We start from the raw sequence: 72,089 nt of genomic DNA, 5'->3' as shown, positions 1-72,089 counted from the left end.
TACTAGGGGTACTACAAACGCGGCGATCGTGACCAAGGGACGACAAAAACGACAACTTACAAGGATAACAGTTTACGAAAACTCAATTAGCTCAAAGGAAGAGAAACATTTTAGTTTAAAGAAGTTTAAGGTTATAATTTTACTATTAATTAGAAATGACTTATGATAAATACTTTTAAAAGAAGCAGCGGAGAAAAAAAACTTAAAAAAAAAGAAAACCCAATTAACTTCTAAAGAATAAAACATTTGGTTTAGTTCACGAAAAACCATTTCAGAGTAACATGGTAAACATCAGATTAACGCCTAACACAATCAAACATGCTCAAACACAGTACGAAACAGAATAAAGTCTGGAGGCATAGTTCAAAAATATAGCAGCGGAAAATAGGTTTAAAGAGAGTCAAGGATGACGTTTATATATGAAGACACAACGCATCCAAAGTTCCTAGGCCAGCTCAACATCCACCGCAACATCCCGCTCAACCTGCACATAGGGAAAAACATATGCAGGGCTGAGTACTTGTTGTACTTAATGGACTCATGCCGAAAACATTTATACAGTTATGTCATCCATACCGGTGATCTCGAGTTTTATACGTAGTAAAGAAATATCATCGAGAACACAAAAACGTTTCATAGACTGGCCAGTCAAATAATCTCCCCATTTTCTCAACAATCCATCAATCACAATCATCAATCCACAGTGCGACGAAAGTGTGGCCACACTATTCACCCACGAGACCGGCCGACTAGCAAGGACGGCTCCCGATCTCACCAGTGTACACAGCCTGATAGGGTTTGCGGCCCTACTCAGACCCGAATTCGTTTCACAACACAGCCATATAGCCTAACGGAGTAAACTCAGATGAACTAGGCATCAGGCACACAATCTCAATCAAAACACCACATTATATTTTCGGAAAATAAAAAGATTTGTAAGGAAAGCCCACCTCGTTGGTTTAATCAATTCAATATCCACTTAAGGCAACCCTCGTTCCTTGTGCTCACGTACACACAATAACCCTTGCCAATAATCACAACATAAATCAGTCTTCCATAAATTCACATTACCATGCATGTCCTATCGTTCCTTTTATCATTCCCTTAATTTACCCATCCCAACATTCATCAACCTAAGGAACAACATGCCATAATATTTCTCAACGTTTCACACATAATCAGGTCAGAGGATACCTTTCCAAATCATACATGCATCATATAATTTATTAAAACTTGGCAACAAGTGATATTTCCACATAACAACAAATCTGGCAAAACTGCGCGATTTGTTTGTAAAAATCACCAAAAATCCATCCGACCTCATATGAAGCTAAAATTTGGTCACAACACAGTAGACACATTCAATTTCATCCAGTTAAAATTTCTCACTCAAATCATGTCGATTGGTCAGTCAAAACATTAATGCAACTCTCTGGTCGGAACATAAAAATTCTGGCAGCACTGTGCAGTTCATTTGAAAAATTCACCAAAAATTCATCCGATGCCCAATGAGGCTGAAATTTTCACAAAACACAGAAGACACTTCTAATTTCATCCAGTTCAAAATTCACATCAAAATGACCCCATTTGGTCGGTCAAATAGAAAACGAAACTTTCTAGGCGAGAATACAAGTTTCTGGCAGAATTGCGCAGTCGACTTCAGAAATTTATTAAAAAATCATCTTTTGTCAAAAGGGGCTGAAATTTACACACCACACAGAAACACCGTGAAGTTTACTCAGTTAAAAATTTGAACCAAAATAACATCCTTTGGTCAGTCAAACGCATGTCGGAATCCACTGTCCGAACACCACAGTTTTCAGGTCTCAAAATTTTGAAATTAGGGTTTCTTCCTCATTCAACCAAACACAATTTTTCATGCTTCCCACACACAAACATGCTTCAAAAGGTTCTCACAATCATGTTCTCATATAACCACACATCTTTCACCAATGAATCATTCAAACTTTACACATATTCATTCACAATCGCATATTCACAGTTTTTCTCATACAAACACAAATTCCCACCGATTAGTTTTGCGATCTATGATTCCTACACTCACTATATGCATGAAGGAATCAAGAACAAGGTTTCAATGGAGAAGATGAGGAAAATATTTAGTTATACCTTCTTGAATCGAAAACCAAACGGTAGAAGCAAAGATTGTTGCGATTCGTCGGGAACTCTTGAAAATCAAACTTCAATGGATGCAAGAACAATGATGGAAGAAATTTTGGAGAGGAGGAAGAGAGGGAGGAGAGGCAAGGCACGAAAATTATGAGGGAGAATGGGGGCTAGGGTTTAGTTTAGGTGATTATATAGTCCTAGGTTTAATCCCATAAATTAATTAATTAATTAATTGTGGAGGAATAAAATAGAGGCCAATAAATATAATCCCACAATTAAAAAGAAGACAAAATTTCAAAAATTATGTTAATAAATTCAATAAGGAATTTATTTGGTATTTACTTGGAGAGCAATAGATTCACAATTTAGGAAATAAGTCAATGAATATTTCATAAACAAGGGAACAAAATAAATTAAATCTCCAAGTAGGAAATAATGAGGGAAGGGGCGAAAATCTTGATGGTGTGCACAAGGAAATTATTTAAATCCTCAATTAAATAGAATAGGATTTAAATTTGGTAATTTCTTTATAGGAAAAGACTCCCATAAAATAGGCAGCAATAAATTAGATTTCCCCCAAGGAAATTAAGCTAAAAAAAGTGTGGGATGGAGACACAATAGAAGGAAAATATTCACATCCCCAGTTAATTTAGCTTAGGTATTAATTTGGTATTGAATAAAGGGAATTCCACAAAATAGGAAACAAATATATTCTCCTCTATAAATAGGGGGCCGAAAATTGGCTTAATTAGCCACAAGGAAAATAATGCAACTCTTAATTTAATTGGGGTGAGGGAAATGTGGCAAGATTTAATTGGATTTAAAATAAATGAAGGAATCAACAAGGTACCAATTTTATCAAAGAAACTAATTCATCCTCTTAATTCAAGTAGAGGATATCCGAAACTCACAAAAATAATAGGTTAGAGTTCGAGTTTCATGTAGCACAATTTAGGGATAATTTGATTTGGATTTAATTTGGATGAATATCCCAAAACAATTAATTAAATCCAAGAAAATTTCCAATAATTGGAGGGGCCGACAATAGCCACTTTATTTGGCTAGAACAAGATGCATGATCTTTTTTTAAATTGATTCCCCATATTAAATATAACTAGCACTTCATTCCAATTTCCCCATGACGATTTATTCCACATAATCAAACTCAATCAAGTAGCAACAATTTAAATTTCATAAATGAAATTTCCCATCGACATATCTTAAATAAAAGTCACAAAATTTGGGATGTTACATCTTCGAAATTTTGAGACCTGAAAACTGTGGTGTTCGGACCGTGGATTCCGACGTGTGTTTGACTGATCAAAGGATCTTATTTTGGTTCAAATTTTTAACTAAGTAAACTTCAAGGTGTTTTCTGCATGGTGTGTAAATTTCAGCCCCTTTTGACGAAAGATGAATGTTTAATAAATTCTTGAAGTCGACTGCGCAATTCTGCCAGAAACTTGTATTCTCGCCCAGAAAGTTTCGTTTTCTATTTGACCGACCAAATGGCCTCATTTTGATGTGAATTTTTATCTGGATGAAAATAGAAGGGTCTTCTGTGTTTTTTGAAAATTTCAGCCTCATTGGGCATCGGATGAATGTTTGGTGAATTTTTCAAATGAACTGCGCAGTGCTGCCAGAATTTTTATGTTCCGACCAGAGAGTTGCATTAATGTTTTGGCTAACCAATCGACATGATTTGAGTGAGAAATTTTAACTGAATGAACTTGAATGTGTCTACTGTGTTGTGACCAAATTTTAGCTTCATATGAGGTCGGATGGAATTTTGGTGATTTTTACAAACAAACCACGCAGTTCTGCCAGATTTGTTGTTATGTGGAAATATCACTTGTTGCCAAGTTTTAATGAATTATATGATGCATGTATGATTTGGGAAGGTATCCTGTGACGTGATTATGTGTGACACGTTGAGAAATATTATGACATGTTGTTCCTTAGGTTGATGAATGTTGGGATGGGTAAATTAAGGGAATGATAAAAGGAACGATAGGACATGCATGGTAATGTGAATTTATGGAAGACTGATTTGTGTTGTGATTATTGGCAAGAGTTATTGTGTGTACGTGAGCACAAGGAACGAGGGTTGCCTTAAGTGGATATTGAATTGATTAAACCAACGAGGTGGGCTTTCCTTACAAATCTTTTTATTTTCCGAAAATATGATGTGGTGTTATAAGGGTGGTTTAACTTGTTATGTCATGCCATGGATTGTTTTGATTGAGATTGTGTGCCTGATGCCTAGTTCGTCCTTGCTAGTCGGCCGGTCTCGTGGGCGAATAGTGTGGCCACACTTTTGTCGCACTGTGGATTGATGATTGTGATTGATGGATTGTTGAGAAAATGATGAGATTATATGACTGGCCAGTCTATGAAACGTTTTTGTGTTCTCGATGATATTTCTTTACTACGTATAAAACTCGAGATCACTGGTATGGATGACATAACTGTATAAATGTTTTCGGCATGAGCCCATTGCGTACAACAAGTACTCAGCCCTGCATATGTTTTTCCCTATGTACAGGTTGAGCGGGACGTTGCGGTGGATGTTGAGTTGGCCTAGGAACTTTGGATGCGTTGTGTCTTCATACATAGACGTCATCCTTGACTCTCTTTAAACCTTATTTCTGCTGCTATATTTTTGAACTATGCCTCAAGACTTTATTCTGTTTCGTACTGTGTTTGAGCATGTTTGATTGTGTTAGGCGTTAATCTGATGTTTACCCTGTTACTCTGAAATGGTTTTTCGTGAACTAAACCAAATATTTTCTTCTTTAGAAGTTAATTGGGTTTTCTTTTTTTAAAAGTTTATTTTCTCCGCTGCTTCTTTTAAAAGTATTTATCATAAGTCATTTCTAATTAATAGTAAAATTATAACCTTAAACTTCTTTAAACTAAAATGTTTTTCTTCCTTTGAGCTAATTGAGTTTTCGTAAACTGTTATCCTTGTAAGTTGTCGTGTCGTCCCTTGATCACGATCGCCGCGTTTGTAGTACCCCTAGTATGGGCGGTCGTGACAGAGTGGTATCAGAGCTTTGTTCTTTCGCTCTGGTCCGAGAGTCTTCTTTCACTTTAAGTCTAGATTAGTGAACCTTTATTGACTAGAAGTGTCACGAAGGCTCAACATCCAAGCATCACGCTCAACCAAGGAAAGTGAGGTATGTTTTTAGTTGTTGATGAAATATGAGAACGATGTATAAGATTGATGATATGATGAGGATGGTTTGGGCAAAAGAATGCATGAGCATGTAATTACGTGATGATGTGATGTGATTCTCATGTTGAAATTCGTGAATAAATGATGTGATAAGGAAGTAGAATGTGAGCATGATTGGCAAGATGATCTAAGCACGTGTTGTATGTGCGAATAGGATATTGTTATGGTATGATTATGTGGGACATGAGCAAGATTGGTATGATTACCGAAGTATGTGTTATATGTGTGAAAGTGATGACGTAAGCATGTGAACATAGGAAGATGAAGTGTTTTATACGAAAGATGAAGATTGATGAGTTGTTTTGAGAATATTGTAATTTTTTTAAAAATGTTTGTTTCAAACATATAGGTGAAGTGCATGGTGTCTGATTATGTGGAAAAAAAACTTTGAGGTTGATGTTTTACAATGGTAAGGACTAGTTGTTCATAGTGGAATTTGATTGACAAAACTATAACATGTTATGGGAAATTGTTGAAAATTTCAGAAAATCTTTGAACCTTGAACGAAAGCATGTTAATTCGTTTCTTTTGGGAAAATTTAGATCTGGAAGTGAATGAGGAATATGACGTAGTTATGCATGGCGATATACGTTTATGCATGTTGAATCTTTTGGTATGTAAATCATGTTTTAAGTGATGAATTATGAATGTAAAAGTGTGAGGTACTTTATGAAAGTGTTGGTAGAAGAAAGTATGATACTATGAACTCTGTTGCAAACCTAGAATGCCCAAGATGTCTGTTTGATCGAACGATATCGAACTTAGTTGTTACAACTACAATATCACTTTTCTGAGGGATAAGATAAATGGAAATATGTAGTGCGAATTCAAACTCCATTAGATGATTACAAATTCACTATTGTTTTTCCTGAACGATAAGAATAAAGAGAATACGAAGAGACATTACGTACAAAAAGAACTTCAAGAGGAGATGCTAAATGATTTAATCCTACAACGGGGAGAGATCATACTTGTGATATATTATGTAAACTCATTCTTGCGTCAAAAGTGGTGGTGCGACGAAGATGACTGTTATAGCACGTTGTGAGCGCGAGTAAAATTGCGATGTTTTAAGAGAATGGTTTTTATGAGGTGCAAAGAATATTATGAAGATATGGATTCCGACTATCATTATTAGTGGCAACGATATGAAGAATCTCAGCGTAGAACCCACAGCTCCTTGAGCGATGTTACCAGTTTCAGCCCGCGAAAGATGAATGAGGAGGCGCGATTTTAAAAGCTAGAACAAACTTTTTAATCAACAGTTCTTACTTGGATTCTAAGGAGTTGTCTTTCAGGACCTTTCAAATAATCGTGAGCCCCTGTCTATTTAACATCTTGTTTCACTCACTCTTTGCAAGTAACACTTATTATTTCTTTTCATCCATTGAGTCATAACTCACTTTCAGTTCTTGGAAAGTGGTGTTGCCTTCATAACTTTGGACACTTGGATTGATTGTAGTCTTCCTTGACCTATTATTTACGAACAATATTTTGACCTTGTGAGCCTTTGCTATTCAACTTCATTTCTAAGGCTGCATGCAGTTATGTCCTTCAACATGTTCATGTTTCACAGACATGTTTTCTATGGGATATTCTTCTTCGAACTATTTTTTTCAGCCTTTCATTCTGTAACCATGTCTATTCAAGATCTTTCATACATAGTGATCTTATTGATGGTCCTACAATCTACACACATTCTCTAACTACCATCCTTTTTTGGCACCAAAATAATTGGTACCGCACAAGGTGAAAGGAATTCTCGGATCAAACCTTTGGGAAGGAGCCCATCGACTTGCTTTTGAAGTCCTTGAGTATCCTTTGGGTTTGCCTTGTATGCCGCCCGGTTGCGAAGAGAGGACCCCAGGACGAAATTAATTTGGTGCTCAATCCCTCTCACAGGTGGAAGCTCGTTGGGTAGCTCATTCGGGAAGACATCCTTATAATCTTGCAAAACATTCTCAACCTGTAATAACCAAAAAAAATATATATATAAAAAAAAAAGAAAAAGAAAAAGAGCAGATCCTAGAGGATCGAATTGTTCAGACAGAGCATAAATGTTACATTTAATTATAGCAGACAAATCTTATCTCATGATAAAGTAGAATAATTTGAGATAGGAATGTCTCCCGCAACTTGCAGCACAGTGCAATCCTCAATTATTTTGTGAATATATAAAGATATCACAATCATTTTCTTCAACCACCTCTCCTTCTATATTAATCAGAACACAATCTCATACATTCAAAATCGGAGGAAAACAACACACAGAAATCGACTTGCAATTGCAATTGCTCGATCAAACAAAAGAAACCAAACTGCCGTGAATACAATTCGTTTTGCTACTAGGCAATTCCTCCTCTCCAAAGGTACATCAATTCCTCTACAATAGCCTCAATTTTTTTTTGTGCATCTCATAACTCCGTAACCAATCCAATAATCTAGTAATCAAAACAAAACCAAATCCAAGGATTGAACTTGTATTTCACGAAATCAACAGAAGAACTTACCTGCGGGGCTGTTTCGGGTTGAATCGGAGTTGTTTCAGGATTTTGCGGGGTTGTCGGGTTAGATGTGGGACGTTTTGGGGTGGTTTCGGGGCACCGGCGCTGACCGAACCCGACGGGCGACGGAGCAGCGGCGCTTCTCGACGGTACAGCAGCGTGCGGAGAGCAGCGGCGGCGTCGGCGTCCAGCAGCAGCGGCTGCGGCTCTGTGTGACCGAGGCGGATCCGCTGCGGCGGCTGATTTGAACGTGAGAAGAGGAAGAGAGAAAGTGAGAGAGGAGAGGGTGCTGCGTATTTGTGAAATGAGGAAGAAGAAGACTTAGGTCTTTAACCTATGGTTTCTTTAATTGGGCTTAAGTTGTGGGCTAATGAATTAAATGATTTTGGGCCTTTTTGTTGGGCTTGTTGATTTTTAAAGAATTTTGGCCTTTGATTTTAAATGGTTTTGGGCTATTAAAATAATTAGCATTAGGCTATGCAAAATAAATCCGAGCCCAATCTCTTTCTAATTATTTTGGGGCTGCGATGCATCGGAAATATTAGGCCCATTTCGAAATTTAACTAATTTTTGGGCTAAAGGAAATAGAGAAATAGAATGTTGGGCCTAGCCCTTTATGAAAAAATTTTGGCCTTTGTTTTTGGGCAATTTGTGTTGTAAAAAAAAGGGGTTTTAGGCTTCTATTTTCTAAGGATTTGGGCCTCTCTTAATTCATTAAAAAAAATATCCATTGCCTTATTTAATGAAATTGAGCCCTTTGGCCTTGTGCTAAAAATAAAATGTTTTGAGCCTTTTGTTTTTCTTTTAAGATTTTGGCAGTATTAATTGGAGTTGATGGATTATTAAAGTATGGGCTTCATTTAAATTTCTTTAGGCTTTAGAAGTTTATGGGTGTTGACTTTGAAAATTGTTTTGGGCTCCTTGTTTTATTTGAAATTGGGCCTATTATGTTAAAAAAAATGTTTGGATAATTGGGCTACAATTAATTTGGTTGGGCTTCAAAATTTTAATTTGGAAGTAGGAGGTGAGGAAAATAATTAAGTCTTTGGGCCGATAATTAATTAAATCCCGGAAAATTTCAAAGTGTGAATAATATATCTCAAGTACGAAATAAATATAGTTGGGAAGAGAAAAATAAATACGAGGAAAAATACGAGGAGCCAACGAAGGATTTTGGGCGTGAGCGACCGGCAAATAATCGAAAATCGAGAAAAACACGAGATAAATAATCTTAATTAGGATGCATGCATTTTATTTATTTATGTGAAAAGTGTGTTGATTTATATATTATTTAAATTGTAAAGGTGAATCCTCGCAAGTGAAACGTGATACCAAGGGGAAGAAAGTGCTTGAGAATTAAGAAGTTGAGGTGAGCTTTCCTATACTAAAATACAAATCGTATTTTATGAAAACAAGAACACATGTTCGTGATTTTAATGATGTTGTTATGCCATAAATGTTTTGTGTATGATGCCTATATGTTAGCTACAGCCAAGTGAATTATGAATGATGATATAAGTCGAATTCAGGTCCCAGTGAGGGTGGTGTCCCCGCTCGGACTAGTGTACACAAGCTACCTCTGACATGTTGGCCAGAGCAGGTGACCGTGGAAGGTGGCCACCTTCCCGGCACAAGAATACCTCTGACGTGATGGGCAGAGAAGGTGACCGTGCGATAACACCATCTCGACGGCACAATGTGATCAGATATGGCTAAGTACCGGAAAAAGAGGTTGCAACCCAATGTGATATTTTTAGTAAGCTCAGGCCTTTTCAATAAACCCCCGAGTGTTACTGTGATGATGGCTTGACAATATTTTCAAATGTATATTTGTATTTTTCGGCAATGTGTTCACTGAGTACTTTTGTACTCAGCCCTGCATATATTTTTTAAATGTGCAGGTTGGGCAGCGAAGTGGTGGAGGAAGTGCTATTGAGACAAGACATTTAATTCAGTCAGATTTTGACTTTCGGAGGTTCATGTCTTCATACATGGAACCGCGTTCATTTGTTTCTGTTGTGCATCTTAAAAGACTCAGGTCTATTTTGTTCAAAACTCTGATATTTTGACATTTTTACAAACAATTACTCGAGATTTCATGATCGAGTATCTTTTCTTCTATGTATCAGAACTTGATTAGCCATGTCTCGCAACCAATGCTTAATTTTATTTTCCCCTTATTTCTTTCCCCGCTTCTTTAATCCTCCCCTAGTCGCGATCAACCGTGTTTTCTATCCTTAGAAAATGCGGTCGTGACAGAGTGGTATCAGAGCATTCTTTCTCGCTCTGAACTGAGAGTCTACTTCGAAAATCTTTGGTCTAGCCTTGTTCCACTATACTGCCTAATCGATGAAAATACTCTTAGCACTCCCTCCCATCGCGCTCAACGAGGAAAAAGGTAACTTGTTCTTTTTCAAAAGAACGTCAAGATGTTTAAAAGTTTGAAATGGAGAAATAACTCATGCAGTTAATTTGAGTGAACAGATGAAAATACCAAGTTTAAAGAAAAAGTTAATGTTTCTTGATTTGGTAGCGTGCTTAAAGAAAGAGTTAACATGTCCTTTCTTGGCTAAAGACTGTGAATGCATGAATAAAGAAGTAACTTTCCTGAATGGAAAAAGGTACTGAAATATGAAAGTATAAAGTATACAAGTCAGGTACCAATTGGTGAAATGACATCTCTTTTTGAGTTAGTCATTGAATCATGTTGCTAGTATGGGAAAATTGAAATTTCCAAAGAACATAGAATACTTAGTTATGCGTTTCTTCTAGTACACAATATGAACTCGAACTTAGAAGTACAGTATGAACATTTCTCGCTTTCCCGAGTGACGAAAAGAAAAGGACGCGATAAGAAAGAAACTTCGAGAAAAGCAATCCAACATAGAACAAAACGATGTTTCTAGAAAGATGGTAGGGGTTAGATGCCATTCCCTACGTCCCAATGACATGAATAATCTGGGTTAGCCATTGTCTTTCTTAACAATCCAATCACTCCAAAGGATCATACCTTTGATCCAACTAAGCGAAGTACAAATACATAGCAAGAGAATATGATTACAATGTAAAGAAAGAACCTAGCTCTATAATATAAGTAAGTAGAAACGACGTGTTACGAGGATGACCGCTATGACGAACCAAGAGTACCAAAGAGTCGTAATCCCCACATATGGTCAGCTGACGTGATCGTAAAGTGAAAGTAGCTTGTGACCAAAGTTTCCCGTAACTCAGTTACCATTCTCTATAAAGAATTAAACAAGGGAGTATCACCATTGTAGTTAACCAAAAAGATTCATCAGCAACGTTTATTTGGATTTCCATGAATTTCATTTTTCGTATTCCCCTTGATCAAAATACTTTTGTTGAATTAAGATCTTAAATGACTTCCTTTGCAAGGTAATGTATCATTATTTTCCCTCTTCTATGTCAAGGTTGTGAATCACTTTCAGTTTTGAACTTGCTCCCTCATGTTTTCTGATAACCTCTAGTGACTACGGTCCTTCTTTACTCGTTCTGTATAAAAGCAATACTTTGACTCTCTGAATTCTTGCCACCAAACTCCTATACTAAGAGCTGCTCTATTTATAACCTTCAGGATGAACATGTTTCCCTAAACTATTGTCTCTTCAATGATAATATATTCTTCAAAGATCATTAGTAGAACTTTAGTGTTTTCAAATGTGCTTGCTGACACTCATTAATTTATAAAGAGCAGTGTCATCTTCTTAATCCCACTATAATTATTCCATCATGCTTTGAGCTCTTTAGCAACTCCAAGTCTAAAGTAATTTGCTCTCTTCCCGAACTAGTTTGCTCTGGTTGTCTTCTCTACTAGTTAATTTCCGTGATTTGGTAATAAACTTTGTGAATTCAGTAACGTGATATAGTATCACGATGTTGTTGACCCAAAATAGTAGTTCCTTATTATTCTTCTTTCTCAAATCCACTTGAGCCCAATCATTTTCAGTCTTACTATATTGGAGAAGCCATCTGGTGAGACCTTAAACCTTTTAATTTGGCTATTTGTGGTTTCAGACATACTTATTGACAAGCTCTTTGTTTTACCTGAATACTCTCATCTTCTGAATTCAAATATGACTGTTGTCTCTTGATTTGAGCTTTTCTGCAAGCTCCATGTTAAAGCTGGCACATTGCTTCTCCCTTGGCTAGTTTCCTCTTGTTGCCCTCTTTATTAGTTAGTTTCCTTGAACTGCTTATAAACTCTAAAAATTTCGTTGATATGATCTTCTATCACAGTGTTGTTGGGCAAATTGCAATTGTTGGTCTTTCCTATTCTTTTCAAATCCATTTGTAACCAACCATCTCAGGTCTTCCTGTTATCACCTGGGGATACTTGAAACTTTTCTACTTCACTGTTCATTTTGATTATATTATTGACAATCTATTATTGACATCTACATTAAATTCATCATACCCCCACTTTCGCAATTTATTCCATCTGGCAATCTCTTGCCACAATAAAATTTCCAAACTCTATGGGTATAGCTCAAGCCCTTTGAAGTTGAATCTTTTCTTTTATGGGAGTGAGCATAATGAGCCCAATTAAGCCTAGTCTTTGCACTTCATGAAAACCTTTGTTGCAAGCTACTGGTGAAAGTTGGTGGTGAACCAAACACTCACATAATTGAAATAATTATAATTCATGGTTACCTTGGAGCCTACCCAAAGCAAGAACGATTAGAATATTTCTCTTGGAATCCCAAATTCAGTTCCTATCAAAGTTTAAACGGTTAGATCAACTCTATATTTCCTCGCGTGAGACCCTCATGGGAGGCAATACATTGATCACTGCAGAAAAAAAATGTGATGCGCCACGAAGAAATCGCTCTGGAGCCTAACCTGAGTTACGAAGAACAACCGGTAGAAATACTAGATCGAAATGTGCAGCAGCTCCGGAATAAGTCGATTACTACAGTGATCGTTTTGTGGAAAAACCACGGACAGGAAGAAGCAACATGGGAACTAGAAGAGAAAATGAAAGAGAAATATCCCAAACTTTTTGTCTAAATACATCCTAAATTTCGGGACGAAATTTCTTTTAAGAGGGGTAGATTGTAACAACCAAAAAAATATATGTATAAAAAAAAAAGAAAAAGAAAAAGAGCAGATCCTAGAGGATCGAATTGTTCAGACAGAGCATAAATGTTACAATTAATTATAGCAGACAAATCTTATCTCCTGATAAAGTAGAATAATTTGAGATAGGAATGTCTCCCGCAACTTGCAGCACACTACAATCCTCAATTATTTTGGAAATATATAAAGATATCACAATCATTTTCTTCAACCACATCTCCTTCTATATTAATCAGAACACAATCTCATACATTCAAAATCGGAGGAAAACAACACACAGAAATCTTCTTGCAATTGCAACTGCTCGATCAAACAAAAGATACCAAACTGCCGTGAATACAATTCCTTTTGCTACTAGGCAATTCCTCCTCTCCAAAGGTACATCAATTCCTCTACAATAGCCTCAATTTTTTTTTTGTGCAACTCATAACTCCGTAACCAATCCAATAATCTAGTAATCAAAACAAAACCAAATCCAAGGATTGAACTTGTATTTCACGAAATCAACATAAGAACTTACCTGCGGGGCTGTTTCGGGTTGAATCGGAGTTGTTTCGGGATTTTGCGGGGTTGTCGGGTTAGATGTAAGACGTTTTGGGGTGGTTTCGGGGCACCGGCGCTGACCGAACCCGACGGGCGATGGAGCAGCGGCGCTTCTCGACGGTACAGCAGCGGCGGCGTCGGCGTCTAGCAGCAGCGGCTGCGGCTCTGTGCGACCGAGGCGGATCCGCTGCGGCGGCTGATTTGAACGTGAGAAGAGGAAGAGAGAAAGTGAGAGAGGAGAGGGTGCTGCGTATTTGTGAAATGAGGAAGAAGAAGACTTAGGTCTTTAACCTATGGTTTCTTTAATTGGGCTTAAGTTGTGGGCTAATGAATTAAATGATTTTGGGCCTTTTTGTTGGGCTTGTTGATTTTTAAAGAATTTGGGCCTTTGATTTTAAATGGTTTTGGGCCATTAAAATAATTAGCATTAGGCTATGCAAAATAAATCCGAGCCCAATCTCTTTCTAATTATTTTGGGGCTGCGATGCATCGGAAATATTAGGTCCATTTCGAAATTTAACTAATTTTTGGGCTAAAGGAAATAGAGAAATAGAATGTTGGGCCTAGCCCTTTATGAAAAAATTTTGGCTTTGTTTTTGGGCCATTTGTGTTGTAAAAAAAAAGGGGGTTTTGGGCTTCTATTTTCTAAGGATTTGGGCCTCTCTTAATTCATTAAAAAAAATAGCCATTGCCTTATTTAATGAAATTGAGCCCTTTGGCCTTGTGCTAAAAATAAAATGTTTTGAGCCTTTTGTTTTTCTTTTAAGATTTTGGCCTCATTAATTGGAGTTGATGGATTATTAAAGTATGGGCTTCATTTAAATTTCTTTAGGCTTTAGAAGTTTATGGGTGTTGACTTTGAAAATTGTTTTGGGCTCCTTGTTTTATTTGAAATTGGGTCTATTATGTTAAAAAAAAATGTTTGGATAATTGGGCTACAATTAATTTGGTTGGGCTTCAAAATTTTAATTTGGAAGTAGGAGGTGAGAAAAATGATTAAGTCTTTCGGCCGATAATTAATTAAATCCCGCAAAATTTCAAAGTGTGAACAATATATCTCAAGTACGAAATAAATATAGTTGGGAAGAGAAAAATAAATACGAGGAAAAATACGAGGAGCCAACGAAGGATTTTGGGCGTGAGCGACCGGCAAATAATCGAAAATTTAGAAAAACACGAGATAAATAACCTTAATTAGGATGCATGCATTTTATTTATTTATGTGAAAAGTGTGTTGATTTATATATTATTTAAATTGTAAAGGTGAATCCTCGCAAGTGAAACGTGATACCAAGGGGAAGAAAGTGCTTGAGAATTAAGCAGTTGAGGTGAGCTTTCTTATACTAAAATACAAATCGTATTTTATGAAAACAAGAACACATGTTCATGATTTTAATGATGTTGTTATGCCATAAATGTTTTGGGTATGATGCCTATCTGTTGGCTACGGCCTAGTGAATTATGAATGATGATATAAGTCGAATTCGGGTCCCAGTGAGGGTGGTGTCCCCACTCGGACTAGTGTACACAAGCTACCTCTGACATGTTGGGCAGAGCAGGTGACAGTGGAAGGTGGCCACCTTCCCGGCACAAGAATACCTCTGACGTGATGGGCAGAGAAGGTGACCGTGCGAGAACACCATCTCGACGGCACAATGTGATCAGATATGGCTAAGTACCGGAAAAAGAGGTTGCAACCCAATGTGATATTTTTAGTAAGCTCGGGCCTTTTCAATAAACCCCCGAGTGTTACTGTGATGATGGCTTGACAATATTTTCAAATGTATATTTGTATTTTTCGGCAATGTGTTCACTGAGTACTTTTGTACTCAGCCCTGCATATATTTTTTAAATGTGCAGGTTGGCAGCGAAGTGGTGGAGGAAGTGCTATTGAGACAAGACATTTAATTCAGTCAGATTTTGACTTTCGGAGGTTCATGTCTTCATACATGGAACCGCGTTCATTTGTTTCCGTTGTGCATCTTAAAAGACTCAGGTCTATTTTGTTCAAAACTCTGATATTTTGACATTTTTACAAACAATTACTCGAGATTTCATGATCGAGTATCTTTTCTTCTATGTATCAGCACTTGATTAGCCATGTCTCGCAACCAATGCTTGATTTTATTTTCCCCTTATTTCTTTCCCCGCTTCTTTAATCCTCCCCTAGTCGCGATCAACCGTGTTTTCTATCCTTAGAAAATGCGGTCGTGACACAACCAACAACAGACAAGGGTAAGTGTTAGCATTTAAACATAAGTCATTTCGGACCATAAGAAGTATGGTTGAACGGCTATTTAGAGCCCACCCATGGTCGGATGGCCTAACTTACAAGCAATCTTTTCCCTCTCGTGCTTGTGATTTTTCTCTTTTGGGTGTTTTGGTTTTAATCTCACCACCCACACTCTCACTTGGCTTTTGCACCTTACACTCACTCACAAGTTTTTTTTCTCTCTCCCTTTCCCTTTCCCTTTGCAAGTGTTGGTGGGCCTAAAAAACATCCCGGGGTAGAAGAGGTTTCAAACGAACCTTCAAGCCATTTACCATGTAAAAATACTCATTAGTGAAACCATTCTTGTACACCCTCCTATCACCCTACCAAGACCTCCTCAACAACACATGAGAAGCCGTCATCGGGATGATGTCACACATCACCTCATTCTCAAATACACCATTCTTCAAGGGAACTAAGCATTGAGCCTTCACTTTTAGCTCCCCGGACTCCCTTAACAATTGGAGCTTGTATGGGTTGGGTTGCTTGATAGAATCCCAACTTGGATACCTTGTTCACTCACCACATTAGCACAACTACCCCATCAATGATCATCAAGCAAGTCTTATTCTTCACCTTGCAATTCATGTGAAAAATATTGAATCATTGCTCCTTATGCTCTTCAAGTTCGGGCGGGTTGTACATTAAGCATCCTAAGCACCACTAGCGTCCTCACCCCTCATCATCCTCCTCTCCACTAGAATAAGCCAAATGCGAATCCACACACTCCTTCTTACCCTCATCTACTCCATCTTCTTCGTCCTCATTATACATGCTACCATCTTGCCCAATCACCATTATCCTTTGGTTAGGGCACTCACGTGCATAGTGTCCATACCCCTTACACTTGAAATATTTTACCTTTTTGTCCTCCTTGGGTTGGATGGCTTTGTTGGCTTGGGGCCCCGGTAAGGCCTTTTATGGAGGCTTCACTTCATTTGGAGGAGCGCCCTCTAGCTTTTTGGGTGGATGTAAGCTCTTTCTTTGTGTCGAGTGTGTGTATCTCTTGTAGTTTTTTTTTTCTGAGTTCTCGTGTCATTGTGGATTAATCAAGTCGGCGTGTAAAACTGATCCAGCTGGCCAATGTATGCCTTTACTTGCGAATACCTGTGAACGGATTCAGTGAAAATTCCAACTGATCGACTTGACTTAACCCAACTTACTCTTGTTCTGTTAAATGTGCAAACGGAGGAACTCATGGCTTTCAAAATCTTAACCCACAATACTATTAATTAGAAGTAAGGGTCGAATCCAAAAGAGACGATGTGTTCTACATTTGTTGAGGACAAGTTGGGAATGACTGCTGCCACAGTTGGTTAAATTGAACTACTTGACTAGACAAATTGAGAGACTAAACTAAGTAAATTGATCCATTTGCTAAGACATGACTAAACTTGTAAACTCTAATTGATCAACCTATCTGAACTGAAAAACTCATACTGTGATTTCCTGAAATAGCCAAACATAGTAAAAGTGAGTGGATGTTAGTACTCTGAAAAACGTACGATAAAGTAAACTTTTTCCAACAACCTCATCTTCCTCGCAGAATCGGTACAAAACAGAGCATAATCAGATCTCAAACATTTCTTTGCTAACGAACTACTTTCAACTCAATATAATAGACTTGCAAAATTAAATCTACGCTAAGATGTCGATTGGGTGTACCTAAATAAAATAACTAAACCATAATAGTGTACAAATAACGAAGACAACTACCATATCTACAACTAGAAAACTAAATCACACGTGAACATACTTTCATTCATTGTAAACACATACGAATTTGCTTCACCACCTTTCAACAAACTAGATCTAAACAACCTAACTCCTTCCATCCAACATTTCTTCGCAATCCAACAAAAATTGTAAACCAACAATTTAGATTCAACAGGTCACACCACAACAAGGTTACTTAACCAAAATATACTTAGAAATTAGAAACAGAAATAAACCAGCGAGATTATGCCTGGAGAAAACATACATTTCAAGAATTACTAACTTCATAACTTCAAATGCTTCCAAAGATAACTAAGTCGATAAAAAGCAAAATAAACTTAAAAGAAATTGTAGCAAAAAAATGAAATAGAAAGATTGTATCCTTGTCCATTCCCGGAACGGTGTTACACAACTTCAACTCCGAATGAGACTACCACCCAACCTAAATTAAAACCCTGAACCGAAGTGTGTGCGACAGAATTTCTAGAATGTAGAGTATAGTGAGCTTCCATTTCAGCCCTAGAAGAGAGCTGAATTTCTAAGTGCCTCTGTATATCCGTATATCCCCCCTACTCGCGCTTGGCTTCCTCTTTATTGAGAGGCGTAGGGCTCTGATCCCTAGGGTACCATCCTCTCGAAAAGTCCTTCCTGCCGTTGGCTGTTGGTGGTCTTTAAGTAATGCTCAATCTTCTATACGGGCGCTCCTGCTGCCTCCATTTGATCCGACTTGATCCACTCAGCACAACAAATTTTTTACTCCATTCTTCTTGATCCGTCTGTCCGCCCAGTTGATCCATGCAACTCTTGATTATGGCGGATTTTACACTACCCCTGGCTTACAATTGTTCGTTAGCTTTACAGAAATGGGTGCAGTTTCGTCACAGAACGAATGCATGAAATGAGCCTCATTAGTGGAGCACTCCACTTGCTCGTTCCCATTCCCCCCTCCCCCCTGGGTTGACTAGAGGTCAATTTGGCCTTGCCAAGGGCCAACTCCTTTCCTTGTCTTTCAAAAGTCTCGACGAACCCCAATACCCCTCTCAAGTTGATCCTCCTTAAGGCCTTTACTTGTACCTTATGCTACAAATGGTTGTTTAAACTATGTATATACCCCCACCTTCCTCATCAATGATACCAATTCATAGTAATAATCCATTACACTCTTCATCCCTTGCCTCAAATCTTGGAGTTCTCCCCAGAGCTTAAGATAGTATGATTTTGGAACAAAAGTAGCTCTCAAGAGTTCACACAATTCCTCCCAAGAGCTCACTTCCCCCAGTCCTCTCATTCTCCTCCTATGCAACATATCACTCCCCAAGTGTTGGCATTCCCACAGAACTCGGCTATAGCTATCTTCACCTTTTCAAACTCGGAGATGTTATGAAGTTTAAATATTTTTCTCACTGAGATTCCCACTCTAAGTAGGCTTGCAGGTCAAACTTGCTATGAAACTCGGGGAAAGTGTACTTGATGGCTTTAGAAGGATCATCAAACCTTGGCCTCAGATCTCCTCCAAATTGTTCACCCCTCCTTTGCCAATCGTTCCCCCCATGGTTCCTTCCATGGTGATTCCCTCCTCTAACATAATCATGTCTCCATATCCATTTCTAAAACGATCCCCCCAACCATGCACCCCAACATATTGCCACCCATAATTCCCCACTCTTCCATTGTGTCCCTCCGGCATGTGAACATGTATAGATCCACTTTGTAGGTTTAGAATATAGTGGGGCTAGTAACACACACTCTCGATCCAATTCCCCCGAGATGGAGCCCGGACAATTCAATCAAGGTATACACCTCAAGCAAATATAGACACCAAGTAGTAAACACCAAAATAATAATGATCAAACAAGTGAAAGCAAGGAGCTAGGCCTAAGGTAACACACACAAGCCAACAGAAAATGTAACGAACATGAGCTGATTTTGGAATTTTTTTTATATATAGCTACCCAACCCCAAAATGGATGAAACTTTATAGAGAGACTCGATATCAAGTGTATATCAAGGGTAAATAATCCCCAACATTTAGATTTTGTAATAGTGTATAATATTACCTTTTTCCCGTAGCTATGCAAAAACATGGTACATATATTTAATCGATCAGATCCATAGGAAAACGGGGGTATTTTTGGTTGAAATTTTGTGGGTAATTAGCTAACACGTCAAAGGTTCTTCATGTAAAAATTAGCTCAAGCCAACAACAATAGATCCCTCTGATCAGCATTCACATATATGCCTAAAACAAGAAAACACACAAAAGGCTAAAGAAAAAATTAAAGAAACAATAGATCAAACACTTTCTAGTCACTTAGGCTCTAGATACCAAATAATAAGGATCTTGATTATTTAGATCCATGTAATTCCCAAGAAATATGCCACAAGTGTAGATCTATCAACAAACACAAAATCAAGCAAAGATATGGTGGATCTAGCTACAAAAATTAGATCCAAAATAGAGATCCATTGAAGATAAGAAATGAGAGCATGTGTATAAGATGAGGGATTATAATTACAACCATAGGGCCTTGACCAAAAAGATGGAAATAACCCTAGGCAACATTCATCAACTCTAATCACCCGTTGGTTCCATTACTCAATGGATACACCTCCATTGATGCATACCTATACTTGAATCTATCTAGGAACGAGACAAGCAACCTTCAAAGAAAGAATTGGATACAATCATCAAAGAGGAAACTCACATGTTAACACAGAATTGCATGCTAGAACACAAATAATTCATGCTTAAAGAATATATATCCTAAACACGATTTCTACGGTTTAGAGTTATCGATTTGATTCTCTAAAGAATCGTTGATTGCTTGCGCCTTCTCCACGTGATGATCTTCAATACTAGACCACGGATCTTCTAACTGGTTCATAAACTATATTTCGAAATCAGTGAGGGTTGATCTTATTAAAATACTAGGACTCGAATAAAGAAGATAAAAAAATCTCACGGATGAGAACTGAAGAAATTTTCGTCTATTACTGTAGAGAGGAGAGGGACAAAATTCTCAATGAAAAATAATAATGTTATTTTCATCTCATTTATTCTCCTATTTATATTAAGTTACATATTTGGCCCAGTCAAGGATCCATGGAAAGTTTTGGATATGGCCGCTCCCAATTAGCTTTTTACTAATTAAATTGAACCCACAATTTAATATAAGCTTCAACCCACAATTTAATATAAGCTTATATTCGAATATTACGAGCAGCCACTACAAAAGTAATATTGACCTACCCATCCAAATCTGAAATTACAAGTAATACGGGTTTCCATTTTGACTTTCATTTCCCGCGCTTAAGATATAAATGTCCATTAAATAATTAAAGTTTGCTATGGACTTAGTTAATTAAAAACTTATTAATTCCAAGAGTGGACTCAACAAGAAATGATTATTTATTATTCATGGAATAATTAAATTCCAACTGGCCAATTTTCCGAATAATAAAACCTTGTTCGAGCTTCTCTTGAGGACATTATCAAACGAGACTCACCTCGCGCACAATTCAACATAATAGCAATCCTAGCACCGCTAGATATTAATCACCACTACCAAATATATCAGGATTATAGGGTTGCGAAAAACCACCACCATTTGATAAGTCAAAGTAGTGCATAATCAATACCGTATGCTCAGTGGTAACATATATTGATTAAGAAATAAATATTTATCAAGACCTTGTCTTTCAGTAGATAACATAAAGACAATTCTTGCTGTTAGATCCGTTCAGTGCTATACTGCACCATTGTCATCTTATTTGAGTAAGGTTTACAAACATGCGGACTGATATTGCAACTTTTCACGATAGGTAGCCAAAGCCTATCTAGGTTGTGAAACTATTCTTTCTCTTTTGCAAAGCATTGCATATAACTGACTGTAGTTACCTTAAAGTGGACAACGCCCACAACTAGTCTACTAAGCAAAAGACTTAGGCTTTGTTTACTTCTTATGCATTTAAATGTTTGTAAAACATCTTATAAATGCACAAACAAACACAATGTAATAATAATAGTGATTCTATTCGTGCGAAACTGCTTGAATAATATTGAATCGGGTTAAAAGTAGATTGTAGAGTTTTTCGTATACAAGCGAGATTCTATTCATGCTCGAAACATACTTTTCAGTATACCACACCTAACAGGATTATGGCGACTGAGCCACCCGGCCGGGTGGATTCCTGTGACTCTTCAATGCTTTTCACTAGGCACCCGGTCGAGTGACTCAACGGTTCGGAGGCCACCCGTCCGGGTGTGACCTCCTGGATCGCCTATGTCTTCAGCAGGGCACCCGCCCGGGTAGCACGGTGGTCCGGTTGGGTACCTTTCCGTGTGGGGAAGCTAGCCTTCGGTCCATCTAGCGAGCAGCCACCCGGCCGGGTGACATAGAGTAGCAAACTCTACCCGGCCGGGTGAGATGTTTCGGCCCTCATTTTTCAGCGTGGTATTCACCGTGGCCTCTCCCGTCTTCTTCGACTCTTCCAACATCATCCTTTGGATGAAAGTGGAGATCCCTAGCCGCCTCATCATGGGTCCTCCACGTGGGGTCATCATCGACCAATGCTGCCCTTTGTGCATGGCGCATATGGAGTCCGTGGACCACCTTTTCTTCAAATGCCACAAGACTTGGGCAGTTTGGAAGGAGATCAAATCATGGCTGGGACTGAAGAGGAACATCACTACTATCCCGAGCGCCATCAAGTGGATGCTCAAGGAAAGAAGCGGAGCAGCCGTTATGCGCAAGGCTAGAAGACTTGCCCTCATTGCAATGGTCAGCCTGATTTGGCGAGGCAGGAATGCCTTGATATTCGACGGATCAGCTTTTGAACCCAAGCACCTGGTGTTTGAAGTTAAGAAGGTAACATATGCAGTCTTATACTCCCTTTATCCGCATGATCAGGTAACCGAGCACTTGGGAGTTTAGCGTTGCTCTCGGCCACGGGGGTACTTTTTTTCCTCCTAGGGATTTTTTCCTACTGGGTTTTATCTTTAGGAGGTTTTAACGAGGCCCTACCCTACATCCATTGGGGTAACGTGGACGGTAGCAACGAGGACAAGCACACATTGATTGAGGGAATTACCGGAGCATGTCGTGAGGATCCCATCGTGATGACTTCTACCGATGTGAAGTTTCTATGTTTGATCTTACTCATGTATTATCTTTGTACGTCTTATTGATTGTAATAACGACTCTAAGGGTACGTTTTTCCCTTGAGTTTCCTCCCCCCCCCCATCGGCCTACTTAGCTTCGGCTTTTAGGCATGTATCCCTCGGGTATGCCCGTGTCTTGCTTGTACTTTACTTTATGTCGTTATATTCCATTCATGATTCATAAAAAAAAGAAGTTAAATATTATTTCACAATTTAGATAGATGCTACATGTGTTATTATATTAAATGTGTGACGACAAAACCATTTTTATAATATTCTTAAGAGGAGTTCAAAAAGATTTTATTATAAGGAAACTAAGCCTATTGAAATTCAATTCCAAGAATAATAAATGAGTTGTGTGAACTGGAACACTATTGGTATAATATGTTATCTAATTAAGAGTCAAGCAGACTGAAATTAATTACAGAATATTTAAATTTTAAACACATGAAATAGTAAATTGAAAGGGGTGCACGAATTACTCGTAATTTTGGTATTGGAGTAGTCCAAAATAATACTCCCTCCGTTCCATAGTAGGAGTCATTTAATGTGAACGCATGTTTTAAGAAATGTAAAGAATTGTGGATTAGAAAAGTTAGTAGAATATATAAAGTCCATTTTTTATATTGATTTTATAATAAAATGTGAGTGAAGTAAGTTAATGGAATGTATGATCCATTTACCATTTATGGTAAAAGTGAATATTGTCTTTTAATATGAGACGGAGCGAAATGACAAAATGTGACTCTTATAGTGAACACATGAGTATTTAGTTTGACTTGAATTGCATTATGACTCAATTTAATTCGTCTAAGTACAAATTGGTGTGGCCCTGGTCCAAACCTTCATCAATTTCTGGCATGGCCCATAATAATCATAATTATGAGACAGGAAATGTGCGAGAAATAAAGAGAATTTTCGAAAGTAGCAAATTGATGGATTTCGAAATTTAAAATTATCTAGTTAAGTGGGATTGATTTTTGGTGTAAAGATTGGAGAATGCGATACCATTTGTAGGTGACACACTATGAGAAAGAATTTGATACTAACTTTTGTGTTTTTTTGGCTTACATAGGGGATTGGATTTATTTTGTTTAGATGATAATTCGATAATGTAATCGTTGTAATTGACAAATAGTAATTGAATTTAGTGTCCCGTGGTTCCGTAGGAACCTAGAATCGACGAAAGGTAACTTGAGATTACGTGTTTATCTAATATAGAGTAGATAACTTTGCTTAACATGTTGAGTTTAATTATCTTCAATCGTTTACACCAAACTCAAACTCATTTTTAAGCATTTATCACACCAAAACGCATTTTACTCCAAACTCAGACTCCAAAAAAACAGAGTATTATTTACTTACTTTTTATATTTTTTTAATTATATATCTACATACTTATTTAAATTACACATTAACCACTACACTTTAACAATAATTTATATAAATTAAATATTTATACTATAAAATTTTATTATGAATATACTTATGTATTAAATAGTACTCCCTTCGTCCCATAATACATGTCTCACTTTTCTTTTTAGTTTGTCCCACAAAAGATGTCACATTTTATTTTTTCAAAAAAGTTCTCTCTCACATTAATATAAATATATTATTTTCTCTCTCATTCTAACACACAAAATAACATCTCCTAAAATCTCGTGTCGTTCCACAAGTATGTCATCTATTATGGGACGGAGGGAGTATAATTTATATTAAAAAAATTACACATACTTTGAAAATTAAAATACACGAAACATGCTATAATAAAATTCAAATGTAAATTGAAATACATTTAACGATATGGCAATAAATATATAAAATAGCTAAAATTCAAGACTCAAAAATCAAACATATAGGAAAGCATTCCATTACTACGATGCTGAAGAAATATTCCAGTGAAGAATTTATCAGGTTGGTTCCACATCCTAAGAAAAAAACGTCTTTTTCGTATTATACTCATACGTATTCACATCAATTATAAAATAAGGGACTAGTTTGCAATATTTCAAATTTTTTGAAGTAGATTTGTAACTTTTCGATTAACTTTTAAACTCTCAAATCACGTTATAAAATGGATCCTGGTGGATACTCAAGTCCTAGTAGCCCGATGTTTGGAGATGGCACACGGTAGCCGGGTACACAACCTGGCGAATATCGGTTGTTCGAAGCCAACACGCAGTACGATCCAGACGTCAGTACTAATTCGTACGGTCTCTCCGACATGGAGCCGTCTCCATAATCGTTGTGTTTTTTCTAAGTTTGCATTTATATATTTGAAGGCATTTAAATTAATTAATAAAACAATAGTAAAATGCTTAGGGCGCCCCACTACAGGTGGAAGGGGATGAGGATAAAATGCTGACGTGGCGGTGCATAGGGTGGTGGACTTTAGGGCTCCCCTTAGGACGCCCAACTGTGGATGCTATTAGTGGTGTTTTGTAAAAAACACCAAATATGAATTTGGGTTTGATGCATGGTTGGAACAGATTTTTACACTAAAAATGGATTTTGGCATACGATTGGAGATGACCTAATAAATTGAATTGATTTCATAGTCCCACTGTAATTGGAATCGAACAGTAGTACGAAACATTCGTCTGACTTGTCTAAGGATTCGTCTGACTTGTCTAAGGATTGCTTTGAGTATCAATCACTAATCATATTTGATTTTTCATAATTTTACTATTCATATTTCTTAAATTTTCATCATCTTTTACCAAACAAAAATAATCATTTACAAGTTTTCCACATTGTTAGAATTAATCAAACTTTACCTCTCTCTATAGATCGACACTCTAAATACCATGATTGATGTTGTAATCTTGTAGCTGAGCTTTATGTTTAGAGAGTTTTTAATTGATTTTTACATGTCACTACCATACCCAGCGTCACTTTTATATATATACTACATAGAGATAACACATCTTTCTCAGGGGCATCATTTAATGATTCAATCATGCCATCTAATGATAAAATTGATTCAAATTAGAATAGATGAAATAACAATAAATTTTATAGTTAACCTATAACAAATTGAACTAGAGGATCGGCAATTAATCCATTATTTTGGAAAGAATGAAATAAATTGAGGGTATGTTTGGGAACATGGAATTGGAGCTATGGAATTGGAATTGGAGGCTCCAATTCCAATTTCATTGTATGGTATCACAAAAATGTATAGAATTGGAATTGAATTATAAATCCAAAATTTTCAATTCCATGATTTGAATTCCATATAACGGTAGAAAATTGAAATTCCAAATAGTGATAAAATTAGATAGTTTCTCTTACACCACACATTTCACATGTTTCACACACTACACACATGACATGCACTTCACACACTACACAAATTTCACACACTACACACATTACACACATTTCACACACTAAACAAATTTCACACACTAAACAAATTTCACACTAAACAAATTTCACACTACACACATTTCACACACTACACACATTTCACACACTACACAAATTTCACACACTACACAAATTTCACACACTACACACATTTCACACACTACACAAATTTAACACACTACACACACTACACACATTTCACACACTACACAAATTTCACACGCTACACACACTACACATATTTCACACACTACACACTACACACACTACACACATTTCACACACTACACACATTTCACACACTACATACACTATACACATACTACACACATTACACACAAAATACACACAGTATACCGAAAATACACACATTATTCACAAACCAAAATTTTAAATTTGGTTCATTTTAAACTTTTGGAAAATTTCAGTTTATTTATTCAGATCTGAAAATAAAAAAATCTAAACTGAAAAAAAATCCAAAAATCGGATGCTTGAAATGTGTAAAATGTGTGTAAAGTGTGAAAGTATGTGAAATTTGTGTAGTGTGTGTAGTGTGTGAAATGTGTGTAGTGCGAGGAAATGTGTGAAATTTGTGTAGTGTCCGTAGTGTGTGAAATTTGTGTAGTGTGGGTAGTAGTGAAGTGTGTGAAATTTGTGTAGTGTGTGAAATATGCGTAGTTAGGCATGCACAAACCGGCCCGGCCCGGCAGTTAACCGGCGATTCGGAACCGCCGGTTCATGAACCGGAACCGGGCCCGGAACCAGCGGGTTGAACCGGCAGAAGGGTCGGCGGGTCGTAAGGGCCGGTTCAGGTTGGCAATATCTTGAACCGTGAACCGGCGGTTCGGCGGTTCGAACCGCCGGTTCAAAGGGTCACACAGTGTAAAGTAGGCTAGGGGTTCGTAGGGGTTCAGGTAGGGTTTAGGTAAACCGGCGGTTTTCGGTGGGAACCGGCGGTTTTCGTCAGAAACCGCCGGTTTGGCAGCCGGTTTCCGCCGGTTCCGGTGACTTTTCAGAGGCTAGGTCGTAGGTGCAGTGTTTAGGCCTGCAAAACCGGTCATAAACCGCCGGTTTTCTGACGCAAACCGTGGACGAACCGCCGGTTTATGCTTGAACCGCCGGTTCCGGCGGTAAACCGGTGGTTCGGCCGAATTCAAATTTCAAAATTTTTTTTTTATCCAATTTTACTCCTATAAATACCTCACTTCTCCTTCATATTTCCTTACCCCATTCTTGTGTTAACAATGATTTCATTCTCAATGATTTCATTTCTCTATTCTCTCCTCATTCTCTCTAATTGCGCAAGTTTACGTTTCAATTCTACACTTTCTACTCACTACTAATCTACTTTATTTGTTGTTGTGCTCATAATTTACCACTTCTTTTATACTTCATACATATTTCATTCCAAGTCCATACTACTTTCATTTATCAATATGTCTTCTTCTCGTGGTGGATCGGGACGTGGTGATCGGGGCAAGGGAATAGCCCAAGATCAAAGTACTACGCGTCCCTCAAAATCTCGACGACCTAGTCGTCGAGATGTTATGGAAGAGGTTTCCCATGCTACTTGCTGAAATGCAACAAGGTGGGGTTAGGGGAGGTCGTTCCCAACAAGATGAGGAGTTCGACGTTACTATATCGTCGGACTCGGACAACAACGAGGATAGATCGCATTCTCGTATTCCTTCTAGCACCGGCGGAAATGAGGAGATGCCTCCCCCTCCTCCACCCGCTACTAACCCGGCAAAAGCTTTGAAATCGAACATTTTTGTCAAACACTACAAGAGGGTCCCGGTGGTGATTCCAAATCCTCACGATCCGAACTCTCAAGAAGAGACTTCGGAGTTTCATGTTTACTGCAACTATTGCGATAAAGTGTACAAATGGTCCGCCGGTGGTGGATATGGCACCCTCCGTCGCCATTTGGTGACAAAACATCCGGTAGAATGCGGCACTACCTCTACCCAAAGCCAACTAAACTTCCAACCCGCTGGCTCGGGTTCGTCAGGTACGCCTCTATTTAAATATGAGAAAAAGAATTTTGATGATACAATGACTAGATGGGCGGCTATGAAGCATTTGCCCTTTAATGTTTTTGATGACAAAAGTTTTGAGGTTACTATGCAAAGTGGTTTGAATGTAGCAATCAAAAAAATAGGTAGAATGACCGTGCAACGATCTACCGTTCGGCAATGCTTGGAGAAAAAGGTAGAATTATCACGTTATTTAGTTAACTTGGGCCACAGGGTGAACATTTGCTCAGATATTTGGACGGATTGTTTTAACCGTCATTCATACATGGGTATTACGGTTCACTTTGTGGACAATAGTTGGACTTTGAACAAGCGTTAATTGGTTTTAGAGAATTTGAAACTCCACACAATGCACCCGAAATTGCTTCTTTGATTATACAAGTGTTGAATGAGTTTCAGTTATGCAACAAGATATTTTCTATTGGTTTTGATAATGCAACTGCCAACACCGCAAGTATCGCCGATTTGATTGCGGCTTGTACACCGGTAATTGGAGGTAAGTATTTTCATCAAAGATGCATTTGCCATATTTTAAATTTATGTGTACAAGATGCGCTTGAATTATGGCAAAAGCATGTTTCTCCTATTAGAAATGCAGTTAGATTAATCCATCAAAAGCCACCTATTGGCAAAGCATGGAAGAAATATTGCCATCAAAAGAATGTCAGGTACACGAATTTTACTATGGATGTGTCTCATAGATGGAATTCGACATATGATTGTCTGAATTCTACTTTGACACATAAAGATGCTTTATGTGATTTTTATAGAACTAATCCCTACCGTGATTTATATCTTTCGCATAGTTGTTGGGATAACAGTTTGGCTTTATTTAAATTGTTCAAATATTTTAAAAATGCTACTGTTGAATTGTCGGGTGTTTATTATTGCACTGCTGTTCGTGTTTTGGAGCATTGCATGTACATATCCCTTGGTTTTAAAACTGCAATGAAAAATGCTTCCTCTTCTCCCGAGTTAATGTGCGTTTTGTATTATATGATTGAAAAATGGTTCAAGTATTTCAGTGAGATTCCTAACATGTTTTTGATTGCAAAGGTATTGGATCCAAAATGGAAATTAGCAGGTACCTCTAGAATTTTAGATTTTTATTATAACAATTTGAGTTCAATTGATCTTGGTCCCCTTCAAGCAATCCAATCTGATACCAGTGACGAATTTGGAGTCGACCTCTCAGAAACCTTTCAAATAAACCTCCCGGACCGGTCAGTTGTGCAACAAAACCTCGAGTTTAACTTGCGCTCTCTCTACACCGAATATGAAACCAAGTATAACACCACTCACCAAGTCAGAAGACCCCCTCCTCCACAACATAACTATGGCTTTGCATTTCAAGCGGATTATGATGACCCCGACGCGCAATCCCAACTAGCCGACCTATACAACTACAGCACCGACGGAAGGTCCTCAGGTATGGTCAGTGAATTAGATTTATATTTTGATTAACTATTTTCCTTTGGTGATGAAGGTCCTACTCCTCCCGCCCAAATCGACGTCCTCGATTGGTGGGGAACCCACGAGAAAGATTTTCCCATCCTTGCTTCAATGGCCAAGAAGATTTTTTCTGTTCCGGCTTCCACCGTAGCCGTCGAGTCCGCTTTTAGTTTTGGCTCGCGCGTGTTGGATGAATCAAGAAGTAAGCTCTCGACGAAAATTATGGAAGTCGTGATGTTACTTGATGATTGGGCCAAAGCTGACGTCCGAGAACAAGAAAATGATTGGGATGATCGTCAAGAGGGATCACAAGATGAATTCACCAGGGATGAAGCTTAGGCCAACCGTCAACCGCCACCGGCCAAGCCAAATAGGTAAGTAAGGTAAGAGAACTACGTGGACTTTGATTCCCTAATGCAAATGAGCAATTCGGATACGTAGGCACCTCAACTTAAATTTTAAATTTAAGTTGAGCTCAAGTCCTTTTTCTTTTATTTCTTTTTTTTCCCATTAATTCCTACTTTAAAAATATGCAAATACAATTACATAATTGTATTTGTATATACTCTAGTCGATGAAGTATATTTCTCTATACGGCTAAATGAGGGAAACTTTTGACAATTCTACTATAATTGTTGATTGTTAGACGAAACTCAACATTTAAAGTTGAATTGCTAAAGGTGTCCTTAATTTAGTTATGTAGAAAGATCTTCTTCGCCGGTTAAGAGTATATATATAATACACTTATACGTTTAAGAACTTCAACGTCGTTCTTGTCATTTGTAATTAGTTGTTGACTAGTAGTCTCATTTGTATTTAAATTTTGTTTAAGACTTCAAGACCGGCATATGTTTTCGATTTGTAATTGTTGTAACTTGTAAACATGCAATTTCAATAAAATTGCAACTTTAGTCGTATTTTTTTTCAATTTTATTTACTCACATTTCATACATAAACAACTTTGAAAGTGTAATGTAATTTGATTAAAAATTGAATAGTTGAAAAATGCAAAAAAAAAATCGACGAACCGTCGAACCGGCCCGGAACCGGCGGTTCAAGCCAAAAACCGGCTGTTTTGCACCGTCGCGTAAACAGCCGGTTTGTTGAACCTGAACCGGAACCGTCAGGAGCTAGGCGGGCCAGTTCAGGTTCAAGCATTTCCTGAACCGGCGGTTCGTGACCCTTGTGCACACCTATGCGTAGTGTGTGAAGTGTGTGAAATGTATGTAGTGTGTGAAATGTGTGTAGTATGTGTAGTGTGTGAAATCTGTGAAGTGTATGTTTTGTGTGTGAAGTTTGTGAAATGTGTGTAGTGTGTGAAATGTGTGTAGTGTTTGTAGTGTGTGAAATTTGTGTAGTGTGTGTAGTGTGTGAAATGTGTGTAGTGTGTGAAATATGTGTAGTGCGGGAAATGCGTGAAATTTGGGTAGTGTGTGTAGTGTGTGAAATGTGTGAAATTTGTGTAGTGTGTGAAATGTGTGTAGTGTGTAGTGTGTGAAATGTGTGAAATTTGTGTAGTGTGTGAAGTGTGTGAAATGTGTGTAGTGTGTGTGAAGTGTGTGTATTATGTGTGTATAGTATGTGTATTTTGCGTGAAGTATGTGTGGGTGTTTATTTTATGTATAGTGTGTGTACAGTGTGTGTACACAAATTATTCAAATTCAATTTCATATCAATTCCTTCACTTTATCAAACATAGGATTTGGAATTGAATTAGAATTCCAATTCCAATTCAATTCAAATTCTGTTTACCAAACGGAGCCTGAATGTTATTCGAGGAATTCCAACAACAAGTGATGATGAATAAACAAATAAAGTGAATTTCAAAATGGTCAGGTTTATGTATATTTTGGAGTAGTAAAAGCTAGGGTTTTGTAAATAGAGAGATTGTAGGGAAGGGGGGTGTTCTTCATCTTCGATTTCTGCGGGATCTCTATCACAATGTTTGCTGCATTTTTCACCACGTCTGACCAGTTTCTGAGTTAGATCAAAGTCATAATTAAAATGAATTTACATGAGAATTAAACATCTAAAGTCGTATGCAAAATTTAATCGTAATACAAAACATAGAACCAAACAATACGAAGATCATTTTTAGGTCATCGCAGTTTAGTTTTAGGTCATTTTAGTAAGGGAAACCTAAAATGATTTAAAAAAGACCTAAAATCCAGATTTTATAAAATGATTTAATATTCCCTTTGTTCATCATTCACCGTCCCATTTTTCTTTTTTCGTCTGTCCGCCAATAAATGTGTCATTTAACTTTAACTATATTTGGTAAATGGCCCTACATTCCACTAACTCATTTCACTCATATTTGGTGAGCTCGAGATCGACAGATTGGAATTGGATCAAGTTATATGGAAGATAACTGAACCGGTCGGATCTGTTAGCAAATTGTCGTTGCCACTTAATCAAATCAATCCTCAAACCGACTCACGCAAGAAAATATTTATAACTCCTAATTTGCACAACTTTAACAGTAAAGCGGCAAGTTCGGAGTCGATCCCACAGAGAAGTTGGTATGTCGAGTGTGTGAGAAGTGAACAGGGGGGGTTGGCTGCTGCCACGCTTTAACTTGGGAGTTTTAAACTAATGTATTTAATCTAGGAAGAATTAAACTAGCTAGCTTGATCAATGGAACTTTAACTACTGGGTCAAGTGAATTGCAGGTAACAGCGGAAAAGTAAATGCGAGGATGTAAACGAAAAATAACTTCGATTAAACTAAAAACTGAGTACAGCGTGAAATTAAACTAAGCTAACACTTCGGAAACTAAGAAAGCGGTAAAAACTGAGAAGAATCTCAGCGGGAAACTTAAGATAACGCAGACAGAAATGAGTATTCTGCAGGGCTCCCTTCGTTCGCCCTTTTAACTAAGTTATCTAAACTAAACTAGAGAACTGATCTAAACTAAGCTAGGGAGTTGAACTACACTAGTTAACTAAGCTAAGCTAAACTAGACGGAAAGTAAAGTCTCTCCTCTTTCTTGTGGTGGCACATCATCTATTTATAAGCACGATTCGACCCCCAGCTGGATAACGATCTTGTCAGGGAATATTCGCTCATTCTGAGAGTGAGCGACTCATTGATTGCTACGTGCTGTTCTTCTAGAATGACAACGCCTTTTGGTAACAGATTCGTGACTCAGCTCCGTCCTTGCGTCTCATATTCCAGCACGTGTCCCCTTCTAGAACGTCGTCCTTGCTAACAGAATGGTGCGCCAATTCCAGCTCATTCCCTCTCGTGCCTTCTTCCAGAAGCCAATGGTCCCCTTCTTAACTGCTTGATTACTCCCCCTTGATCAACTCCCCCGACTCTTGGTCCTCTTTCGCCTTTTGTACTTGCTTGATCAGTTCGGCCTTGCTGCCTTGGTCAAGTGGCATTTCTGCACATTTTAACACTTGTTTTGCGCGATAAACTGATCAAGTAGCATACATTTTACCCTTAAACCGATGCATGAAATGAGCCTTATCAAACTGCTCACACTTAAAACATACTTGTCCTCAAGTATAAAGAAAAAGAAAAGAAAAAGATAAGGCAAATTTCAGGCATGGTTTACTTATTTCACAAGTACGAAAAAGAAAAACAAGACTTTAAGATAAAATAAAATAAAACGTATTCACATGTATGCATTAGACCGAATAATTTTCCGACAATCATACCTGAGGTCGAGGTTAATCCATTTGCCAGTAGCTTATGTTCATTCTCTTTCGCTTTTGCTTGATCAAAGTGTCAGCTTGTCAAGATTGCTCAACTTTGAAAACCACTGTTGGATTCACTTAGTCACTCATTTCTCACCAGAGATGTTAGGACTGTTCACTCGGTGTTGCCACAAATATAATACTTTGAATCGGACTGCACAAGATAGTTCCTTAAGGTCTTTGTTTTGGGTTGTAACGGGGCTCAAGGGTAGTAACATATTAGGGTTGGGTCCTAGGGGTTCTAAGTTCAAAATTAAAATTTTAAATTTAAAAAGAAAAATCACATGAGTCAAAAAGCCAAAGATTTGACTAAAAATCGCTGGATCAGATTTGGGATATTTATTTCTTCCTCTTCTTGATGCACCTTCTCGGTTAAATTTAGACCTTTAGCCTTATAACTCTCGGCTTACTATTTTTTTACTTATGATTTTCTGGGTCAGGTTACAACTATTTCCTGCCCTTTCTTTTTCTCAAACCTTCTCATCATCATTTTATATATATATATATGATCAACCCGATTTTCTAACTTGATCAACCCGACTACCCCTTATTTCGACCATTCTATTGCTATCCCCTTTTGTTTCCCTTGACAAACTTCATCTCTTTGACCCTCTTCCTCATGTGATATGAAACTTTGAATTTGGTCTTAAGGCTTCAATGAATGGGTAAGGGTGTTTGGGCTCAAAGTGGTTAACTAAGGGGTGCCTTGATTAATGAGGCGGGGTTGTGGAACGAATGAAGAAAACGGCTCAAAAGGCTAAGTCCTAGTGCCTTTAGTCCTTACTACTTGTGCAATTTTCATCTCAATATTAAAATTCAGCCTCTCGTATATTTTTCTTTTCAAAAAAATAGTAGAAAGTGTTCTACTTTTGGTTTATAACTCACAGATAGAGAGGCTTCACAGTTGGTTTAAAAATTGAGCGTTTCCATCATACTTGCGTCGTTCAAATTGATCAAGTTTTTGCAATCAAGTTTTACATGTGAGCATACTGAATCCTTTTCTAACTCTCCCAAAAAGTAATCAAATCTTACACTTATCCAATTTCATGCATACTGCCTATTTTTTCTAAAATTTTGTATTTTTCTAAAAAAACTTTAGCATGTATGATTCTTCTATAACTAACCCGTCCCCCCCTCCCCACTGCATATGAATTCGTCCTCGAGGGACTGGATGCAGTGGAAAGAAGGGTTAGGCACAGGCGACAGTACAACAACAAACAAGGGAAACTTCTCACACTTAGACCAGATACTGTGCTAAGTGTGAGTGTTAAGGAAGCAATTCTCAACGTTCGAATTCCACGTACAACCAAGAAACAGTTGTCGTCGTTGTCAAGCGCCCAACGATGGGTCGGCGACGAAGACGACAAAGATGAGCGGCTGAGCGCGAGAAGTTCTCGTCAGCAGCCTGAGAGAGTGTTTCTTGTTGCAAAAGCAATTGAGACAATATTCGTTTATTTCTTCGATAGATCAATCAATGACAAAAGGCTCTATTCATACTAATAACCCTAGGGTTGGTTCGACCTAATCCTAATACGTTCGGGAAAGAACTAACTAAGAAAACCCAAACGGGGCTTATAATTCGCCCGACTCAATTCAAAATAAAAATAAATAAAATAACAAAAATATTACCAAATTAATGTAAACAAAATATAAAAATAGAAAAGACTCCTACTAGACCCCATCGCTGATCACACGACTTAAGCCGTGTACTTCCGCGGCGGTTTGATTCGATCCCTTGGCCTCAATGCTCTCGGCGCAGCTGCCTCCTCTGTCTTCCTGTGCTGCTGCAAAGATCTTTCCGTAGCAGCTGCTGCGTCCTCTGCCTCCGAGACGGCCTGCTCCTCCGACTCATGGACAACCGTATCAACTCCCCCCTGCTTAACCACCTCCTTGTCCTCAAGGGGAAGATCATGGAAATGCTTTCGAATGACGTCAAGAGGTCCAACGATGGCGAGTCCGAGCCATCCGACCACCGCACAAGGACATGGTCCACCGCGTTGCCATCATGCCACAAGACCCTAGAATCCACCAAGGCAACCGGATACACGATTGGCCGGTCGCCCATAAAATCACCGGGCAAAGGAACATGTTCAATTGACCCTTCTCCCGCAACAAACTCCCGCAGAAGGCTGACGTGAAACACGTCATGGATCCGGCTCCCTTCAGGCAGGTGAAGGCGGTAAGCCACCGGCCCTATACGCTGCAAGACTTCAAAAGGCCCATAGTAACACCGAGCTAGCTTGAACGAAAGTGGCTTTGCTACCGAGTGCTGCCGGTATGGCTGAAGTTTTAGCCACACAAGGTCTCCTTCCTCAAATTCCACGTGACGACAGCGTTTATTGGCGGTGTCCCGCATTCGCTGCTGTGCTTGCTCCAGATTACTACGTAGCTCGCGAAGGAGGGCCACTCGTTGGCGAATCAGGTCAGCCACCTTAGGCGGTGTGGCTGCTGACGGGGGCGACGCTACTAACAGTGGCGGTTCGCGGCCATAGAGGGCTATAAAGGGTGACGTTCCGAGGTCGACATGGTGGAAGCAATTAAGGGAAAGTTCGGCCCAAGGGAGCAGATTACACCACTTGGAAGGGCGATCCGCCGCGAACAAGCGCAAATACTGCTCCAGGCCTCTGTTACGAACTTCTGTCTGGCCGTCGGACTGCGGGTGATAGGCTGTCAAAAAATGGAGCTTGGTGCCGCTAAGGCGGAGCATCTTATCCCACGTGGCGGTCAATAATCTGAGTCTCTGTCTGACACTAATGTCTTCGGGAATCCATGGTGACGGAGCATTGTGTTGATAAATAAATGTGCCACCCGCAAGGCATCGAACTTGGTAGGCAAGGGCGCAAAATGTGCATACTTAGAGAGGCGGTCCGCCACCACCATGATTGCCGTGTATCCCCTAGATGGGGGAAGACCCGTGACGAAGTCCATGGAAACGTCCTCCCAAACCTGTGATGGAACCGGGAGTGGCTGCAATAATCCTGCCGGCTTCTGAGTAGAGTACTTGGTTGATTGACACACCGCGCATGCGCCGACAAACTTCCTCACATCCTTTCGCATATCCGGCCAGTAGAAGCCAGCAGATAACAGGCGAAAAGTCCTTTCGTGCCCCGGGTGGCCCGCAATCGGTGTGCAGTGATGTTCTGTCAAGAGGGGCCGCTTAAGCTTGGAGTTGACGCTGAGGAGGATTCGACGCTTGAGATAAATAAGACCGTTGGTGAAAGAAAAATGTGGCGGGGCTGTCCCTGCCGCTATTTGGTCGACCAACTCACGCATGTCGGCTAACTGTGTGGTCTCCTGGCGGAGTAACACCAATATGTCAGGTACCGGGTGAGCGACGGCCGCGAAGAAAGCCGCATCGGCAGATGGGACCTGCCCGGGGTCTGACTCCCTTGGTTCGGCGGCGGTTCCGCCATCTTCGTCTCGACGAGATAATGCGTCAGCTGCCTTGTTCGTGCTACCTTTCTTATACTCGATGCTGAACCTATACCTCATTAATTTGCGCGCATAGAGGTGCTGGTCAGGCGTCTAGACCACCTGCTGTAAGAGATCCTTCAAACTCTTTTGGTCACTTCTCATGACGAATTCACGCCCCAGAAGGTATTGTCGCCACTTCTGAACAGCCTCCACTATTGCATATAATTCTTTGTGGTAAGCTGATGCGACTCGTCGACGTGGTCCCAACTTCTTGCTGAAATAGGCAATTGGATGTTTATCCTGAATGAGAACCGCCCCTATGCCAACATCCGACGCGTCAGTCTCGAGGGCAAAACTGTTTGTCAAAATCTGGTAAACTAAGGACAGGGGCCGACGTCATAGCGTGTTTGAGGGATGAGAACGCAGTTTCCGCCGATTGGGACCACCCGAAGGCGTCCTTTTTAAGTAGGTCGGTGAGGGGTGCTGCTATGAAGGCATAATTAGCAACGAATCGTCTATAGTAACCGGTCTGTCCCAAGAAGCTGCGCAGCTGCTTGACCGACTTAGGTTGTGGCCATGATGTCATTGCTATAATCTTTGCTGGGTCCGCCTTTAAAATCCCGTTTGACACTAAATGGCCCAAATATTCCACTGTCGTCCCGCAAAACGAACATTTGGAAAGCTTGACAAAGAATTGATGAGTCTGCAATAGGGTTAACGCGTCTGCTAGATGAGAACAGTGTGACTCCAGCGTGGGGCTGTAGACCAATATGTCGTCGAAGAACACGATCACACATTTCTGAAGCAAAGGCTGGAAAATTCTGTTCATGGCAGATTGAAAAGTCGACGGTGCGTTAGTTAGGCCAAACGGCATAACCAAGAACTCAAAGTGACCATCGTGGGTCCTGAAAGCCATCTTAAAAACATCCGCATCGTGCATGCGTATCTGATGGTAGCTCGATCGCAGGTCTAATTTAGTGAAGAATTTCACCTTGCCCAGCTCGTCAAACAGTTCATCCGCCGTTGGTATAGGGAAATGATCCGGAACTGTAGCTTAATTCAGAGCCCTGTAATCGATGCAGAATCTGAACGGCCAGTACTTCTTCCTGATAAGGAGGACCGGTGAGGAGAACGGGCTGTGGCTCCGTTGAATGATCCCTTGGTCGAGCATGTCGCGCACTTGTCTCTCAATCTCATTCTTCTGAAAAAAAAGGATAACGGTAAGGGCGCACATTGACCGGTTTTGAGTTCAGAAGCAGATGGATGCGGTGATCAAGCTCCCGCCTCGGCGGCATACCCGTTGGCAAGGAAAAAACTTGACGGAATTGGTCTAATACGCTCCGTACATCCGGTGGGATATCAGGAGGAAAATCTTCTTCTGCGGGCGTCCCGGTGCTCACCTCTGCTGAGTCCACTCGAATAATCTCGTAAAACTCATGGGTTGACGAGTGGGACGTAAGCATTTCCATGGATTGCAGGGAGATGAGGCGCGGTAAGGGTTGGACGCCGTGTAACTGCACGCGGACCCCATTCTGAGTGAACTCGAGAGTTTTTCCGACAAAATCGGCCCAGACCTTGCCCAATGATTTCAGCCACTCCATGCCCAACACAATGTCGGGGCCGTGTATCTCCATGATGTGTAAATCAATGAGGAAGTCCACCCCTTGCATAAAGAGTTTGGTCCGGTGTGCAATATGCAAGCAAACCAACGACGCCCCGTTGCCCACATACACGTGAAAAGGTCGAATGGGGTCAGTGATAATTTCAACAGTTTCGCTACGCGGGGGTGTAGGAAATCATGAGTGCTGCCCGTGTCAATAAGTATACTGACCGTCGTGTTTGCAATAGACCCTACAACATTGAACGGGCGCCCCTTGCTACCGCCGGCTAAGGCATGAAGGTGCGACAAATCTACCGCAATAATCGTATCGCTCTCCTCGTAGCAATCAGGGTCATCCAGCGGGTCGTCGCCGTCAACCTCACCCACATAAGACAGGATCTACTGCTTGCAAACATTGCCCGGTGTCCACTTCGCAGGACAATGATAACAGAGCCCCTTCCTCGAGCGCTCTGACTTTTCTGCATTCGAAACGCGAATTGGTCTGAAACTCGGTCTTGCGGCCTCCTTGGCCGACGTGTCTGCTTGGCCGGTTTGCGGACCCTGACCGACAGCAGGGGTCCTGTAGTCGCGGTTGCCCCACCTGCCACGGTTGGACTGCGACTGGCGTTCCTCTCGCGACGCCCCGAGCCGCAAGGCCAGAGCCATAGCCTCTGCCAGTGAGCCGGGTTGTTGTAACTCCACCTTCTCCTGGATGGGTTCCTTCAAGCCAGTTATAAAAATCGGGACTAGGGCCTCGTCGGATAGGCCATCTACACGGTTCAAGTAACGTTCAAAGGCATCATGGTATTCGGCCACTGAACCTGTCTGAACCAATTTGGAGAGCGGCCCAATGGAATTGCGGAAGCTCTGCGGATCAAATCTGTGACGCACGTCTTCCAAAAACTCCTCCCACGTCACCACCGGATTGTTTGTGCGGTAATTAAAAATCCATTCGGCGGCTGGTGGCTAAAAGAGCATCACAACATAGTGAAGACGCTCAGAGTCTGGCATCTGCAGATGGTCGAAATAGTATTCGACTCGAGAAATCCAGTTTGTCGCATCAGACCCGTCGAAACATGGCGCCTTCATGTACAGATCCTTCGGCCTCTCGGTATTGTGGCTATTGCGGTTCACACGATTGGACGGGGAGTCCCACGAGGTCGGTTGACGATACCCCCGAAAGCCCCTGTCGATCTCGGCTGAGTCGTGTGCCCTCGGTCTATTCCAGCTAGTCCGTTGCCGAGGAGTAGGACGCGCGCAATAAGGGGCCGTGCCCAAACCCTGCGGCGCAAATCCTGCATCCCGTCTGTACCGATCGCGGCTAGGGCCCCTGCGCCTCCGAACATCCCCGCCATGGTCACGCCGACCGTGCTTGAAAACCAGGGGATTGTCCGCGTCAACTGGCCACATCTCCCCGTGAGAGCGATACCCCTCAGCGTCTCCTTCGTCCGAGAAATAGGGTGAGTCCTGATCACTCTTTCTTGGAGCCTCTAACTTATTAATTCTGAACTCCAATTGATCGAATCGTGCCAAAATCTTGTCCAACCCCGAAGCAATAGGGTCGAACGCCCTCGTGACATCCCGTGGGGCAGAGCTGCCCTCCAGATCATCGCGCCGTGATTTCTGCGGCTCATCGCCGCGGCGATCACCCAGAGTGAACCTGCAGTTCTGATCACCCCCCATCTCCTGTGAATTGCCTCCGGTAAGGAGGCCGGTCGGCGACGCTTGATCGTTCATAGTGAGATCACAATGAAAGACAGCAGTTGTTAAGGAAGCAATTCTCAACGTTCGAATTCCACGTACAACCAAGAAACGGTTATCGTCGTTGTCGAGCGCCCAACGATGGGTCGGCGACGAAGACGACAAAGATGAGCGGCTGAGCGCAAGAAGTTCTCGTCGGCAGCCTGAGAGAGTGTTTCTTGTTGCAAAAGCAATTGAGCCAATATTCGTTTATTTCTTCGATAGATCAATCAATGACAAAAGGCTCTATTTATACTAATAACCCTAGGATTGGTTCGACCTAATCCTAATATGTTCGGGAAAGAACCAACTAAGAAAACCCAAACGGGGCTTATAATTCGCCCGACTTAATTCAAAATTAAAATAAATAAAATAACAAAAATATTCCCAAATTAAAGTAAACAAAATATAAAAATAGAAAAGACTCCTACTAGACCCCGTCGCTGATCACACGACTTAAGCCGTGTACTTCCGTGGCGGTTTGATTCGATCCCTTGGCCTAGGGATGTCAATTTAGCCCGCAACCCGTGGGCTGACCCGAATAGCCCGCCAAATTTATAGGGTTAGGGCTGAAAATTTCCAGCCCGATAAAATTACAGCCCGATTAGCTCGCACCCGATTAACCCGCAACCCGTTAGGGCCAGACCCGAAAACCCGATGGGCTGGCTCGGAAACCCGATAAAATTTATATTATTCTATTTGTTTGACTCTAATTCGACACTTCATTGATTATTTTATAATACAGATTACTGAAAAAATAACTTTCCATTTTATATATTAAATATATAAATTATATATTAAGTTTTTATTAATATAATAATAGATAAATGAATTAGAAACTTCAAATTCACTAAAAATATATATTTAAATTTCTAAACATGCTTTAAAATTTCTTGATGTTTATGTTTTATGTTGCATAAATCTTAAATATTAGTATTTGATCATGTTAATATTTGAGTTTACGCATATATCTCAAATTTATCATAATTAAATATTTTACATTTTATAAATATAACTAATTTTCACCATTATTTATTGGATTGATCGCATGTTAATTTTATCGGTAGCAACCCGATTAACCCGATGGGCTAGCCCGAAACCCGAGCCTTTAGGGTTACGGCTGAACTTTTATAACCCGAAAAAATAACAGCCCGATTAGCCCGCACCCGATTGACCCGCAACCCGAATAGGGTTGGCCCGAAACCCGGTGGGCTGGCCCGATTGACATCCCTATTAACCCGATGGGCTTGGCCTCAATGCTCTCGGCGCAGCTGCCTCCTCTGTCTTCCTGTGCTGCTGCGAAGATCTTTCCGTAGCAGCTATTGCGTCCTCTGCCTCCAAGACGGCCTGCTCCTCCGACTCATGGACAACCGTATCAGTGAGACAGTGCCAGCAATCAACACATGCTAAAAAAACATAACACTTAGTCCAGACACAGGACTAAGTGTGAGAACGAAGTCAAAAACATAATTTACACAAAGAAACAGGGTTAAGGGTGATACTACTGCCTTCTACATTATTGAATCAAGGGAATGTTGCGCGCCTTCCTTATCGCCTCTAAGGCGTTCGCGTTTATCGGGGCTCCTCCTCCTTGGTGTTTTTTTTTATTCTTTTTCTCCTTCGGGGGGGAGAAGCATGCTGGCAGCGTTAGTAAGTCTCATACCTTGGTTGGTATGGTGGCCCGTATTAGGGGGAGGAATGATACTTTCTTCCCCCTTCCTCTTGCTCCCTTCCTCTGCTCTCACCTGGTTGCTCTCAACAGTCATGCTTGCTTCAATGACTGCTTTGATCCCTTGGCTTTCTCTTCATCCGCTTGCTGCCTTGAACCCTCGGCTTCAGGAAGCAGCTGGTTCATTGTCTGGTGGCGCGTCCTTCTCGGGATGGAGTCTTCCTCTATAGTCGAAGAAAGGTTAAATTCTGCCTCCTTTCGTCGTAGAAGGAGATCACTGGGAAGAGGCAGCTCTTCTGTTGGTGGTGGCGGAGCAGGGTCCTTAGACTGAGAAATTCTTAGGCGAGCTTTTAGGGCGGTGTAAATCTCCACGGGATCAGCACCGGCGGGAAAACTTCTGAGTACGGAGTCCACATGCCTTACGTCAGCCGGGTCCACATATTGGAGTGGGCCAATGAATCTAGGAGGCAATAATGGGGTTCTGGTGGTTGGTGGATTGGGTGGTAGCAAGGACCACTGATTATCACTGTTGATGCCGGCTCCTGAAGAAAACGTGGAAGTCTTGGAAGTCTCGAGTTGATTGCCCTGCACTTCTTTCTGATTATGTTTGCTGGTGATTTGAATTTGGAGAGAATTAGATGAGGATAGCACAAAGGTTCTGAAGGTAGTTGATGGAAAGTGAGATCCGGAGGACCCCCCTTTTTATATTACAGCCCCGACTGTTGAGATTCCTGCCCGTTTGAGATCTCTGCGTTTGCTCGGACTTGTGCGACTCTTCACGTGCAGGTGCACCTTTTTAGAGTGCCAGGTGACAAAGCTTCTCCTATACGCTTCCTCTTTCTCTCCAAGACGTCCCTTCATTGCGACAGTTAGCGCCGCCTGACACCTTTCTAATTACCGCACTCGTCTTGTCATCACCTACCTTTGTCAACTCAATCACTGCACACTGATTAAAAATCAAACTGCACTTATCAAGTGGATGAAAACCCAATTAATTCCACTTGATTAATTTACTTCCTTCCGTCCGATTATTGATTATCTAAGAAAAACTATTTACACTAGAAAGGATTTGACCGGGTTCCCTTGAAGTATCACTTGGTCAGATTAAGAGATTTAGACTATCGACAAGTACCCGACCATTCCTTCTTACCTGCTTACTGGCGAGATTTAGGCATGAGTAGTGGGAAGACTCCCACCTCAGATGCCTCCATTCCGTTCTTTCCAGGTAACTCGCTTTCCTCCAGACTGTCGGTTCTTTCTGCGAACTTTGCCCTTTTAGGTGCAAGTTGCTCCCAGCTTCTCTGTTTGCTTTGATCAATTCTCCCTTCCTGGCAGATCTGCTGTCTCTCAGACTTCGATTTGATCAGATGCAGGTGCCTCCCAGGGAAATTGTCTGGAATGGCTTCTCTGTTTTTACACCTTTTTCGATAAACTGCTTCCCACTCAAACTCCTGTAGAAGGAGTAACCATCTGATCAAATGTGGGTTTGATTTCTTCTTTGCCGATAGGTGTTGGATGGTCGCATGGTCTGTATACACTATCACTTTGGAACCAAGTAGGCACTGTCTGAACTTCCCAAATGCAAAGACTACTGATAGAATTTCTTTTTCGGTCACATCATAGTTCCTTTGCGCCTGACCCAATGTGTTTGACGCGTAGACGACAACATAACTCTCCCCCTGGATTTTCTGACTTAGTAATGCTCCCACAGCACAGTTACTAGTCTCACACATCACCTCAAATGAGTGATTCCATTCATGGCAGCATACTATAAGAAAACTCATCAATCGATCTTTTAGAAACGGGAACGCGGCTTTGAAGATATCAGAAAATTAAAACTCTATGTCATCCTGGGGAAGTTTCGTTAGGATCTGGGCTCTCCTGGCGAAATCCTTGATGAATCCTCCATAGACCCCAGCATGCCCTATCAAAGTTCTGATCTCCTCCTGGTTAGTAGGGTATGAGAATTTTACCACATGTGTGTGCCTTGTCATGACTGTTCGAGGGTCCGACCAGTTTGAACTTCACTTCTTTGGCATCAGCTTGGGTTGATGTTGGAAAAGTAGTTCTTCCTGTTTCTGTAAACTTGGTTCGATCGGTTTGTGATCTGTCTGGCTGGACAGGTTCTTGAGGGTAATCAGCGTCACAAGTAGAGGCACTAGTTGCCCTGTAGGCGCAGAATTTTTCAGCTCTCTTCTCGACGAGCCACCTTGGTCGGGTGGCTTACAGAAATCCATAATTGCTCTCTCAATATCTTGACCATCCATTGCCCCAGTCATTGTTGCTTCAATCCAGTCAGCTGCTTCCCTTTTTAGCTTTTCATCATTAGTGGACTTGGAAGATGGTGTATTGAAGAGTTCATTTTCTAGACATTCCTGCTCTCGAGGTCTGACAGTATCTAGCGATTGTATGCTCTCTCTGTCCTGTGGCCTTCTTGCAGCTTTATTAATGCCGATTGTAAGTCGCTCTCCTTTAAACTCCAGATTAATCGTCCCATGGCGAACGTCATTGACTGTGTTGGCGGTGGATAGGAAAGGTCTCCCCAAAAGGATTCCAATAGACTCCTCCGCTCCTGGTTCCGTCATTTTTATAACAAAGAAGTCGGCGGGATACATAAACCTGTTCACCTTGACGATTTCATCTTCCAGAACTCCCTCGGGATAAATGCAAGACCCGTCTGCTAGCTGTATTTCCAAATTGGTTTGATGAGCTTAGCATTCCCCAACTTCTTGTATATAGAATATGGCATAATATTGATGGAAGCCCCTAGGTCGCACATTGCGTGCTCCATTTAAATGTCTCTGATGGAAATTAGGAGCGTAAATACCCCTGGGTTAGTTCTCTTGGGGGGAAGATCACCAGGTTGGATCATACCGGTCACTTTTTCTGCTTCGACTCTCCTTCTCTTTTCAACAACCTGTTCACGGATGTTAGACTCTTCTTCCGCTGATACTTGATCAAGGGCGCTGGATTCAAAGTTTTTATTATGACTGGTTCTGGGTGCTGGAAAACTTGCAGTTGAGCTTTGATAAACTCCTTCTGATTTCAGAGAGACTGTGTTGACATTCTCTTGCCCCGCAGGTGGTTGCACTGTAGCTGGAATCTTTCCTTCATTACATCTCAGCTCGCCCTGTGACATGGCGACCTGAGATAACTGCTTCGTAAGCATTTCTAATGCAACTCTCTGTTCCCTCTGGGCTTCCTGTATTTCTCGCACAGCATCATGGGGCTGGTGTGGGATCATCATATCCCCTGGACCTTCACTTTGCTGCCTGTTATTTCTCTGATTAAATCAGCCTCCTCCATGGCCTTGCTGGTAGTAGCCGGAAGTTCCATATTGCTCTGGCTGGTTCTTGAAATGACTTTGCTAGTTCCCTTGGAAATACTGTGAGTTCTCTCTTTGGTATTGCGGAACATAATTCACCAGTTGATTGTTTGGCTGCCTTCCTTGATTGCTAAACTGAGGGATTTGATGCTGGTACCCCCAGTCTCCTTCCTGTTGTCGGTTTGACCAGTTAGGTTGTCGTCCACTTGACCAGTTTCCTTGAGATCCATTTAACCATCCTGCCTGACCTCCCTGCACTCTGTTCCCTCCAGTGTTTAGTCTTTCCTGGATTCGAGCAGGCCAGTTGGGCTGCCCTTCAGAAGGTTGTGATGGTTGGCTCTGATTCTGATTAGTCCACCTGAAGTTGGGGTGGTCCCTCCATGGAGCATTCCTTTGCTTCCCCTGGATCCAGTTGCCATTTGCGTTCCAGTGTCCCACGGCATTTACTTGCTCCACCTCAGGGGAAAACTCGCAATAGTAGTAGTGATGCTCTTCTGGTAGGGATGGTTGCGGCACATACTGCGTTTCCTTTGGTGCAGGTAGTGGAGGTGGTCTAGCCTTTTCTACTGCCTCCAACAACTTCTTCTCCATCTGCTCAAATCGAGCCTCCAATTTTTTATCGTTACGTGCGTCAGCCACGTGCACTGCACCTCTTCTATACTGGCCTCGAGATGTCTCATACGACCGCTTAGCCTTGATCAGCCTCTCCAGTTTATTTTTGGCTTGGATAAATGGGGTTCTCAAGAAATTCCCTTGAGCTGCGAGGTTAAGGTCATTTTTGCTGTCCACCGTAAGTCCGCTATAGAATATCGAGTAGATCTCCCACTCCCCCAGCTTGTGGTTGGGGCATGCTTGAAGCAGCCCTTGGAATCTGTCCCAGTATTGACCGAGGGGCTCATCGTACTCCTGTCTGGCTTCGGTAATCTCCCGTTTGAGGGCACTCGTCTTTGATGCTGGAAAGAAGCGGTCGAGGAATATCATGCGGAATTCAGCCCAGGTTCTGATGGATCCTTTTGGCAGCCTTGACAGACAGACACCCGCATCGCCCTTCAAAACGAAGGGAATAGCCTTGAGCCTATAATCTTCGGATGTGGATCCAGCCGGCATGGGCTAAATATCACGGTATCGGCAGAATTCCTCCAGAAAAGCTTACGGACATTCCTTCGAAAGACCGTAGAAGTGGGACAAAACTGCTAGTACACCCGATTTAATCGCGATGGTCCGCATCCTAGGAGTAGCGGCAATGGCATGTGTGGGCTCCTTTTCATCATGAGCGTGCAGAGATCCGATACAGGAGTCGTCAGCGACAATGGCCATCTCTGCTTCTGTTCGTTCTTATGGTGGTGGTGGTGCGTTCTGTTCAGCGGCTGCTGCGGCTTCTAATGCTGCTCTGTAACGAGTGGTGAAAACGCCGGCTTCCTGGACTCTCCAATGAGCATTAGTCTCTCTGTATAGAAAGGGGTGATTCCAGTATCCACCGCGTTGGTGTCTTCTCATCTACAGTGAAAAACATAAATGTGAAAACAAGGAAATAAGACAATATACACCTACGTACTACGCACAAACATAAAGTAACACTATGCTTCCCCGGCAACGGCGCCATTTTGGTGAGCTCGGGATCGTCGGATTGGAATTGAATCAAGTTATATGGAAGATAACCGAACCGGTCGGATCAGTTAGCAAATTGTCGTTGCCACTTAATCAAATCAATCCTCAAACCGACTCACGCAAGAAAATATTTATAACTCCCAATTTGCACAACTTTAACAGTAAAGCGGCAAGTTCGGGGTCGATCCCACAGAGAAGTTGGTGTGTCGAGTGTGTGAGTAGTGAACAGGGGGGGTTGGCTGCTGCCACGCTTTAACTTGGGAGTTTTTAACTACTGTATTTAATCTAGGCAGAATTAAACTAGCTAGCTTGATCAATGGAACTTTAACTACTGGGTCAAGTGAATTGCATGTAACAACGGAAAAGTAAATGCGAGGATGTAAACGAAAAAATAACTTCGATTAAACTAAAAACTGAGTACAACGTGAAATTAAACTAAGTTAACACTTCGGAAACTAAGAAAGCGGTAAAAACTGAGAAGAATCTCAGCGGGAAACTTAAGATAACGCAGACAGAAATGAGTATTCTGCAGCGCTCCCTTCGGTCGCCCTTTTAACTAAGCTACCTAAACTAAACTAGAGAACTGATCTAAACTAAGCTATTGAGCTGAACTACACTAGTTAACTAAGCTAAGCTAAACTAGACGGAAAGTAAAGTCTCTCCTCTTTCTTGTGGTGGCACATCATCTATTTATAAGCTCGATTCGACCCCAGCTGGATAACAATCTTGTCAGGGAATATTCGCTCATTCTGAGAGTGAGCGACTCATTGATTGCTACGTGCTGTTCTTCTAGAATGACGATGCTTTTTGGTAACAGATTCATGACTCAGCTTCGTCCTTGCGTCTCATATTCCAGCACGTGTCCCCTTCTAGAACGTCGTCCTTGCTAACAAAATGGTGCGCCAATTCCAGCTCATTCCCTCTCGTGCCTTCTTCCAGAAGCCAGTGGTTCCCTTCTTAACTGCTTGATTACTCCCCCTTGATCAACTCCCCCAACTCTTGGTCCTTTTTCGCCTTTTGTACTTGCTTGGTCAGTTCGGCCTTGCTGCCTTGGTCAAGTGGCTTTTCTGCACATTTTAACACTTGTTTTGCGCGATAAACCGATCAAGTAGCATACATTTTACCCTTAAACCAATGTATGAAATGAGCCTTATCAATATTTCACTAATTTTTTCTACCCACTTTACTGTATAAAGTTAAACAATTTCTTAAAACTCATGCCAATCAAATATAAGACATTTAATCATGTATTGAGAGAGTAACGACCTTCCGTGTTTTTGGTTAATTATTGACCATCATACTAACAAATATCATGATCAGGATTTGGTTTATGTTTTGTTTGGAGATCAATTTTTGTTTTGATCACTTTTCTATATAGTTGATAGAACCTAACCCTTTAAGAGAATCGAAGTCGAGGCCGACGGTGTGCTTGGCCTCCTCTAAGGCCGAGCGGAACCTCATCACCTCCTCAGGTGACATGGTGCCATCATGAACGAGGCGGAGCTGCGAGGGTTTGGCGTCGCAGCAGATGGGGATGACCTTCCTCTTAAGGTCCATCATGAGCGCAAGCTCGTGCAAACAAAAGTAGGAGTCGCAATAGAGCGGCGAGAAAACGACGACGCCGATTTTGCACCCGCCTATGACATTGTCAATCTTGTCAAATAGCTTGTCCCCCGCCTTCATGCTCTCGTACGGTGTGAGGCCAGTGAGGGTAGTATTCAAGTATTAGGCTATTTTATATCACCGTGTGATTTGATAGGTAGTCCAAGAATAAGTCTTTTGCTGGTTGAATTAAATATGTTTATAGTTTTATATTCGGATATTATTTCCAAGGATCACGAAGAATTTCCTCCATTTTTTTTAAAATAGAAATTCTTTCTATTTTGATCTGATTATCTAAAAATAAAAACTCTCTATTTCAAAAAAATTTAAGACAATATATAACATACACATCATTTTATTTACGGCTTGTGTCATTACATTTACACATACTACTAATAATATGAATCTTACATTCCACTGACACTACTGAGGAAAAATATTGAAATACCGGTCTTATCGTATCGACAAAATACAAAAAATATTGAATTTCAGCATACCATGATTTTCGGTATGGAATGATACCTTATTGAAAGATTTCGGTAAGGTAACAGTATGAATTTTTATGTGCTATTATGAATTTCTTTTATTCATTTATTTGTAAAAATTAATTTTTAAATATAAAAATTAAATTTTATAAATAAAAAATATATTTTTTTTTAATTTTAGTTGAACTACCGGTTTAACCAATAACTATTGAACTGGCGGTTCTGAACCAACAGTTCCGGTTTTGCATTTCATTGAACCTGAATCGGACCGTGAGAACCGCCGAACCGTCCGGCGGTTCGGAACCGTCACGCCGTTTCTGGTTCCGGTTTATAAACCAACGGTTAACCGCCGGTCCGGTTCGGTTTGTGCTTGTCTACTAGTGACCGTTGCATAATTCCTTTCTTTTTTTTACGTTTGTTTTGTGTGCTTGATGAATAATGTGTGGTTTCTTGTTTTTAATAATTGTAATTTATAGGTGGAGGGATTTGGAAAATGGGAGTATTTTATACTTAATTCATGTGTGGAATGAAAAACTGAATTGAGTTTCAACGTTTGACATCGAATTTTCATAGGTGAATTAGTAGGAAAATATCATTAAACTCTCGTACGGTGTGAGGCCAGTGAGGGTAGTATTCAAGTATTAGGCTATTTTATATCACCGTGTGATTTGATAGGTAGTCCAAGAATAAGTCTTTTGCTGGTTGAATTAAATATGTTTATAGTTTTATATTCGAATATTATTTCCAAGGATCACGAAGAATTTCCTCCATTTTTTTTAAAATAGAAATTCTTTCTATTTTGATCTGATTATCTAAAAATAAAAACTCTCTATTTCAAAAAAATTTAAGACAATATATAACATACACATCATTTTATTTACAGCTTGTGTCATTACATTTACACATACTACTAATAATATGAATCTTACATTCCACTGACACTACTGAGGAAAAATATTGAAATACCGGTCTTATCGTATCGAAAAAATACAAAAAATATTGAATTTCAGCATACCATGATTTTCGGTATGGAATGATACCTTATTGAAAGATTTCGGTAAGGTAACAGTATGAATTTTTATGTGCTATTATGAATTTCTTTTATTCATTTATTTGTAAAAATTAATTTTTAAATATAAAAATTAAATTTTATAAATAAAAAATATATTTTTTTTTAATTTTAGTTGAACTACCGGTTTAACCAATAACTATTGAACTGGCGGTTCTGAACCAACAGTTCCGGTTTTGCATTTCATTGAACCTGAATCGGACCGTGAGAACCGCCGAACCGTCCGGCGGTTCGGAACCGTCACGCCGTTTCTGGTTCCGGTTTATAAACCAACGGTTAACCGCCGGTCCGGTTCGGTTTGTGCTTGTCTACTAGTGACCGTTGCATAATTCCTTTCTTTTTTTTACGTTTGTTTTGTGTGCTTGATGAATAATGTGTGGTTTCTTGTTTTTAATAATTGTAATTTATAGGTGGAGGGATTTGGAAAATGGGAGTATTTTATACTTAATTCATGTGTGGAATGAAAAACTGAATTGAGTTTCAACGTTTGACATCGAATTTTCATAGGTGAATTAGTAGGAAAATATCATTAAACTCTCGTACGGTGTGAGGCCAGTGAGGGTAGTATTCAAGTATTAGGCTATTTTATATCACCGTGTGATTTGATAGGTAGTCCAAGAATAAGTCTTTTGCTGGTTGAATTAAATATGTTTATAGTTTTATATTCGAATATTATTTCCAAGGATCACGAAGAATTTCCTCCATTTTTTTTAAAATAGAAATTCTTTCTATTTTGATCTGATTATCTAAAAATAAAAACTCTCTATTTCAAAAAAATTTAAGACAATATATAACATACACATCATTTTATTTACAGCTTGTGTCATTACATTTACACATACTACTAATAATATGAATCTTACATTCCACTGACACTACTGAGGAAAAATATTGAAATACCGGTCTTATCGTATCGAAAAAATACAAAAAATATTGAATTTCAGCATACCATGATTTTCGGTATGGAATAATACCTTATTGAAAGATTTCGGTAAGGTAACAGTATGAATTTTTATGTACTACAATATACCGCGACATATCGAAATTCGGTATATACCGCAAATTATAAATATATGTAACTGTAACAACCCGAACTTTCGTACCTTATTATTATTATTAGCCTAAAGATAAATAATAAGTGATCGTTGTAGTATTCGAAATCTGCCATTTTCATGTATAATAATTGATCTTGGAATTATAAATAATCGTTGCTTCGTTCTCGAACGAATATTTCAAGTAAAAATAAATAAATAAATAAATAAATAAATAAATAAATAAAATAGCACTAAATAAAAATTTATAATGTCCGGCATATCTCCGAAGTCCGCTAAATTACTATTATACAAATTTATCAAATCCTTATCTATTACAATTAGAGAAAAGTTCACGTAGCCCGTTCAACGGTCGTGCTCGCACTCCAAGAAAGTCCGGTACATCATTAGGGAATACTATGGACGTTATTTGTTTTCCTACACCAAAGCCACGAACTTGAAACGATTATACCTACACCAAAATTTAATAAACAAGTGAATAAATAAATAAACAATTACTTAAATCATTAAATAAATAAATAAAATAAAAAGAGGGTAGATTAAGTGGATCGAATTTTTTTCAATAGCATTTAATGTTGCATTTAATTAGAATGGCAGATCATTATCTCCTCCTGACAAAGGAGAATAATTTGAGATAGTAATGTGTAAGACAACTTTCTACCACAACTTGCTACACTGTTACTGTTACTTTCACTACCATCTTTTGTGAATATGCATATAGATATACAATCAGTTTTTTTTCTTTTTCACCATCACACCCCCTTATCTCTCTGCGCACACCAACCCCACAAAACATAGAGGAGTTCGAAGAGGGAGATTGCTACAATCCAACAACACTTTTTCACCACAAAGAGGTAAACAACAAACCTTTTCTTTCTTGCACATACGTACAAGCATATGCATATCTAAAGAGATTAGAATCTGCTCAAATCAGAAATCAACAATACACAACAAGTTTAACACCATGTTTAGCCATCAAATAAAAAATAGCAAGATAATTGTTTAAGGATCACCAAATTCACATAACATATAAATAATCCAATAATCCAAGTCCCACAACCAAGGTAAGCATGAATTAAGAATCTTATCTTAGAGGATGAATCTGCCGAATAACTTCAGGCAACGAGCTCTGCACTCCGTCGCCGACGATGGCGGCCCACGCTCCAAAAACACATCTGTTCTTTTTCATATCTTGAATCCGGAAATTTTGAATTTAATCAGCAAAGTTTTCATCAAAGAAAAATATATATAAAAGTAATAACTTAAAAAAAAATGAAAAGAGAGGGGCGGAGGAACGAACTTTCCGACCACCCTACCTGTCGAAAGACGGCGTCGGCGGCTGGAGGGGGGGTTCACGGTGATGGCGGCGGGGACGCGAACCAGCGACGGAGGCGGATTCGCGGTGACGGCGGGAATCGGAGTGGAGAGAGAGAGAGGGAGGAAGCTGACAGAGAGAGAGTGCACAGCTCTACTGCTGTCCGGAGACGGCCGGACTGCCGGGAGGAGGGCGGCGAAGCCGCTGCCTCTGCATGTCGGCGGTGAAGAGGGAGAGAAAAGAGAGAGAGAGGGAGAGAAGAGAGAAAGAGAGAGAGAGGGGAGAAGAGAGAGGAAGAGTCAGCGGCGACGGCGGGTGGCGGCGCTGAGGATGGCGGCGGCGGTAGCAGCAAGTGAAAAGGGGGGAGGGGAGTTCTCTCATTTTAGGCTTACGGTAGATTGGGGAAGATGAAATAGTATTTACATATGGGTTTTATTTTCTTGTTGTTGGGCTAATGAATTAGTTACTTGGGCTAAGGGAGTGGAAGAATTTAAATTTGAGCCCAATTCTTTTAACAAATGGGGCTGCAGTAAATAAATGAAGGGAAGCCCAATCCCGAAATTTACCTATCCTTTCAGCTGAAAATAAAAGAGAGTCTTAGTCTAGTTTAGAAAATAATATCTTTTGGGAGCAAATATAAGATTAAATTTTAGCCAAAGTTTAAGTCAAGGTTCAATTAATATTTTTATATGGTTTCATCTAATTGTATAACTAAGATAAAATAATTGATCTAGGAATTTATTTTAGAGTTTTACTTAATGAGTAAATTTTCAAAGTAAAAAGATACATAGATCCAATTTAGTCGAAGCCCGAAAATAATGGATGAAGACGCATCAAATAATTTATCCCAAGTCCGAAAAACATATAATTTTTCTTTACAAAGGGAAATAGTTGCGATAATTCAAGTATGCGCTTAAATAATTTTTTTGGATTTTTGTTCGATATTATGATGGAAAATACGAGGAGCTAACGGAGGAATTATGGCGTAAGTGGCCGACCGGCATCGCCCCGCGACGCCTCGGACGGCCGCTAAGGAAATGGAAAGAAAGAGGGAGATGACGTTCTCAAGTCACAGAAATAATTAAGTTTAATAAAGAAGTGCTATTAATTAAATTTCCCAATTTAATTAATATGCAAGTTTCTAAAATTTTCTAACGGTGAACAAATGATAAAAGAAATAAAGTAGGGGCATGCATTCCTATAAGTATGTGAATTTCTCGAGTCTTATTAGTACGTTGTTTGTTTTCAAAAGGCTATCTCCGTGAGTTACGGGTGGAGTCAGGAAAATTCAAGTTAAAGAAACTAAACGAACAAGGTGAGCTTTCTTATACTAAAAATACAAATCGTATTTTATGAAAACACGAACACATGTTCGTGATTTTTAAAAATGTTGTCTTGCCATAAATGTTTTGTGTATGATGCCTATCTGTTTGGCTAAGGCCAAGTGACTTATGAATGATGATATATGTGAATCGATTCGATTTTGAGTCCTGGTAGGGTGGTGTCCCTACTGGGAACCTCTGACCGTGAACGGCAGATAAGGTGGCCGAGGAAGGTGGCCACCTTCCCGGCACATGGAATCCTCTGACATGATGGGCAGAGAAGGTGACCGGGCGAGAACACCATCTCGACGGCACAATGTGAGCAGATATGGCTAAGTACTGGAAAAAGGGGCTGCAGTCCAATGTGAATATTTTTAGTAAGCTCGGGCCTTTTCAATAAATCCCCGAGTATTACTGTGATGATGGCTTGACAATATTTTCAAATGTATATGTGTAATTTTTGGCAATGTGTTCACTGAGTACTTTTTGTACTCAGCCCTGCATATATTTCTAAATGTGCAGGTTGAGCAGCGAAGTGGTGGAGGAAGTGCTATTGAGACAAGACATTTAATTCCGTCAGATTTTGACTCTCGGAGGTTCATGTCTTCATACATGGAACCGCGTTCATTTGCTTCCGTTGTACATCTTAAAAGACTCAGGTCTATTTTGTTCAAAACTCTGATATTTTGACATTTTTACAAACAATTACTCGAGATTTCATGATCGAGTATCTTTTCTTCTATGTGTCAGCACTTGATTAGCCATGTCTCGCAACCAATGCCTGATTTTATTTTCCCCTTATTTCTTTCCCCGCTTCTTAAATCCTCCCCTAGTCGCGGTCAACCGTGTTTTCTATCCTTAGAAAGTGCGGTCGTGACAGAGTGGTATCAGAGCATTCTTTCTCGCTCTGAACCCGAGAGTCTTCTTTGAAAATCTTTGGTCTATCCTTGTTCCACTAGACTGTCTAATCAATGAAAATGCTCTTAGCACTCCCACCAATCGCGCTCAATGAGGGAAAATGTAACTTGTTCTTTTTCAAAAGAAAGTCGAGATGTTTGAAAGTTTGAAATGGAGAAATAACTCATGCAGTTAAATTGAGTGAATAGATGAAAACTCTAAGTTTAAAGAAAGAGTTGATGTTTTCTGATTTGGTAGCGTGCTTAAAGAAAGAGTTAGTATGTCTTTTCTTGGCTAAAGATTGTGAATGTATGAATAAAAGAAGTAACTTTCTTGAATGGAGAAAGGTACTGAAATATGAAAGTATAAAGTATATAAGTCTGGAACTAATTGTTGAAAGGATGTCTCTTTTTGAGTTGGTAAAATGATATCGCTTTTTGAGTAGTTTTTGAATCATGTTGCTAGAATGGGGAAATCAAAATTTCCAAGAACTTAGAATACTTAGTTATGCGTTCCTTCTAGAACACAATATGAACTCGAACTTAGAAGTACAGTATGAACATTTCTCGCTTTCCCGAGCGACAATAAGAAAGTACACGATAAGAAAGAAGTTTCGTCACGAGAAAAGTAATCCAACATAGAACAAAACGATGTTTTTACGTCCCAATGACATGAATAATCTGGGTTAGCCATTGTCTTTCTTGACAATCCAATCACTCCAAAGGATCATACCTTTGATCCAACTAAGCGATGAACACATACATGGCAAGAGAATATGATTACAATGTAAACAAAGAATCTAGCTTTACAATAATAAGTAAACAGAAACGGCGTGTTACGAGGATGACAGTTCTGACGAACCGAGAGTACCAAGGAGTCATAATCTCCACATATGGTCATCTGACGTGATCGTAAGGTGAAAGTAGCTTGTGACGAAAGTTTCCCATAACTCATTTACCATCCTCTATAAGGAATTAAACAAGGGAGTATCACCATTGTAGTTAACCAAGAAGATTCATCAACAACGCTTACTTGGATTCCCATGAATTCCATTTTTCTCGCACCCCTCTTGATCAAAATACCTTTTGTTGAATTAAGAACTTAAATGACTCCTTTTGCAAGGTAATGTGCCATTACTTTCCCTCTTCTATGTCAAGATTGTGAATCTCTTTCAGTTTTGAGCTTGCTCCCTCATGTTTTCTGATAACCTCCAGCGACTACGGTCCTTCTTTACTCATTCTGTATAAAAGCAATATTTTGACTCTCTGAATTCTTGCCACCAAACTCCTATACTCGGAGCTGCTTTATTTATAGCCTTCAGAATGAACATGTTTCCCTAAACTATTGTCTCTTCAATGATAATATATTCTTCAAAGATCGTTGGTAGACCTTTTGTGATTTCAAATGTACTTATTGACAAGCTCTTTGTTTTACATGAGTACTCTCATCTTCTGAATTCAAATATGACTGTTGTCTCTTGATTTGAGCTTTTCTGCAAGCTCCATGTAAAGCTGGCATATTTCTTCACCCTTGGCTAGTTTTCTCTTGTTGTCCTCTTTATTAGTTAGTTTCTTCCCTGAACTGCTTATAAACTCTAAAAATTTCGTTGATATGATCTTCTATCACAGTGTTGTCGAGCAAATTGCAATTGTTTGTCTTTCCTTTTCTTTTCAAATCCATTTGTAACCAACCATCTCAGGTCTTCCTGTTATCACCTATGGATATTTGAAACTTTTCTACTTCACTGTTCATTTTGATTATATTATTGGCAACCTGTTATTGACATCTACATTCTATTCATCATACCCCCACTTTCGCAATTTATTCAATATGGCAAGCTCTTCCCATAATAAAAATTCCAATTCTATGGGTATGGCTCAAGCTCTTTAAAGTTGCATCTTTTCTGTTCTAGGAATGAGCATAATGAGCCCAATTGAGCCTAGTCTCTGCACTTTATGAAAACTGTTGTTGCAAGCTACTGGTGAGAGTTTGTGGTGAACCAAACAATTGAAATAATTATAATCGTTTTGTTTTCACGGTTACCTTGGAGCCTACACAAAGCAAAAACGTTTCGAATATTTCTCTTGGAATCCCAAATTCAATTCCTATCAAAGTTAAAACGGTTAGATCAACTCTATATTTCCTCGCGTGAGACCCTCATGGGAGTTAGAAAAGAAAATGAAGGTGAAATATCCCGAGCTTTTTGTCTAAATACTCCCTAAATTTCGGGACGAAATTTCTTTTAAGGGGGGTAGAATGTAACAACCCGAACTTTCGTACCTTATTATTATTATTAGCCTAAAGATAAATAATAAGTGATCGTTGTAGTATTCGAAATCTGCCATTTTCATGTATAATAATTGATCTTGGAATTATAAATAATCGTTGCTTCGTTCTCGAACGAATATTTCAAGTAAAAATAAATAAATAAATAAATAAAATAACACTAAATAAAAATTTATAATGTCCGGCATATCTCCGAAGTCCGCTAAATTACTATTATACAAATTTATCAAATCCTTATCTATTACAATTAGAGAAAAGTTCACGTAGCCAGTTCAACGGTCGTGCTCGCACTCCAAGAAAGTCCGGTACATCATTAGGGAATACTATGGACGTTATTTGTTTTCCTACACCAAAGCCACGAACTTGAAACGATTATACCTACACCAAAATTTAATAAACAAGTGAATAAATAAATAAACAATTACTTAAATCATTAAATAAATAAATAAAATAAAAAGAGGGTAGATTAAGTGGAACGAATTTTTTTCAATAGCATTTAATGCTGCATTTAATTAGAATGGCAGATCATTATCTCCTCCTGACAAAGGAGAATAATTTGAGATAGTAATGTGTAAGACAACTTTCTACCACAACTTGCTACACTGTTACTGTTACTTTCACTACCATCTTTTGTGAATATGCATATAGATATACAATCAGTTTTTTTTCTTTTTCACCATCACACCCCCTTATCTCTCTGCACACACCAACCCCACAAAACATAGAGGAGTTCGAAGAGGGAGATTGCTACAATCCAACAACACTTTTTCACCACAAAGAGGTAAACAACAAACCTTTTCTTTCTTGTACATACGTACAAGCATATGCATATCTAAAGAGATTAGAATCTGCTCAAATCAGAAATCAGAAATCAAAAATAGCAAGATAATTGTTTAAGGATCACCAAATTCACATAACATATAAATAATCCAATAATCCAAGTCCCACAACCAAGGTAAGCATGAATTAAGAATCTTATCTTAGAGGATGAATCTGCCGAATAACTTCAGGCAACGAGCTCTGCACTCCGTCGCCGACGATGGCGGCCCACGCTCCAAAAACACATCTGTTCTTTTTCATATCTTGAATCCGGAAATTTTGAATTTAATCAGCAAAGTTTTCATCAAAGAAAAATATATATAAAAGTAATAACTTAAAAAAAAATGAAAAGAGAGGGGCGGAGGAACGAACTTTCCGACCACCCTACCTGTCGAAAGACGGCGTCGGCGGCTGGAGGGGGGGTTCACGGTGATGGCGGCGGGGACGCGAACCAGCGACGGAGGCGGATTCGCGGCGGTAGCGGATTCGCAGTGACGGCGGGAATCGGAGTGGAGAGAGAGAGAGAAGGAGGAAGCTGACAGAGAGAGAGTGCGCAGCTCTACTGCTGTCCGGAGACGGCCGGACTGCCGGGAGAAGGGCGGCGAAGCCGCTGCCTCTGCATGTCGGCGGTGAAGAGGGAGAGAAAAGAGAGAGAGAGGGAGAGAAGAGAGAAAGAGAGAGAGAGGGGAGAAGAGAGAGGAAGAGTCAGCGGCGACGGCGGGTGGCGGCGCTGAGGATGGCGGCGGCGGTAGCAGCAAGTGAAAAGGGGGGAGGGGAGTTCTCTCATTTTAGGCTTACGGTAGATTGGGGAAGATGAAATAGTATTTACATATGGGTTTTATTTTCTTGTTGTTGGGCTAATGAATTAGTTACTTGGGCTAAGGGAGTGGAAGAATTTAAATTTGAGCCCAATTCTTTTAACAAATGGGGCTGCAGTAAATAAATGAAGGGAAGCCCAATCCCGAAATTTACCTATCCTTTCGGTTGAAAATAAAAGAGAGTCTTAGTCTAGTTTAGAAAATAATATCTTTTGGGAGCAAATATAAGATTAAATTTTAGCCAAAGTTTAAGTTAAGGTTCAATTAATATTTTTATATGGTTTCATCTAATTGTATAACTAAGATAAAATAATTGATCTAGGAATTTATTTTAGAGTTTTACTTAATGAGTAAATTTTCAAAGTAAAAAGATACATAGATCCAATTTAGTCGAAGCCCGAAAATAATGGATGAAGACGCATCAAATAATTTATCCCAAGTCCGAAAAACATATAATTTTTCTTTACAAAGGGAAATAGTTGCGATAATTCAAGTATGCGCTTAAATAATTTTTTTTGGATTTTTGTTCGATATTATGATGGAAAATACGAGGAGCCAACGGAGGAATTATGGCGTAAGTGGCCGACCGGCATCGCCCCGCGACGCCTCGGACGGCCGCTAAGGAAATGGAAAGAAAGAGGGAGATGACGTTCTCAAGTCACAGAAATAATTAAGTTTAATAAAGAAGTGCTATTAATTAAATTTCCCAATTTAATTAATATGCAAGTTTCTAAAATTTTCTAACGGTGAACAAATGATAAAAGAAATAAAGTAGGGGCATGCATTCCTATAAGTATGTGAATTTCTCGAGTCTTATTAGTACGTTGTTTGTTTTCAAAAGGCTATCTCCGTGAGTTACGGGTGGAGTCAGGAAAATTCAAGTTAAAGAAACTAAACGAACAAGGTGAGCTTTCTTATACTAAAAATACAAATCGTATTTTATGAAAACACGAACTCATGTTCATGATTTTTAAAAATGTTGTCTTGCCATAAATGTTTTGTGTATGATGCCTATCTGTTTGGCTAAGGCCAAGTGACTTATGAATGATGATATATGTGAATCGATTCGATTTTGAGTCCTGGTAGGGTGGTGTCCCTACTGGGAATCTCTGACCGTGAACGGCAGAGAAGGTGGCCGAGGAAGGTGGCCACCTTCCCGGCACATGGAATCCTCTGACATGATGGGCAGAGAAGGTGACCGGGCGAGAACACCATCTCGACGGCACAATGTGAGCAGATATGGCTAAGTACTGGAAAAAGGGGCTGCAGTCCAATGTGAATATTTTTAGTAAGCTCGGGCCTTTTCAATGAATCCCCGAGTATTACTGTGATGATGGCTTGACAATATTTTCAAATGTATATGTGTAATTTTTGGCAATGTGTTCACTGAGTACTTTTTGTACTCAGCCCTGCATATATTTCTAAATGTGCAGGTTGAGCAGCGAAGTGGTGGAGGAAGTGCTATTGAGACAAGACATTTAATTCCGTCAGATTTTGACTCTCGGAGGTTCATGTCTTCATACATGGAACCGCGTTAATTTGCTTCCGTTGTATATCTTAAAAGACTCAGGTCTATTTTGTTCAAAACTCTGATATTTTGACATTTTTACAAACAATTACTCGAGATTTCATGATCGAGTATCTTTTCTTCTATGTATCAGCACTTGATTAGCCATGTCTCGCAACCAATGCCTGATTTTATTTTCCCCTTATTTCTTTCCCCGCTTCTTAAATCCTCCCCTAGTCGCGGTCAACCGTGTTTTCTATCCTTAGAAAGTGCGGTCGTGACAGTAACGACCCGCTAAGCCGATATTATTATAAACTATATTATTAGCTTGATTATTTATATATGTAACTTTTATGCGATTAAATCCGAGCTACGATGGATTGTCGTTGTTTGTTTAACGTTAGGCAAGTGAATAGAACACGTAAATAATTACACCTATATGAAAAAAAAATTAATTTAAATAAATAATAAATAAGATCCCAAAATTCAAATTTTAATGTCCGATACATCCAACAAAAGTCCAACCACATTTAATTTATACATCATATGTTTTAAGGAAGCGGGTACTTCAACGCGGACGGCCACGAACTTAAACCAATTATACCTACACCAAATTAAATGATTAAGTAAGCAAATACTTAAATAATTAATTGATAAAATAATATATATATATATATATATATATATATTTACGAGCATATCGAGAAGGAACAATTTTCATTGCAGCATTTAATGTTGCATTAATGAATCTTAGCAAGAAAGAATGTTGCATTAATGATACGTGGAAAGAAATCCTCAACCTTCATCCTCTTACACATATTGAGATTATCCTCTGACCGAATAATTGAAAGATACACGCCACTTGCATCTCATTCTTGCAAGATACGTCACTTGCATCTTTTATGTATATATACGTATATACAAATCTTTTTGTCTCACCCACCTCACAATCAAAAGAATTCCACATAGAACATAGGAGGGAGAGTTGTAGATAATTGTAGAGTCAAGCACTACAATCCAACAAAACTTTATTCCACATCAAAAGGTAAACCACAAACCTTCCTTTTCATTCATATATGTACAAGCATGCATATATGTAGTTGGAAGTAGAATCTGCCCAAATGTTAACAATAAACACCAAGATTAACTTGTTTCACCATTAAGTCTTCCCAGTAGACACGATTGTTCAAAATTCACCAAATTTATAAAATAGACAATTGAGTCCTACAACTAATAATAACCACTTAGTTGGAAAACTTATCTCGTGAGTACGATTCTGTGCTCTTCGGCAGCCCGGAGTCGACGGTGACACCCCCACCCTCCAAATCCATCACTAAAATCGCAGCCTTGACGGATCTACAATTAAAAACACCAAACTTTAAAATTCAAGATTTGGTCGTTAAAAATAAAACAAAAAGGGGGAAATGATAAAAAATTCAGCATTATTTACCTGTCGGAAATCGGCGTTGGCGGCTGGGGGAGGTTCTCGAGGAAGGCGGAGGAGGCGGAGGAGGCGGATCCGCGACGGTGGTGGATCCGCAGCGGCGGCGGTACGGCGAATCGGGGGGAAGAGAGAGAGAGACCGCTGCTAATACAGCCGGATTCCGGGAAGAGGAAGGCGAAGCCGCCGCCTGTGCATGCACAGTAGCGGCGGCGGCGAATCTGGAGAGAAAGAGGGGATGACGGCGGCGTGAGGAAGAGAGAAGAGGGAAAGATGGAGAGAAGGAAGGGACAGAGGGATAGCCGGCGAGCTCCGACGACAAGGAGTGGTGTCGTTATCACCGGAGGAGGCGTGAGAGTGGGGAGAGTAGGCGCTGCTCGCTTCTTCAATTAGGGATTGGAATTGGAGAAGGAAGTGAAATGGGGGAAAGTCACGTATGGGGGAAGGAGTATATTGAGTCCTTATTCATTTTAGTTGGGCCACACTAAATAATGAAGAATTTGGGCCAAGGAAATTATTTTAGTTTGGGTCCATTTTAATTTGTTGGACCTTAAAAATGGAATAAGGTGGACTCAAAGGAGTTATTAAGGAAAAAGTGGGCCGATTACCTTATGGACTACACTAATCATATGTTGGAATGTGAGCCAAGAAATTAATTAATATGGGCCAAGGCTTTAATCGTTGGGCCGAGATTTATTCTGTAGAGCTTGGAATTGAATATGTTGGAATTTATTTAAGGGATGAGTTGGAGCTCATTTAAATAATTCCCGAATAAAGTATTAAATTTCCAAAGATGGAAGATGTTAAAGTTGGAGATGCTAAGGGCCGACCGGCATCGCCCCAGGACGCCTCGGGCGGCCGCTAAGGAAGTGGAAAGAAAGAGGGAGACGACGTTCTCAAGTCACAGAAATAATTATTTTAATAAAGAAGTGATATTAATTAATTTTCCCAATTTAATTAATATGCAAGTTTCTAAAATTTTCTAACGGTGAACAAATGATAAAAGAAATAAACTAGGGGCATGCATTCCTATAAGTATGTGAATTTCTCGAGTCTTATTAATACGTTGTTTGTTTTCAAAAGGCTATCTCCGTGAGTTAAGGGTGGAGTCAGGAAATTCATGTTAAGGAGTTTTAAGCGAACGAGGTGACCTTTCTTATACTAAAAATACAAATCGTATTATATGAAAACACGAACACATGTTCGTGATTTTTAAAGATGTTGTCTTGCCATAAATTTTTTGTGTATGATGTCTATCTGTTTGGCTAAGGCCAAGTGAATTATGAATGATGATATAAGTCGAATTCGGGTCCTAGTGAGGGTGGTGTCCCCGCTCGGACAAGTGTACACAAGCTACCTCTGACATGTTGGGCAGAGCAGGTGACCGTGGAAGGTGGCCACCTTCCCGGCACAAGGATACCTCTGACATGATGGGCAGAGAAGTTGACCGTGCGAGAACACCATCTCGGCGGCACAATGCGATCAAATATGGCTAAAGTACAGGAAAAAGGGGCTGCAGCCCATGGTGAATATTTTTAGTAAGCTCGGGTCTTTTTCAATAACACCCCCGAGTGTTACTGTGATGATGGCTTGACAATATTTTCAAATGTATATTTGTAGTTTTCGGCAATGCGTTCACTGAGTACTTTTGTACTCAGCCCTGCATATATTTCTAAATGTGCAGGTTGAGCAGCGAAGTGGTGGAGGAAGTGCTATTGAGACAAGACATTTAATTCAGTCAGATTTTGACTCTCGGAGGTTCATGTCTTCATACATGGAACCGCGTTCATTTGCTTCTGTTGTGCATCTAAAAAGGCTCAAGTCTATTTTGTTCAAAGCTCTGATATTTTTAAATTTTTACAAACAATTACTCGAGTCTTCATGATCGAGTATCTTTCTTCTATGTATCAGCACTTAATTAGTCATGTCTCGCAACCAATGTTTGATTTTATTTTCCCTTATTTCTTTCCCCGCTTCTTATACTCCCACCCCTAGTCACAGTTCCCCGACTATGCTATCCTTAGCAAGTGCGGTCGTGACAATATAAGTACGGTAAGAAATACGGTATGGTGGTTTCGGTAAGATATACCATGCTTACCCACCCCTACACGTGCCGAGTGAAATGTGAACAATATTTAACGGACGGAAGGAGTAGTACAAAACATTCGTCTGACTTGTCTAAGGATTGTTAGGAGTATCAATCACTCATCATATTTAATTTTCATAATTTTACACTCCCGTTTCTTAATTTTTCATCGTCTTTTACAGATCAAAAATACTTCATCCGTCCCATTAGAAATGAAACATTTGTTTTTGGCACATGATTTTATGTAGTGCTGTTTTGTGGGTTAATGAAGAGAGAATAAAGTAAGAGAGATGAAAAATTAGAGATGATGTTGTTTCCATTTAGGAAACCTTTTATTTTTAATGGAAAATCAAAAAAGGAAAACGTTTCATATTTAATAGGACAAAAGAAGAATAATTTTACATGTTTTCCAATATTGTAAGAATTATTCAAACTTTAACTTTCTGTAGATCGGCACTCTAAATATCATCATTGATGTTGTATTCTTCTAGCTAAGTTGTATGCTTAGAGATTTTTTAATTGAGTTCGAGTGTAATTGCACATGAAACGAAAACTCTATCTTAACAGTACACATCACATACCATACCCATGCCAGCGTCTCTTCTATGAAATTAATCAACAACTATGATAAAAATAACGATTACCGAATACAAACCATAAAAGCAAACTTTTCAATATATATGTATCATAGATAGAGATAACACATCGTTCTCAGGGGCATCATTTAATGATTCAATCATGGTATCTAATGATAAAATTGATTCAAAGTAGAATAAATGAAATAACGATAAATTTCATAGTTAACCTATAACAAATTGAACTAGAGGATCGGTAATTAATCCATTATTTTGGAAAGAATGAAATAACTTGAACTTTATTCGAGGATATCCTTGAACAAGCGCTGACGAATAAACAAATAATGAATTTGAAATTGCCGGATTTATGCAAAAGCTGGGGTTTTGTAAACAGAGAGATTGTTATTGCGAAGGAGGAGCTCATCGTATTCAATTTCTGCGAGGCTCTCTATCACAATGTTGGCTGCATTTTTCACCACGTCCGACCAGTTACTGCTAAATTATATTACTGAGTTAGTCAAAGTCGCTTTGAAATGAATATTTACGTAAGAATTAGAGATATATAGTTAACGGGTTGTTATCTATGCAAAACTCAATCTTAATACAAAACGCAAAACCTGGAATGAACTCAAACCTGAATTTTATAAAATGACTCAAAACTAATTAATAATATTTATGCGTTTTGATTAATTATTGACCATCAGATTGACAAATCTCATGGTTAGGATATGACCTGCGTTTTGTATTATATTCAAGGTTTTATTTTGATCACTTTCCTATAGTAGTTGATAGAAGCTAACCCTTTATGAGAATCGAAGTCGAGGCCGACGGTGTGCTTGGCCTCCTCCAAGGCCGAGCGGAACCTCGTCACCTCCTCAGGTGACATGGTCCCGTCGTCAACGAGGCGGAGCTGCGAGGGCTTGACGTCGCAGAAGATGGGGATGACCTTCCTTTTAAGGTCCATCATGAGCGCGAGCTCGTGCAAACAAAAGTAGGAGTCGCAGTAGCGCGGCGAGAAGACGGCCACACCGACCTTGCAGCCTCCTATGGCCTTGTCAATCTTGTCGAATAGCTTGTCCCCCGCCTTCATGCTCTTGTTGTCGAGAAATGGACGGATCCTAAGCCGGAAAAGGTGGTCGTATAGCAGCGTCGCCACGGTGCGCTTGGTGTCCGTACCCCTGTGGTTTATGAACACGTCGTACGGCGACATGATTCTATCTGTAAGTTGCTTCTTCTTCACTAAGTTCATGGCTAGTGATCGTTGCATAATTCCTTTCTTTTTTTTTTGGACGTTTGTTTTGTGTGCTTGTGGAATAATGTGTGGTTTCTTGTTTTTATTGATTGTAATTTATAGGTGGAGGGATTTGGAAAATGGGAGTATTTTATACTTAATTCATGTGTGGAATGAAAAATTGAATTGAGTTTCAACGTTTGACATTGAATTTTCAAAAGGTAAATTAGTGGGAAAATCTCATTAAAATTTCGTACGGTTCGAGGGTTGTTTTCAAGTTGAATAAATTACGGTATCACCGTGTGATTTGATAGGTAGTCCAAGAATAAGTATACATTAAATTCAAATTTAGTCAGATAAAAGCCTTTGTTTTTCTGGTTTCACTAAATACGCTTTATAGTTTTATATTCAGATTTTATTACAAAGGATAATGAAGAATAATACTTCCTCCGTTTCAAAAACAGGAACTTTGGAAATGACACAAGTTTAATACGAATTTGATAAAGTAAGAGAAAATAAGAGAAAAAATGAATAAGATAAAAAAGAGGAAGATATGAAATGGATAAAAAATGAATAAGATGAAAATGATGATATGAAATGGATAAGGTAAGAGAGTGAAAGAGAAAAAGTAATGAAATTAGTGTTAGTAGATTGTGGCATCTATTTTCTAAACTGAAAAATTTTTATTTTTAGAAAACGGGCAAAAAAATGTTTTTAATTTTAAGAAAGAGAGGGAGTATTAGTTTATTTCGTAACACATTTTTTCTTTAACTAAGAAATTTATGTCATCACTTAGAATAATTATTGTGCGGTCAAATTGTATTTCCGCTACAATATTTCTTTTTAAAAAATGTTGGCATAAAGAATAAGAGACAAATTAGAAGAGGTCTATGCCCGTAACAAAAGAAATGAACCAATATATACTAGTAATATAAGATTATATAAGGAATAAATTATGTGCAGACTAGACGCGGATGGAAACTTGAGCTCCTCCCTTTTCTATTATCATTTACTTATCGAAGACTAATATTATTTTATTAATCTATAGCACTGTAGATAACTAGTTATATTCTTTTATTAAATTATAACATTATTATAGTTGAATCAGTCAAAACGTGAAAATAAAACATATTTTGCTATTTCTACATTAAAAAAAATCTCATTGTGTAGTCATACAAGAAACGTCTATTTACAACGGCTAAACATATTGAATGAGAAATTAATGAAATACTATGACTTAATTACGTATTGTTAATCTCTTCAAATTTATATTTGATGCATATAATTGAATCTAAGAGTCCTGTAACATTACTATATATGTTCTTGATTATATTAATTCTTTATGGTCTCAGCATATGCTCTGAGTCCATGCTAGGACCATTTTCTCCATTTTTTTCACTATAGACAGTGGTGTGATCAGCTAAGATGTGAACACTTTCATTTCCCCTTAATTCATTCATGAATAAAGAACTAATCCAAAGATTGTTTTGCATCCATCAGAAATTTTTGCTAGATAGTGGTTTAGTGAAGATGTCGGTTATTTGATCTGAAGTAGGTACAGCTGCAACATATTCTTAGACAAAATGTATATCCAATTCCTCATGCAAGGCATAATTTGATGTGAATACAATTGCTCTTAGACAAAATGTATCAAATTCCCCATGCAAGACATGATTTGATGTGAATACGATTGTCACGACCGCATTTTGCTAAGGATAGCGAAAGAGGGTAAACCGCGACTAATAGGAGGGATTAAAGAATCGGGGAAAAGAAAAGGGGTAGAACTTGAGAATTTACACAAAGGCCAAGTCGATAGATATCATAAATAGAAGTCAAGTAATCAATTACATGGTCTTGAAATAGAATCAACATCTTATAAATAAATCAGAGTTCGATGGTGAGATTCTAAATTCTTTGTGATCTTAAAGTCCGACTAATCAGTTTAAGTTCTTCAAAACTCATACCATATCTGAGAGTCGTGTACCGTGAAGGTGGCCACCTACCACGGACACCATGGCCGGCCAACCTTGGATGGCTCACGGCTCTTGTGCAGGTTATTCCGAGCAGGATTTGCGATCCTATTGGGAACCGAATTCGTTACTTAGTTTTGGCATCGCCAAAACCCTCAGGCATATAGCCCCAACAAATAGGCCTCATGAACAAACATTTTATGGCATGACAACAACTATAAAAGAATCACAGCTCCATTTTGAGAAAAGATGATATTTCATAATTTCACAAGTATTTGCTTTATATCCACACTATAGTGCTGGATATTAAAAGAAATCCCATCTGATATGCTTATTCCTCAACTCAATTACTCGCTTTGGCCTCACTTGCCCTTGAGCAATTTATCCTTTGAAAATATATAGCGTAGCACGCTAATTAGTACTTGAACTATTTCTCTTGAGAAAAGAATGCATGCACCATATTGGATAGCACCTATATCTTAGTCTCGTCTCATAGGATTTTCTTAATCCTACCTCGGGGTTCACTACTCTGTAAAATTTAATTATTCAATTTACTAAATCTGGAGAAATTCTATTTTCTCAAAAAATAATCACTTGGACACTTATTAAATAAAATATGGATTCTTGGAAAATCCCTTTTTAAATCCTTTTCTTCGAATTTTTCTTAAAGCCGCTCATGGCGCCGCGGGGCGACGCCGGTCGGCTTTCGCTTCCCCAACTTCATCATTTTCCATATCGAAATCTTAATAAATTATTCGGGAATTAATTGATGAATTTTCGAGCTCCAAACTCATCTCCATAATCAATCTTAGGTCAACATATAAAACTCCATCCGGCCCAAACTCAAATGTAAATTTCCTTAACCAACTTGGGACCAAATCTAGGAGCCCAAAATAATTAAATGAGAAGTCCACACTTTTTTGAAGAAGCCCAGCTTCCTCTTATCCAAGTGGCCCACTACTAAAATTAAAAGGACTTGGCCCAAACTCCATTTTAATTCACTTGGCCCATAGAACAATCCTATTAATTTCTATGAGTACATCCCTGATACAACAAGCCAAGAAATTGAAGATTTTACCTCTTCCGAAATCCCAAGTTCCCAACAAACTACAGTTCCAGCATCACACAACTATTTCACCACCAAAATCGAGAGAGAAATAGAGAGTCAGTCAGTGGGCTGAGACCAAATTCTAAGATAAATGCTCAAAGGAATAACACCAATCTACAAATAAACAAGCAATGACCTACTCTTTCAACCCATGAATGTTTGGACATCACAGCAAGTTTAATAGCTTCACAAATCAAGATGAGAGCCCATATCCCATGACCCAAATCTAACTCCCTAACATATCTAGCCAAATAGGAAGATAAAATTTATAAACTGGAAAATTAATGGAAACTTAGTTAGGCCGAGAAGTCCACGACAGTCCACCGAAATTGGTAGGGTCAAGGCGGCCGAGATGGCTAGAGTATGATACCGGCCGAGGTAAGACCCCGGAGGCAGCAACTTCTTGGTGGATTCTGGAGATCCGCTCACCGCTCGGGGGCACCGAAATCAGACGGCGAGTCCATGAGGAGGTCGATGGTGACGTGTATCCCGCCTCGTCGATTTAAATAAACTCAAATTAATTATCTTAATCTAAACTACATCTTTCTACAATTAAATTTTTATAGCATATTATAATCAAATAGCACATAAATCGCTGAAATAGAAAGCGTAACAAATATTAATTTTTGAGATATACTACATACTTTCTTTAATTTAGCAATCCATCATCAAAATTCGTTTAGATATCATCTCAGCTAGGGAGTAGTTTTAACTGATAAACATAATGTACATATATTACTCTGTAATGGTTTTTTTTACTCAATAATGGACGATTTATGATCTGTAATGTATATGTTTGCTGGGCATTTTTTTTGCAATTGGCCGTGTTTGATTGTTCAGCGCACGTTTCATGTATTCCCATGGGTTTAGCTGTAGCTAGGGTGTAGTATGTAGTAAGTAACAAAACCGTCGCCAAAGTCATTCATCTAGGGTTTAGATATCATCTCTGCTAGGGAGTAGTTTTAATTGATAAACATACTGTACATATATTACTCTGTAATGGTTTTGTTTAACTTAGTAATGGACGATTTAATTATTATTCACAAGCACTTAACTTACTGTACATTATTATTCCAGTTCCATTCATTAATTAGCACATTCTGTACATTATTCGGTTAATTACATCCATTATGTTTTTGAGAGTCTATGATCGCATAACTCTATATACAATATCTATTCAGTTTGTTGTACATTATTAAAATCCAGTTAACTTGTTCTACATTATTTTCTACCTATTTTACATTATTAAGGAGTGACGTTTCATTATTCGGTAATTTACATCAATTATGGATTTTGCGTTGATGAAATCATACACTAATACCAAAATATGATTCTATTTGCAAGAAGCACACTACATATTGTTCAAAACATACCAAGCCACAAGTCGGCTAGATTAAATGTGTTTAGAACCCAGTAGGCTAGGTAACCCGGAATTTCCTTTATATTGAAATGCAGGATTGCTCCGAAACCCAGTTCTCGAACGGCTTCCTTCTGCCGTGGAGTTAGGCTTTTTAAACAATTAAGGAACTCAGATGGGGTCCGTCGACAATAGAGATGGTCGACTTTCTTTCCCCTCGGTTTCCTGCTCTGCCTCTTCATGAGCGGTACTCGTCTCGACCCTTTGCTCAGCCGATCTCTCCCGGAATTTGTGCGCAATCGCAATTGGAATAACACCATCGACCGCTTCATCAATGTCCAATCTAGGCTGCTTCGCTGCTGTCCAACATACGACATAAGAATATGATTATAATCGAAGGTATCAATATTGTATCGCATTTATATTAGATAATGCATAATACTTGATAAATAATGTACACAAGCAATCAAATAATGCACAACGGAATATTACATTCACCCATTTACAACCTCTCTATTAAACCAGCAAGCCACTGCTTACAATAATTCAAAAATGCACGCCACTACTCTAGGAATTCTAAATGCAAATGCAATAGACTGCTCACCTGCACCCTGGGTTGATTGGCTTTTTAAAGGTCGACCTCTCTTCGTCATACTGGATCTGTGAGACGAACCAAAAATCAAAATCCGATAACATTTCCTCTACATAATCGCCCAATACACAATTGTAAACCAGTAAATAACTACAAATCCAATAATAGACAGAACCCTAACAAAAATGAACTCGATTTTATGATTAAAGAAAATATCAAACAAAACGAGTTTAAAGACCGTGATATTTTTGGGAGAAATTATTGAATCGACGAGTAGGTGATGTGTAGGCGATGAAAATCGGTGATTAACAGTGGGTATTACCAAATAATTAACCATTTAAACCCTACCTTGTCGTCGCCTTCAACTGAAGGGTCGCGCGCGAAGGGAGTGAGGTTTCGACTGTGAAACGGTGCTGGAGGTTGATTTAGGGCAAAAATCGACGGTGTTGTTGATTTCCGGTGGCTTGTAGTTGCGGCTAGGGTTTGGAAATTGGGGTGAATTAGGGGAGACGAATTTAAGTCGTGGATTGAGGGGTGAGACTGTTGGAGTGAGAGAGAGAGTGAGTAGATGGAAGGTCTATTGAAAATTCCGCTTAATTTGCGCTCCTTCCATTTTGAAACGTCTATGATTCAATGCTGTTTTACAATTATACCCATATAATGTACAGATTATGCCTAATAATGCAACATGGATTCATTTATCAAAGTTTCATCTAGTCCGTCCATCCACCTAATCTAATGGTTGATTTTAAGTATGAACTTAACACTAAGGGAGCAATAGGACCTTAATGCTCCCCTATATATATATATATATATATATATATATATATATATATATATATATATATATATATATATATATATATATATATATAAATATATGTGATCAATGTCGAACCCTTCTTAAAAACCGAACTAGAGACCAAATTAGGGTCCTCCATTTTCTTACTCTTGTGGTTAGGATTAATTTATAATAAATTTAATATTTTATTCAATAAAAACTTTTTTTTATTTTATTATATTATTATTTTTTAGTGAATATAGTTCATTATTTACTCCCGCAAGTTTTTATTGAATTAAAAAAAATTAAAATGTAAAAAAATTGTAAAAAAATAATAAAAAATTAAAAAAATAATAAAAAACAATAAAAATGTTTTTATTGAATAAAATATTAAATTAATTGTAAATTAATCCTAACCACAAGATTAAGAAAATGGAGGGCCCTAATTTGGTCTCTAGTTCGGTCTTTAAGACTGGATTTGTGAATAATGGGACTATATATATATATATATATATATATATATATATATATATATATATAGAGTCGTGATCATATGATAACCCCTAAATATCGTAATAACCCTATAACCAAATCTGGACCACACATAGTTCTAATCATGCGGTTGAGATTCAAACTTAGATTTACTTCATAAAAAAAAGCGCGGGGGTAAAACTGTCATTTCTCTCATTTAATTTCTGAATTTTTCCAAATATCACGTAAAATGATAAAATGATAACATGATAGGTTTATTGCATAGAATGATAGTTTTGAGATTCAAACTTAGATTTACTTCATAAAAAAAAGCGCGGGGGTAAAACTATCATTTCCCTCATTTAATTTATGAATTTCGCCAAATATCACGTAAAATGATAAAATGATAGGTTTATTGCATATAATGATAGTTTTGCCGGATAGAATGATACTCTGAGTTGATAAAATGATACTTTTAACTGACTGATAAAATGATAGGTTTATTGCATAGAATGATAGTTTTGCTGGATAGAATGATACTCTGAGTTGATAAAATGATACTTTTGACTGACTGATAAAATGATAAAATGATAGGTTTATTGCATAGAATGATAGTTTTGCCGGATAGAATGATACTCTGAGTTGATAAAATGATACTTTTGACCGACTGATAAAATGATAAAATGATAGGTTTATTGCATAGAATGATAGTTTTGCCGGATAG

General features: G+C 39.1%; 2 protein-coding genes and 4 long non-coding RNA genes across 8 annotated transcripts; 1 reads left to right on the top strand and 5 right to left on the bottom strand.

The window, feature by feature from the left end:
• Positions 1–6,963: 6,963 nt before the first annotated feature.
• LOC121783777 lies at positions 6,964–8,388 on the bottom strand. Its single transcript, XR_006046650.1, has 2 exons — positions 7,879–8,388; positions 6,964–7,334 (listed from the first exon to the last, which is right to left on the bottom strand). It is a non-coding gene; the product is annotated as an uncharacterized LOC121783777 (long non-coding RNA).
• LOC121783776 lies at positions 7,581–15,412 on the top strand. Of its 3 annotated transcripts, XR_006046647.1 has the most exons (4): positions 7,581–7,737; positions 9,177–9,241; positions 14,776–14,840; positions 15,373–15,412. It is a non-coding gene; the product is annotated as an uncharacterized LOC121783776 (long non-coding RNA). The 3 variants fall into 3 exon arrangements; XR_006046649.1 differs by lacking the exons at positions 14,776–14,840; positions 15,373–15,412 and adding an exon at positions 9,774–9,825; XR_006046648.1 differs by lacking the exons at positions 14,776–14,840; positions 15,373–15,412 and adding an exon at positions 9,402–9,462.
• Positions 15,413–47,943: 32,531 nt separating this feature from the next.
• LOC121784282 (TIR-only protein-like) lies at positions 47,944–48,264 on the bottom strand. The gene has a single exon (XM_042182445.1). The coding sequence runs from the start codon at positions 48,262–48,264 to the stop codon at positions 47,944–47,946; it is 321 nt and encodes a 106-aa protein (XP_042038379.1).
• A 2,785-nt stretch (positions 48,265–51,049) lies between these two features.
• LOC121784036 lies at positions 51,050–52,599 on the bottom strand. The gene is made up of 2 exons (XR_006046697.1): positions 52,106–52,599; positions 51,050–51,980 (listed from the first exon to the last, which is right to left on the bottom strand). It is a non-coding gene; the product is annotated as an uncharacterized LOC121784036 (long non-coding RNA).
• Positions 52,600–60,208: 7,609 nt separating this feature from the next.
• LOC121784514 lies at positions 60,209–61,596 on the bottom strand. Its single transcript, XR_006046724.1, has 2 exons — positions 61,204–61,596; positions 60,209–61,109 (listed from the first exon to the last, which is right to left on the bottom strand). It is a non-coding gene; the product is annotated as an uncharacterized LOC121784514 (long non-coding RNA).
• A 2,624-nt stretch (positions 61,597–64,220) lies between these two features.
• Positions 64,221–65,104, bottom strand: LOC121784281 (TIR-only protein-like). The gene is made up of 2 exons (XM_042182444.1): positions 64,656–65,104; positions 64,221–64,347 (listed from the first exon to the last, which is right to left on the bottom strand). Exons 1-2 carry the CDS (start codon positions 65,102–65,104, stop codon positions 64,221–64,223), a joined length of 576 nt encoding a protein of 191 aa, XP_042038378.1.
• Between the last annotated feature and the right edge of the window lie 6,985 nt (positions 65,105–72,089).

The sequence above is a fragment of the Salvia splendens genome, chromosome 21 (assembly GCF_004379255.2).
Source record: "Salvia splendens isolate huo1 chromosome 21, SspV2, whole genome shotgun sequence".
NCBI lineage: Eukaryota > Viridiplantae > Streptophyta > Magnoliopsida > Lamiales > Lamiaceae > Salvia > Salvia splendens.
Note: the sequence above shows the minus strand (reverse complement) of the source record. Positions and strands in the feature narration are given on the sequence as shown.

What these genes read in the sequence shown, in the direction of transcription:
- LOC121784282 (XM_042182445.1), bottom strand. Translation starts at nt 48,264, where the DNA reads ATGAAGGCGGGGGACAAGCTATTTGACAAGATTGACAATGTCATAGGC.
- LOC121784281 (XM_042182444.1), bottom strand. Translation starts at nt 65,104, where the DNA reads ATGAACTTAGTGAAGAAGAAGCAACTTACAGATAGAATCATGTCGCCG. An exon ending in GACTTCGATTCTCATAAAGG is followed by an intron (nt 64,348 to 64,655) that starts GTTAGCTTCTAT and finishes ATAATTTAGCAG; the next exon opens with TAACTGGTCGGACGTGGTGA.